The following is a 60948-nucleotide window of genomic DNA, read 5'->3' on the forward strand; positions in this document are numbered from 1 at the left end:
TTCCTCTGTATGCACACAGTGATCCCTGAGGGCATGCAAATCCTGCTTTGTTTTGGATCAGATACACTATGAATTATTGTTGTAATATGCCCCGAGTGCACTTTTCTGAGTCAGTCTCACCTTTACACTTCCACATGTCGCCAGGCCCTCTCAGATATCTGTGGAGCTTTCCAATTCCAGATTGCCCTAGTTGAAACAAGTCTAATCCCCATTTGGGATGTTGTTTCCAAAACATTTTCTCTGAAACAATATTTCTTGCTAATTTTTCCAGGCAGAGAAAGCATTTAGCTCCCTGGTTGAGCAAAATAAGAAAACCCTCCGGTAACAGGACTGGCCAATTTGGCTGGCTGATGTGTTGGATTAGGCAATTCTCACATATAAGGTAACCCTCACATCCTAAAATAAAAGGCATGGAGACATAAAGTATTCTTTGCTCCTGTGAATAGAGAAGGATGTGTGCTTCCACACACCACAGGCAAGAGGATATAAATGTTAAACACGGAGATGAGAATGGTATAAAACATCAGGCAAACAAATAGATGGACAGATTTCACCTTAAACATCCCTCCCCTTCCCCCTGCCCATAGCAGAACAGTTCATCTGCTAGAGCGTATGGTCAGGTTTGCAATTCACCCTCACAAAGGGACCCTGGCATAAGTGCCCAGGTGGCAATTTTTCTGTAGATCTCTGCATTGTGGAGACCACCTACAAAGACGGGAATCTGAACAACTGGCCAGCTCCACACCAAGCCAGCTTGATGAGTCTTAAGATCCTCTGACTAAAACTCCCATGGGCTTTCCAGCCTCATAAGCAAGGTCTCTGTTCTAGGGAAAAAATCCAGAATTATGAAGTCTGTTTGGAAGAGAAGTCAGATGACAATAAGACATGGCCTTCCTTGTCTCCAAGCCAGAACACTTCTCACACACCCCTAAACTCAGTGCTGAATCTGACAGGACCAGAGTACACAAACTGAAAGGCAGGAAAATTCAACTGAACACCAGGAAACACTTTTTTTATGGGAGAGTGACTGAACACTCGCACAGGTTGCCCAAAAAGTTGGTGGAATCTCCTCCTTAGAGGTATCAAAAAACCCACCTAGATATGGTCCTGGGCAACTGTCTTTAGATTGCTCTGCTTGAGCAGAGATCTCTTCCAGCCTTCACCCTTATCTGCGACAGATTCTGTGATTCTGTCAACCCATGGGAAAGACCCCTTCCCCTGTAGCCCCCCACCCCACACGCTGGATGGTAGCAGGGAAGCTCAACACTAGCAGCAGCCCTCTGTTATGGTCTCTAACTGGGAGACAGCTTTATGTGATCCAGTGTGAGTCACTGGAGTTGCAGGTCAATGGCCAAATTCTTCTTTTTGTTACACCCATTGAGGCCTGTGGGCTTCAGTGAGTGGGAGGGTAATGGAACTGGTCCAGATACATTTTATTAAGCAAAAATGCATTTTGGTCCAAGCTGTTACAAAAGTGCTCGGTAAACAAAGCACACTTTAATATGATGCCTTGAAAAGGTCACCCAAAACTTATCCTTTTGGGAAGAGAATTAATTTAAACAAGACTTGATTAAGGAATAATCCCATCCTAAAGGGGTTTTTGCTCTTTCTTGGACAGTATAGGTGGCCATCAATTGCTGAATCCTTCCTTGGTTGCTCAATTTAGTGATACAACCACAAAATACTGGGCGCTATTTACACCGCTAATTCCCCTGAATTATGTGAAGTGTTTATGCTAAGTGCTTCCACACTCCTCTGGTGCTGTGTTATTAAGAATTTAAAACCTTTCTCTCCACCACAGCTTTGATTCAAGCATTTTATTTTCTGTTGCTTGCAAGTTGGCTGTACCACACTTATTAGGCTTGCTGCAAACTTAAAAGGCTTCTTCACATCAACCCAAAACACCTGGAACATTTTTTCCATGGTTTTTATTATATTCTATGGAGAATCTACAACGATTATTTTCTGGATATAGACAGCAATGAGTACCAAGTGTCCCCATCCTTCCCAAATAAAAATCTCAACCAAATAAAAACTCTGTTTAATAAATGAAATTTCATTATATGGCCTTCATGAAACGTTTCTAAGGCCAACACATATGAGAGACAAATCTCGGCCTTGGTGTAGTTTTATTTTGCTCTGTAAAGCGAAGGTTCTGCAGGAGGAAATGTCACTATTGTTACACATGCTGCTGCAGAGTACCAGAAGTTAATTCTAACTGATAGGTTTGTTATAATGGCTTCTTTTCACACAGAACTGTTCTAGGGTATTGCTGATTTTTTTGAACCAAACACATTTATGAAGAATAAAACAGAAGCTATTTGTGATTTGTAAGTTTTGTTTTACTAAGTGGAATATTCACACCCTTTAGGTTCCTGATCTCTATTACCAAAGCAAAATCCTCCACTTCTAAAGATAATCCACCACCCAGCTGTATTTATAGAAAACCTAGACAACAACTCCACATTTTTTTCCTCGCTTTTTCTGTGGCTTCTTCCTACCTCATGTGCTACACAGTCTCCTCAGTCTACCAGCCCTGATTGCTGGGGTTGTGCCTGGCATTAAACATTTAACAGAGACCTTTTGTTGCTAACTGCATGGTTATGACAAAAGGCAGATTGTTAAAGTAGAAGCTGTGTTATCAAAAGTCAATCAAGAGCGTGCCAAAAACTCTGGCTCCTTGTGCAGAATTCAAATTCAAAATCATCCAGATTTGAGAAAGAGACAACTCATACACACTGGGCAAATAAAAACCTGAGGAAGAAATGTTTCCTGTGCAACTGGAACCAGCAGGCGTGTCACAAAGTGGGTTCTTGTTTAGTTGCTTTCACTAGAAAAACCCTTAAAAGAGGAAACCTTTAAATGTTGATCCCAGTGAGGTGAGCCCTGAGGACTTAGGGAACACAATTGTCCTATCTGTCTTTAGGGAGGTGGAAGAAAAGAGGAAGAAATCCAAGGAATTCAGCTGAGTGCAGAAAGCTACTGGAACAAATTATGAAATGGCCTGTGAGCACTTGGAAGATGACACTGTGTTAAGAATCAGCCAGCACAGTTTTGTCAAGAGCAAAGCATGTTAAGGGAATTTGGTTTCTTTGAGAGGGGTGAGAATACGTGAAAGGAACAACTCTGCAGACACCAAGATCAGTGAAGAAGAGGGGGAGGAGGTGCTTCAGATGCCAGAGCAAAGATTCCCCTGCAGCCCATGGAGAAGACCACAGTGAGGCAGGTTGTCCTCCTGTAGCCCATGGAAGGTGATAGTGGAGCCAATATCCACCAGCAGCCCATGGAGGACCCCACACTGGAGCAGGTGGATGTGCTCTGAAGGAAGCTGCAGCCCCTGAAGAGCCCACGTTGGAGCAGGCTCCTGGCAGGAGCTGTAATCCATGGAGAAGAGTCCATGCTGGAGTAGGTTTTCTGGCAGGACCTGTGGCCTGTGCAGGACTCACACTGGAGCAGTTCCTGAAGGACTGCATCCTGTTACTGAGATCCCTCTCTGGGACAGAGGAAGAGCATGAGGAGGAAGGAGCAGCAGAGAATGTGTGATGAATTGACTGCAACCCCCATTCCTCTGTGCTGCTTGAGGGGATGGAAGTAGAGGAATCAGGAGTCAAGTTGAGCCTCAGAAGAAAGGAGGATGGAGAGAAGGCGTTTCTAGTTTCACTTTTATTTCTCACTGTCCTAATTTGTTACTAATTGGCAATAAATTTAATTAATCTTCCCTAAATTGAGTCTGTTCTGCCCGTGACCCTTTGGGTGAGTGATCTCCCTGTTCTTATGTCAACTCATGAGCTTTTAATCTCATGAGGATGGGGGATTAAAAGAGCAGTTTGGTGGGCATTGTCAGCCAAGGCCAACCCACTGCACTCATCCAGCTGATGACAGGGGAGTGATTGACATAATTTATTGCATTTGTAATAAAACTTCTGGGTAAGACCTCTATAGCATTCTCATAATGAAAGCAGGGATGTACGGTCTAGATGAAAACCACTATGAAGTAACATTCAGCAGCCTGACTCAGAGCAGGGTGAAATAATTGATACCCAAGAAGGAAGGCACAATCAAATAGCCCCTCTCAGTGATTTATATCACTGTAAAGCAGAAATCCAGTTTACAGAGCAACTGGTATCAACCTGTGCAGGCAGGGTCAACATTCAAAATTAAACAGAAAGAACAGCCTAAGATAATTAATTTATTGCACACTCAGAAAGGAGAAATAATAGTCCAAATAGGAAAAGAAGAGAAGCTCACAAGGCAGCAGGAGTGTAGAATAGGACCTACAAACTGAATATGAAAAGTGTGGTAGTTTGGCAACTAAGCAAATGTCACCCTGGGACATATTAGAAGGAGTACTCTCAGTCAGGCAGAGGAGGTAAACTTTGCCAGTCATTTAGTCCTCTTTGAGTAACAAATTTATAGAGAAACCCTTCAGCACTGCTGAATCCCATAGTTCGGTGACAGCTATGGATCCTGCTGTTAAAAAGGTGTAAAGAAAACAGAGAGACTTGAGTGAAGAATTACGACCCTGGCAAGCACTTTAGGAAACAAGATTTATGAGGAAATGTTTTAAAAAAATAAAAGTTTTTTTTTTGCTTTTCTAAAGACTGAAAGGGCAAGACAATTGGTAGAAATGCCACAGAAACACACAGAGAAGGAAAGTCCCAAAATGACTAGCCCTCCTATACATGGAAATGTTATCAAGACTGTTACATATTAAATGGCAAATTTGTTCTCTGAGGTCCCTCAGTCTGTGATAAGAAAGAATAAACAGGAAAGAAAAATAGAAAATAATCTCTTAAAGTAATATGTCTGAGAAGATATTACCTAGAGAATCCCAAACTGTATTGCTGGAAGACTTTAACACAGGTTAAAAAAAACTAAAAACAATCAACTTGATAAGGACTGTCTACATTTACTTGATCCTTTTTCCAAAGAGGCAGACAGTCCACCTTTGACACTCATTTTCTATAATTTGATATGAAAATACAGATTCTGTTCTTTCCACCAGAAGCTGCTTGGCAGCCTTATCCCTTTAAGGGAGGAGGGGAGGAAGAATATTTGGAAAATGCTGAGAATTTCTTTCCAACTCTGGTTTCCTGTCAATAGAGTAAAACCCTGATTTTTACTCAAAGCCTTTAGGCTACTAGTCTGCATACAGTAAATCATTACCTCCAGTAGTATCTTCATCTAGCATCTTTTTTTAATCCGTTTTTTATGCAGCAGTAAGGTGCTTTAGGTACATCTTTTTTTCAAGTCTTGTGCTGTTTGAATGGTTACAAACAAGAAAACACCCAAAGCTTCTCTGATCCTTCTTCTATAGGAAACCATCTGAAAACCTATCCTCCACTCTCTGTTTTCCAGGATTTCTCCACTACTTCCTCGGTGGAGTTTCCTAGACTTAAAATCATCTTACAGGCAGCTAAACTTTCTCAAAACCATCAGGTGCATATAATCGTTAAGTGAAAAACAATGTGAAGAACATGAAGCTGACAGCTACCAGATCCACACCCCTTTCCCTCACTTTTTTCCTATTTTTTTCTTTTTGTTTTTTTTTTTTGTTTGTTTGTTTGTTTGTTCCTGCTAATACATCCCTCCCTCCTATGATCAGGAAAACAGGATCTTTCAGCTTCCAAACTAAAAAAGAAAAAAAAGGGGGGGATTGAGCAAAATACCTGTTACAAAGTTCAAGTCTTCCTCCTAACTGCAGGCACCTCAAACCTTTGGTCAATCATCCAGGCTAGGACAGATACGTTGTTCCTTTTCCACTTTTATAAGCAAACTACCTATATTAAGGAACTGCTTTAAGTTTAAATATTTGAACAGAAACACATATCAATGACAACAATGAATCATTATAGTTATTTAACAGCAAGAAGGACTTTGGGTGTCACAGCATGAGCGGATATTTATCAGAAGGCGGCATATTAAATTAGTGGCTAATCCTTACAGTAAATATTTACCAGGTCTGCAGACTCAGTATCACACCTCTGTGCCCTGGCTCAGCGTTTCTGCAGTACCAGGGAACGTGCTGAGGCCCCTTTAGATTATTCCAGGGAGGTTTGATACTTTGCCAGGAAAACTCTTTGAGTACATAGCTGCGGGATGTTGGCAATGGGCACGCAGACGATGTGGCTCTAAAAATGTTCTAGTTCAGTACACTGCAGCTGCTGGGAAAGAAAAAATAAAAGGACACTTCCCCTTTTGGTTAAGAAAGTTCTGTTTTTACAAACTTTTAAGAAGAGGCACTGGCAGCTGCTGAACCCAGGACACTGTTGGTACCAGCAGTTATCATGAGCCACATTGTTGGATTGGGGTTTTTTTTGTACCTTTTTAGTGTACTGCTGGTTCTGTGTCATCATCCAGGAAGGGAGTGCAAGTTCCTCTGCAATACTCACAGTGGCTGGTCCCAGACATGCCTTTGAAGCCACCTGGACATAGGTGAGGTTCCATTTTCTCTAAACCAGCAGCTCTGATAAGCTTCTCTTACAAATTTGCATGAAAGAGGATCTAAGGTGTGGATCCTCTCATTTAGAAAAAACCCTGAAGGATTCAACATCCCTGGGAGGTTGCTTTCCAGCAGCCAATGCTACAAATCTTGTGTTTGGGTGTACAATCTACTAGATTTCTCCATCTACTCACTGGTTAGCACACAAAGCTTGTCGTAAGAGGAGCTCTTGTCTGAGCTTATGAAGAGCAGGTTGATCAGAACTGTGTGGGCCTCCAGCAGGTAACCCAGGAGTCCTCAAGACCCATCCTGGAAAAATCACACTCCCAGAAGGAAGGGCTGAGGTCTGGCTTTTGTGGCTGCATCTCTGTAGCTCTTGATTTAACCAAGTCTGGAATTAAGGTAGAAAAGAAACACTGACTTGATGAAAGGTCAGTAAATAACGGGTCTCAGGCAGCTTAAGTCTGTTTTTAGCCTTTGCCTTGAGTTTCTAATAGTGACAGGCAGACAGAAAGGATGTAGTAAAACTCCTTTCAGCACTGAAAATAAATTGCCCTGAGGAGAGGATGGGACAGGACAACGGACAAGAAGACGTGTCCCTTCTCCCAGCCTGCATCACATGCCACAGATAGAACATGAGATTAAATTTGGCTCTTGTGGGATGCTGTGTCTTGGAAATAATGACAGTGATCACCCAGTAAGAAGAACCAGATATGTCAATGGTTTTGTAGAGAAAGAATCTAGTTAAAAGGTTTTGATTTTGCGTGTGCTACATATTACGAGTTTTTAAAGCACGTTCCCTGGTTTACCATCCTTCACAGCTTTAAATACTGCTGCAGACAGAGTTTGATGTTTTCCACAATGTGTTAGCTAGTTATGGTCAGGGCTTCCTTTCTGAGTTTGGAATTTTTTTTAAGGACTTAAGTGTCTAACAAGATGACTTTGAAGTTCTGTCCAAATACGACCTGGGAGATCATGCAGGAAAACTGACCATAAAACCAGCAACAAACTCTTGATCCCTTTTAAATTCTGACAATTTTTAAAGAGCTGCTTCTGAAACAAAAAATAGTCTATGATGTGTGGGACAAACAAAGCAATAAATGCATTCCAGTAGGGAAAGCACGCTAAACAGGAAATCTTACATTCAGTAACAAATGTTCTTCATGTCGTCCCTTATCAGTTTATTCAGGGTCTTTTTGAGCTGAAGGGACACGAAGTGTTGTACAGGCAGTCTTTTCAGATAAGGGACTTCAGAGCTCAAAATGTTTTGTTTCAGCATATTCATACTATTCTATTCTCCCAGGGTGAAGTTGGTATTAATCATCCTGCTCAAATCTTTGATCTAGTGGCTCAGAAGTGTTCATCACCAAAGGGGAGGCAATGCAGGGAAAGCTGCATGATACAGGGCACTGTTTTCTGGTGGTCAGATTTTGCAAGGCTCTTCAGCACCACATACCATGAATAGGTGGATTACTACATTCAGGCGTTTCTACAAAGTGTACTCAAAGTCTACTCATCCCACTACACAAATATTTACGTTAACTCCAACACTTGTAATTATTAATAGCCTCCGAGTGTTTAAGACTTAAGTTCTGGTGTTGGTTCCCAACCTAGAAGAGAATAGGGAACGTCCTCACCATTTCATTAATCATAGAATCATAGAATGGCCTGGTTTGGAAGGGATGCCAAGGATCATACTGTTCCAATCCCCCTGCCACAGGCAGGGCCACGAGCCTCCAGGCCTGGATCTACACAAGGTTGCCCAGGGCCCCATCCAACCTGGCCTTGAACACCTCCAGGGACGGGGCATCCACCACCTCTCTGGGCAGCCTGTTCCAGCACCTCACCACTCTCTCTGTAAAGAGCTTCCTCCTAATATCTAATCTAAACCTTCCTTCCTTTAGCTTTAATGAGGTTTTTTTACCAAAAACTGTCTCTTGGGATTCATTTTGAGTAAACCGTAGCAAAGCAGGGTTCCTAACCCAGCTCTACTAGCAATGTAATACCAATGCTAATGAATAATGGACTTGATGACCTCTTGAGACCCCTCCCAACCCCTACAATTCTGTAAATAATAATTAGCCATGTTTGTAAAGCTTTGTTACATGCTATTAAACACCTGTGGCCTTGCATCCATAGATGTTGTATCTCAGTGCTGGGGGATGAAAAGCTGAATTAAATCATCAGTTGTGCTGGCAGGTTCTTACAGAGTTCAAAGAGGTAACAGGGATGAACACAACCTTGCTGCCCAGCCTTTCTTTGATACTGCTGGTGATCAGCCCACAGAACTGAGGCTATGGGAACCCGCAGCAGCATGCACGCACATGTATTTCACCAGAAACTGTAGGAGCTAATGCCCACAGAGCTGGGCAATACTACAGATGTAGTACACTACGTAGTAAAGAGAAACATGATATGACTGAGTACTGTATATGCTATCAAGGTTGTCTTAGGATAGAAACTAGAAGGACTTATAGAATCACAGAACGGTTTGGCTTGGAAGGGACCTCAAAGATCATCTAGTTCCAGCGCCTCTGCCATAGGCAGGGACACCTCCCACTAGACCAGGCTGCCCAAAGCCCCATCCAGCCTGGCCTTGAACACTGCCAAGGAGGGGGCAGCCACAGCTTCTCTGGGCAGCCTGTGCCAGTGCCTCATCACCCTCACAGCAAAGAATTTCTTCCTATTATCTAATTTAATTCAACTCTCTTTTAGTTTACAATGATCACCCCTTCACTCCCTGACAAACAGTCCCTTACCACCTTTGTCTTGGCCCCTTTTCTCAGGTACTGGGAGGCTGCAATAAGATGCCCCTGGAACCTTTTCTTCTACAGGGTCAACATGCCCAGTTCTCTCAGCCTGTCTTCATAGGACACCTGCTTCAGGTCATCAGCTTTGCATCTTACACATTCTAGCTAACATAATTAGGTATTTTTTCCAGTCCTGTAGCCAAAATCTTAGAATTTTCCACACCTAGACCTAACCCAAATGACTCCTCTCTTACTACCAAAACTCTTATTTGTTCTTGCAAGATATATCTTTGAACCTTTTTTAGAAGAAAACTAAGTCCACCCGCCCTTTGGTCATGGGATAACTCTATTTACTGCTACCTGATAAAGCATCTCAGTCCTTCTGTCTCTTTAATTTCTCTCTTGGGTTTTTAGAACTCGTAGCCTGCATACTATATCCAGGAGACATACTGCACTGCAGCATTTCAGACCAGCAACTGGTTATTTTGACTAGTTAGATGAAGCTTCCAGAGTTCACCTGGAGGTTCAGTCTTGGCACCCTTCATTGTTTGATCAGTTTTATAGTGGCAATCCCAACATTGTTGTGATCTATCCTATGCTGTCTATACTCTACCAAGAAGGATTTATTTTTGTTTCCTTAGCATTATATTAGTGTCATAAACTTCCATCTAATCTCAACCTCCCAAGCCTCCTTGTTGCTGTTGCCCTACTATATTCTCTGCCACTATGGGAAAGAGTTTAGCTTCATCATCCCTGCAGTTTCCTTTCAAATAGCTATAGGCTGCTAGAAGATCACCTGAGTCTCCCTTGCCAAGATTAAACAAGCCTGGGTCCCTCACCATGTCCTTGAAGGTAACATGTCCTAACATCCTAACTATCTTGGCAGCTCTTTGCTAAGCTTTTTAAGGTTCTGTACATTCTGTAGGTCCAAAGTTGGTCTCTCCAGGGATGAATAAAGGAGGTAACAATTTCCCTGGACCTGCTGGACGTGCTTCTCTAGATGTAACTCAACGTGCAATTTTCACTACCTGTAACGAGAGCAGCTTATTGCTTCTTACTCTTTCTGGCATCAACCACAAGCCCTAGATCCCCTTTCATCAAGTCTCAGCTGTTCAGCTGCCAACCTGTGCTGATGCATGTGGTTATTCCATGCCAGGCACAGAACTCCGCTCTTCTCCATCCTGGATTTCAGGAAGTTCTTGTTGGGACAATTCTCATGTTGCTTGAAGTCCTTCTGTGTTAAAGCTTTGCCATTTAGTATATCAATCACATTCCCTCACTGAGCATCATCTTGAATTTGCTGCAGGGTTCACACCCATGGTCTCATCATCGAAATCATTGATGAAGATGTTAAATAACACTGGACCACTGACACTTCACTTGTTACTGGCATTCAGCTGGATATTAAGCCACTGATGATTACACACTCTCACCCTGGAGGTACAGCCATTTTTCAAACCACAATCATGCATCCCAAACTTTCTCACCTGGAAAATAAGAAAACTGTTGGTGATGGTGTCAAAAATGTTACCAGAGACAATGTTACTTTATATTGACCACTGTATCTTCATTCACATAGCCAGTCTTTTCATCAGCAGCCTTTCTACACTTGTGAGGAACCTCCACTAATTGTCATGTTTTGCAGATGATAGACATCAACCTGGCAATCACTCATCTCCTTTGGCTTCACTAGCTGGATGTTTCCTACAGCAAAGAGCCTCTCTCCTTCTTTTCACCCTAGGCTGAGGAAAGCTACCCTGGAGGTATGATATGGATCACAGTTGCTCCCTGTCCCTCTGTTCTGTGATATCTTGAGAACTCCCTAATTTTCCTTCTGCTTTTTCTTTCTGATAAAAGTACAACAGTTATGTTTTCTTTAGGGGAGTGTCTGCATATTTGTTAAAAAACTTTCAGAGTTGTTCTTAACTGAAAGCTGTTTGACATATCACAAATTTTAGCTGCTACAACAAATCCAGCTAATGTTTTCCTTTTGGTGCCCTATTTCAGGTAGATAGAAGCTGAAAAGTTGCTGAAATTTCCTAGTGTTTTCCACCTACCTGGTGTTTCCCACCTACCCAGAGGTTGCCAGCAAAGGTGGTGCTTCACCTGCTGCAATTCTTCATTAATGAGAGGTTTTTGAGGAGCACTCAGGGCTTGAGATGTTTGTAGGCACTGTCCTCTGTTTAGTGTCTAACTCCAGGTGGATGCATGTGATGGCAAAACCTACAGAGGAACCTGCTCAGTTCTTCTGGATATGTGTAGGCTAAAAAGGGACAGGGTGTGAGCTTGACACACAGACCCTTGACTGCCCACACATAATTGCTCTTTTACTCTATGGCTCTGGTCTGGAGCTGTCACAAGGCAGTATGGATAAGACCGTAGTCCAGCCTATGCAGTTCCCCAAGGCTGTCCCATCAGGCTCTTCATCCTCCTGAACACTCATAGAGCTCCATGCATACCCTGGGGCATACAACACATCCCTTCAGCTTCTTGCCATAAAAACAGTGCTCTTGTGAGTTGCAACACCTCCCTTACATTACTTCAGAGCCTTTAAACTCAAAAACACATTAAAAAAATAACGATCATGTGTTAGGACCACAGGGACACCACTTGTAGTGCAGAAGAGGCCTAGGACCAAGTGCCAAATAATGTGTAGGGGGTCAGTGTGGTGCAGAGGGCTGGTCCTGAGGCATGAAACCTCAACTGGCCCACGTCATATAGTATTGGGGCCAGAAACTGCATTCTGGTCCTTTTATATTTAGCAGCATGGACACAGAATCTGTTTGAGATGCAGCCCGGACAGGCCAAACCCTAACACCAAAGTGGGAGTTTTGGGACTCATTTGATTTGCTAATCTGAAACAGATTATTGTGTCCTCTTTAATAGGGAACAGCCTTTAAAGCTATTAAATGGATGAATTACTGATTTAGCTCTGGCTGTTTGATTCTGAGCAACTTTTCTGAAATGGCTGGCGAAAAGAGCACGTGGAGTTTTGCTGCAAAAGCTGCAATCGGCTTACCTACTGCTCTCTTCTCCTGTCCTTACTCCTTACTGCTTACTCAAATGATGCCTAAAGCAACCAGACTGCAATCACAAATTGCTATTTGTGTCCTATCTCCTCCATGGCACCCTCTTCTGTAATACTTCTCGAAGAAATGAGCCAACCTCTTCTCTGCCTGAACACAAGTCAATGGAAACTCCTGAGCTATTCACTTTGTGTTTGCATTTTCTGTCCAGGAGCCCAAGACCATGACCATGGTCCCAAGCCCACTAGCGTGGTCACCTCTGAGTACACAGTGCCAACCAGCAAAATAACTTTGTACTTCTTTGTGGGTTCAGAGCTGTAAGAACAGCATTTACAACCAGAAACTTTAGAAGTAGCCATCTAACTGATTAGAAGCACTACATGTCATTTAGGGCCTTGCAGAACCAGACTTTCTTTTACTTAATTGCTTGGCTGTGTTATTGTTGTGTAAATGTGTGCTCAGGGCAAAAGGCCATATACTTTAAAGTGTGTTTTCAAGCAGAAGGCACATGTCCTTACTACATTAAGAAGATCAGAAAACAATCAGGCCATTTACCAGCTCTACCTTATCAAATGAAAGTAATTACAAGAGTTCTGACTTGTACTTGCTTAGGTGGTCCACACACCAATAGGCACTGGCCAGGCTGTTTTGCTTAAGTTCAAGCCATCTCGGTCCTGGTGGGTTCAAAAGTTCATCTGGGATGTGAGTTGGATGTTCCTTCAGAGGCTGTGAAAAGGGGAATGGTAAGGATTCTGGTACACACACAGGTATCTGTGCCCAGGTATTTGTGTGTATAGCAATGCCTTTGTCAGACTGAATGGGAGGAAGAACTGAGCTGAGGGAGGGGGAAGCACTTTCCAGATCTTTAACTAGTAAAGCAGCTCTTTTAAAAATAAAGATGGAGACTAAGGGGAGGGAGTGGAACATTTGTACTTCAGTTTTGGAGCAGTTATTCTCAGCCAGATAACGACCACAGAGAATAAAAACAATGTCAAATTCCATTTGGTGCCTTCTGCCTGGGTCAGGACAGGAGTCACAGGCATGATGGTTGATGTGACCTGCACTGAAGTGTTTGGAATCAGGAGGTTTTCTGGTGGCTTCCAAGTCCTGTGATCTCTTGCTTTGAACGGCCTAATTTATCAGAGCACACACAGATACCCAGCATCTCCCTGTCACACCTTTCTGCTGAGGAACAAACTGCTGCAAAGTCTGTTCTTCATAAATGGCTTAAAGTCTCCGTCACATTGCTCCTGCAGCCCTCAAATGAACTTGTTTGAGTGTCCCAAACACCCTGCCTCCAGGGTGGATGTCAGCAAGCTCAAATAAATAGAATCCCCTTCTTTTAGCATGAAAAAGCAGCTTCTATGAAAAGACATTTACAACTTAAAAAACCTTCTTTACGTTGTAAATTGAATTTGCAGAGAGGATAGCAGTTGTAAGTAATGGCCAGGTTCTCCTCACTCAGAGAACAGGGATGGAGAGTCCTGGTACCCCAGAGGATTGGCCAGGCAGATTGAGGGAGGATTACAGATTCTAGAAGTTGTATATGACCAACCATGGGCATCAGCTGGGATCTGTTAAATTGTCTATTCAGCCAGTGCTTCAGAAAGTGAATTAGTGACTTGCATAGCTTGTCTTCTTGGGGGTAACTTTCAGAAGAAAAGTAAAGATGCTACTTCAAGAAGGAGAAATGGTAAAGGGGAGTTGTTAAATATGGAAGGCTGTACTATCTCACAGCCAGAGTGAACCCTTTCTGATAAATGCAAAGTTTCTTACTGGGAATGGGATGGAGAAGGCCATTTACCTCAGAGACAGCTAAGAAAAATCCCCTTTCATTTACAACTTTGCAGTGTTTCATTTCTTCTGCCCCTAACAGCTGCATGGGCACAGCTTTTAGCTCACAGTTAAACCAGGTGTCTGTGCTTCCTTGCCTGCTCATAGTGGGCCATGAAAGGAATCACCATAACTGAACAAGAGAGTAACATCTCATGTCAGCTCAGTAAAGCTACACCTGTAGAGAAACACACCATGTTTATCTGTATGTTTAGCACAGATCCCAAAAGCTCTATATGATTGCACATACAAGTGGGTACATGGGTGTTTACCAGGTAGACAGGTCTGAAGAGTGCAAAGTTCCTCCAGAAGGCCAAAATAACCTTGTGCAAGGGCCTATGAAGTACCTATAAATCCAATTCTTTCATCTCCCAGCAGCACCAAATAGCCTTCTGTTCAGCCCACTGAGCAAATGAGAGGCTGGTCACCACACACATCCTGCTGGGACCATCAGCAAGTATAGAGCTTTTCAAGGGCCATGGGGCATGGTGCTCCACTGCTTCTTCTGCCCAGTCATAAGCAGGTAACAAAGAAGTGAAACACAAAGAACCCATCTGAGTAGACAACTTGAGACTACATCAGGACAGATAAATAGCTGCAGTGCATGAGACACTGTTTGTAGTGAGTGTGCAAGCTGAATTCACCTGAATCCCTTTATTCTGAAACCTGGGTATCACAGGGTATCACTGTTGGGTTGCCACCAAATCAGGAAGCACTTTCCCACTTGCTGTGCATGAAACCCCTCTCATTCTGGGAAGAAGAGCTGCTCTGGAAACACCAGTTAGGAGTTCTTCTCTGGAGGGTCTCTTTTCTTGAGGCAAGAGAAAGAAATTACAGTTTGAACCTTTTCTGTTTGGAGAAGGAGAAGTATGTTGCTGTCTATCTGGATTTTAGCAGGGGTTTTGAACACCATTTCTCACAGCATTATCCTAGAGAAACTGGCTGCTCTTGGCTTGGAGGGGTGGGTGTACTCTTCGCTTGGTAAAAACGGCTGGATGGCCGGGCCCAGCGAGTTGTGGTGAATGGACTCAAAGCCAGTTGGCAGCCAGTCACTGGTGGTGTCCCTCAGGGGCCAGTTTTCTTTAATATCTTTATTAACCTGGATGAGGGGATTGAGTACACCCTCAGTAAATTCACAGATGACACTAAGTTAGGTGGGAATATTGATCTGCTTGAGGGTAGGAAGGCTGTATGGAGATCTGGACAGTCTGGATTGATGGCCCAAGGCCAATGGCATGAGGTTCAATGAAGCCAAGTGCTGGGTGTTGCATCTGGGTCATAATAACCCCAAGCAGTGTTACAGGCTTGGGGAAGAGTGGCTGGAAAGCTGCCTGACAGAGAAGGAGCCCCTGGCAGAGAAGGGATGTTGATGGACAGCCGCCTGAACATGAGCCAGCAGTGTGCCCAGGTGGCCAAGAAGGCCAACAGCATCCTGGCCTGTATTAAGAACAGTGTGGTGAGTTGGACTAGGGAAGTAATTGTCATGCTGTACTGAGTACTGGTGAGGCATGAGTACTGCATTCAGTTTTGGGTCCCTCACTACAGAGAAGACATTGGGGTGCTGGAGTGTGTCTGGAGAAGGGTGATGAGGCTGGTGAGGGGACATGAGCTGCTGAGGGAACTGGGGTTGTTTAGTGTGAAGGAGGTTGAGGGGAGACCTAATTACTCTCTACAACTACCTGAAAGGAGGTTGTGGAGAGGTGGGGGCTGATCTTTTCTCCCTAGTGACAAGTGACAGGACAAGATGAAATGGCTTTGAGTTATGACAGGGGAGGTTTAAACTGGATATTAGGAAAAGCTTCTACACAGAAAGGGTTGTTAGGCATTGGAACAGGCTACCAAGGGAAGTGGTGGAGTCCCCATCCCTGGAGGTATTTAAAAGATGGTTAGATGTGGTGCTGAGGGACATGGTTTAGTAGTGGATGGCAGGTTTGGTTGATGGTTGGACTTGATGATCTAAAGGGTCCCTTCCAACCAAGACTATTCTATATTTCTGTGATTTTATGTGCCAAGCCCCTCAACTACAGCAGGGATATAAAACTCTTGCCCTGCCTTTGCAATGACATCTGTGAGCTGTAGAACCAAATTACTCCTTTTTCCCTGTCTGGCCTGATGAATTTTTGTTATTTCTACAAAACGCACTAGCTCCAACAGGAGAAATGTCTAGCAAAAAGTTGTGCAATAGGTGTACAACCACCCTATAGGCTGTAGTTCAGACTTTTCCCTGGTAAGCAGAAGAGCTGTGCTCACACACACTCTGAAACCAAGTCCCTCAGACGCCAGTGTTGTCTGTGGGTTACAGATTGTGAGGCAGTACTGGAGAAAGCACTCGCTGACCATAGGTAGTCAGCTCTCAGAGAGAACTCACAGGCAAAAACCTTATGTGGAAATAAACATAAAATCTATTTTAGAACCTTGTCTCTCTTGGCTTTTTCTCTTGGCCAGCTTTAATATTTACCACTCATCATGTTGACTTCTCAGAAATCCAGTTCTGAGGCACTTTGTCGTCCCGTGCATTGGACCGATAGCCCAAGCGGTGAACATGGGGCTGGGCAGCCCTGTCTCTTCACAGTTGAGTCCTGCTGTGAATTCAGCTCATAGATCCCAATTAACAGAGCTTCCTGCAAAAATGTTTCCTTTGGTAAAAAGCTAGACCAAAAAAAACCCTCCTGAAGGAACGTACCTACTCTAAGCAAAGCAAACAAAACAACCCCCCGTGTGCCTCCATTCATCAAATGAACTTACAGATAAACTCTGGTCTGCTAAAATATATTAAAAAAAAGAATTCTACTTCCTTTGCAAATGGCAGGAAGTTCATATTGCAAGACCAATGACTCACCCCGCATCTATGCTTCTGCTGAACCAGATAAACCTGCCAAAAGCAGTTTCCAAAGTGGAAATAAGTACTTACATGGGGATATGAATAATATCAGGCAAATCTCTAACAAGGGTATGCAAATCTTCAATCCATGGTGTTATTTCTTTATATTTTTTTATTCAGGTCAGTGCCCTCGGTTCAAAGCTGCATTGGTTAATTTTTGGAAGGACAACTGATCCATATGGCTACATGTCAGCTTCATCAAGGGATCCAAAGGCAACAACAAAAGGCTGTAGTAGAGTAAAATTCCCAGTGGAAGGGGTGTGATATTTGATGGGTCACACAGGGAATTCTTTTGACATGAACCAGCAAACATCAAGTATATTTTTCATAAAACATGTCGCTTAGTCCAAAGTTATCCCTTCTGTATTGTTAGCAGGAACAAGGGAACACCCAGTTACTTTTGCAGTGACTAATAATATTACCACTGCTTAAATGTAAACAGTGTGCAGAGATCTATCTAAAGAAATTCATAATACTCTTTGTAAAAAATAATGCTGCAATCTTACTCTAGTCAACTTTTTCCTTCTTTGCTGCCACAGCACAACCACTGAAACTGCCTGTGTGTGCAGGCTGGAATGGCAAGGAGTATGATGTCAAAGGAAAGAATAGTCTCATAATTAAAATCTGTTTCCATAGCATTGAAATAGATGGAACTGTTACCTTTCAGTGGACTTTGGATCAGGTCTCTAGTCTGGTGGTTCTTCATTTACACCACCCTCTTTCCCCTGGAGCCTCGTAAGCATTGATTAGTTAATGGCCTTAAAGTGCTGTTTAAATGCTGAAATATTGCTACTGCCAGGTAGTGGAACACACAGACAGGTTTCCGCTCGGCACATACGATTAGTCTCTCTCCTGCATGGAAGTATGCCATTTCCCTTCTTTGTGCAATTGTGTCTCTGTGTGTGTATTACCTATGATAACCCAGTTAAGGAAGGCAAAATAAAACAGTAAATCAAGGCCTTGTTTACTGTATTCTTAAAAATCTTGGCGATCTCTCCTGTGACCTCAAGCGAAAGCCATAGACAGCTTTCAAATCAGTTTGAACAGCCTGTCCACCAGTACAGCAATGGACATCTATGGCTGGGCAGCCACCCCTTACAGTGATGCTCTTCTGAAAAGAACAAGCACGTGCCAGCCACATAATGCTGGTTGTTAAATAGAATAATATTTATATTAGGAGCACTTATTCGGTTTTCAGTGGGCCCATGTGGGTGGCAGCTTTGTCTCATCTCCCCAGCACAGCGATTCCTAAAGTACACACGTCTGTACACGTACAGATGCTGGTACGTGAGCCACTCCGCAGCTATGCGAATGCAGTGCAGCCCGGCACAGGCTGAAAACTCACAGAGGCTGTGGATCTTGCATTGTCAGCTGTGACACTCTGGCAAATTAAGCCCTGAAATTCCTGTTTTCCCTACCTGTCTTCTAAACAGTCTTTTTCAAGCAGAGGGGAATGATGTTCCCCAAGCTTTCAGCTGTGCTCCTTTCTGGCACACGACAGGATTTGGCTCTCTGAGTACAAACTTTAGCAATTACATCTTCACATAGTAAAATACTTCCTAACTTGGATTTTTGGAATGACTTCATTTTCTTTTGCAATCCACCAATCATCCTGAGAAGACACTGTAAATCACCATGGTACTCCCAGTCACAACTAGCAAAAATAGCTGGGAAGGGTGCTGGAGCTAGTGAAGGCTTAGTTTGGACACACACATTCCCGGGCTTCCCTGCTCACATAGGCTGGTAACTATTGACTCCTGGGGGCTTCTACCTACCCGTCTCCAACATTTTTTGAGGGTACAACATTGCACATGAACTAAAGGTCAAAGCAAAAGAAAACTCTTCATCCCAGTTCTCCAGTTCATTCCAGACTCAGTAGTTGCTTTTATTGCAAAAGTCCGCATTTAGTCCCTGGGGAGCAATTCATTCCTTTTGAATCCCTGGAGCTTTCAGCCCCTTCCCCAAAAAGCAGCCAAGCACAGCAGACTGAAAAACTGCTTGAGGATGGGCCAAACCACACAGTTCAGACACTGACCCAGCTCTGTTTTCCGAAGGACTGAATGTTTCAGAGCTAGGATTTTCTTTCATGACCAAATGAAGGAAGCATTAATCCACTGGAAAATTTGTCAAGCCCATCTTCTTGTTCTAGCATTTGCACTTGTTCCGTAACTTCAGTACACGGAGCTAGACAGATCTTCCATAACAAACATAGCAAGCCAGTGATTCAATGACATCATTTTGAAGATACGACTTCAAAAACAGTCTCAGTTGCAAATTAAATTATTTGTGACAGTTTCACTGGTTTCCTGGCCTCACGGTTTGACTGGGGTATGAAGAAAGGTTAGACCTTTTACAATTCAAAACAACAAAGCAAGCACACACAGAGCAGCGCTGCCTTGCCATGACAGATGATTCTCTTCTGTTGCTTTAGAAAGACGTTTCATCCTTGCAGACATTAACTAGTCAAAGGTAAGAAAACATGATAAGGAATTTCCTCTGTTCTACACTTAGTAATACTTCAGATTTATTGCTGCATAATGTGGTCTCCTATCATTTCATGGTGAAAAGGAACCAGGCTTCCAGGCTTCTTTTTCCCAAAGGCAGCACTTTCCGACTCAGGTGCAGAAACTGGCTTAGGAGGAGAGAAACTAATACACATTTGAACCAAGCAAGCTTTTATAGACTCGACTTAACAAACTGTTACTGTATAGCAAAGAAAACAGATGCAGAGAGTTTGATGGAGTTTCAGACTTTCAGGAATTTCTGAGTTCCTCTTCAGGCCACTGCATGAGGGAGAATGATAACAGGCTGTGGATTTCATTAGTTCGTGTCACAGTAACCTGCCATAAAAGGGAGGCTGTTAAGCGAAATCACACACATGGGGTAAGCGTGCTTTACAGAAGAACCTCAGAAAAAAAAGCAGCTCAGTCTGCAGCAGTTTAACTGGCCCCTGAGCGGGTGGCTACGGGCAGAACTGTGTATATAGAGATATTCTGTACTCAGCAGCCTAGGGCCTCTTTTTGGAATAAACGATTAGCTGCGCTTCTTGCCAAAGAGCTGTTTGCTGGGAAGCTGAACAGCGCTTGCAGCACCGGCTGCACCCTCTGAACTCCTCCAGAGATGTGTGAAGGCATTATTTTCCTTCTGCTCCGATTAGTTCCTTCCTGGAGGTCACGTTAATGTGGGAGCACAGGATTTTGCAGTTCAGGATCTGGTAGATACTTATTTTTATATAGTAGGGGATTATCTCCACGCAAGTTTGACCACCTGCACCAGGAGCCCTTTGCTCAGCCTCTCCCAGGACTGCCTCTCTTTTGGTCCTCGGGCAAACCCCTCGCACGCCGTCGCCTCTCCTTCACCAAACTGTGTGGAGTCTCTTCTTCCCGCTACGGTAACCCTCCGGGAAGCCGGGCGGCAGGTCTCCTCCGCTCACTGCTCTCAAAGCTTGCCCGGGGAGGGGATGCCAGAGGTGAGCCTCCTCCCGGCTGGGCTGCGCGACCCGGAGCAAGGCGGGGGCGTAGATGGGGGAGGGACCGGGGCTTGCGGGTCTGCTCCGGGGTTCCCCGTGATATTTAGGGAGGGACGCCCTGCAAACCGGGCAAGCGGGGTGCAGCAGCCGCAAAAGTCTGCGAGCGACGGGGTGAAAGCCCCGAGGCGCGGGGAAGGACGGGCGGAGCCCCGGAACGGGTGGCGGCCCGCCCCGTCCTCCCGTCGCGGGGGAGGCGGCGGCGGCGGGCAGCGCCGCCCGGCGGGCGGGGCGCGGGCTATAAAGCCACCCCGCAGCGGCGGGCGGGAGGCGGTCGGAGCGCGGCGGTAGCGGAGGACGAGAAGGGAGAGCGGGACCATAGCAGGTAAGGGAGGTCCCTCCGTCCACCTACCGACCCACCTAACCATCTGCCTGTCCAGCCGCCTGCCCGTCCGCGCACCTACCTGTGCGTGCATCCGTTCGCCTACCCCTGCGGGCCGTGCATCCACTTTGACGTCTCGACCTTATATTCCCCCTCCTCCTTTTTCTTGTAAATCGCTTTTCCTATCCAAGCAGGGATCCGCTGGCGGAGGAGCGAGAGAGCTCTTAGAGGGGTGGTGGCTGCGTGCTGGCGGGAAGGACCAGCGGGTGGGATGCTCTAAGCTGTACCCTGATGCTGGTGGTGGGCGCAGCTGCCAGATGCTGCTGCTACCGTCCAGGCTCCCCTGGCTGTAGTGGACCGTGCTGGGCTGGAAATCAGCTGCGAAGCGAAGGCACGGACTTATCCTACGGAAGTTGACTACTGCTGCTTGTTGCTTGTGTCTCTCTCTGCTCTTTGCAGCAGCCTGTTGGGTTCGGAGCGAAGGACGGACATGACTGGTGTCCAGCCTTTACTAGTTGGTTGTTTCAGTGGTGTTTCTGCCTTAGTGTGTGATGATAGGCGCGGTTTGCCGACTGCCCTTCCAGGCACGGCTCAGGTTCAGGGCGCTTCATGGCAGTGTTTGCATTGGGGGCGCAGCCGCGTCCTGCGTCTGATGAAATACGTGATTTCAGCTCTGTGAGGGAGGATGTTTTGGTTAATGCTTTCCACTCTGTTATGGTTTTTCTATGAAACGCTTGTAAACTGGCATTATTCACGGTTTTACCCGCTGAGCACAGTGCCTGGTTTTGTACCCTATCCCCAGAACAGGACGCCCTGTAGGCTTCGAATAGGCGCATTTGCCAGCTATATTATTTGGACATTTTCCTTCTCAGTTGTCTGTTTAATTAGGAGCTGTATTTTGAACCTAGAAAATGCAGTTGTGGTGGCATGGAAGAGGTAAAAGGCAACCTGAAGCTCTCTGACCAGATTCTCTGCGAGGTAGTGTGCTGTTCTGATTTCCTCCAACTTTTGGTCAACTTTTTTTTTGCGTCCAAGTGTGTCAAAGATGCACGGCTGCTGAAAAACTCAGCATCCAGGGCAAGCAATGGAAATAGCATGTAAACAGAGGCTATCAAATGCTTTGGGTAAACATACGAGAAGCCTGCTTTGCTGGTTTCAGTCTCCTTGGCTGTTACAGACGTCACTTACATCAAAACGTCAGCCAATGGCATCAAGCTAGTGCACTCTGAACGTGGCTCTGGGAATCTGTGTGTTAAAATTTTGTGTTTTTTTAACCAGAGCCTAATGTAGCTTGACATAGAACTGCTGTGTTTTTAGCAGAAGGACTTGGGTAAACAGCAGGCAGCTAATGCTGTGCTGTGTCCTGTGCCCAGCAAGAATTTAATGACTGGATGAGATGGCAAAACGCAGGAGTAGGTGCAACAACAATAAAGTTTTCCTTAAAGGTTTATACAGTTCCCTCAGTACTAATAAGCTTTGTGCCCTTCATGAAGAATAACTCATTAATGTGTTCAGGAGGGACTGGTGTGTATTTTGACATAGAAAGTAATGATGCAGTGAAAACAGGTTTTGATATAGTAATGAGAGGCTACTTGGGGTATGTATGGCTTTTATGCCAAATATTTTTCAGTATAAACTCAACAGATGCCATGGCATGAGGTTTAGGGAACTGGAGACCACAACCTCTGGATCTGAAATCCTTGTCCTCTGCACATCCACAGATAGCCAATAGTTGGGATTTCAGCTTTGAAATTAAAATTTCTGCAACAAGTGAACTGGGAAGTGAACTCATCCCCTTGAGAATGGGAACTCTGCAAAAGCGTCCGGCTTTGAACTAGGCTGGGGGTGAGAGGTCTGGAAGGTCTTGTCAAACTGGGGGGTTAATTTGTTTCCCTTAAGAAAAGGGGTTGTGTACTGATTCCCTGCATTTATTGGCTGCTTTACCCAAGGTGACAGCAGGATAGAGATGTCAGTGTCAGGTGCCCACAGAATTTGGCAGCAGCCAAAGGAGTTACACCCCCTGAGGAGCGCTGCCACATGTGCCTGAGTCTGGGAAACAACATCCCCACCACCAAAACCCCCACTCTCAAAGTTTTTCTGTTTCGCTCTTGCACAATGATTCTTTTTTTCTTGCCAAAACAACAAAGAATGCTAAAAACATGACACATCATCGGGGTAGAAAAAAAAAAACCAGTAGAATTCCCCAATTTTCTTTACTCCAGTGGGGGTTATTCTGCTCTTTGCATATTACTACTTTTCTTTTGCACTATCACAGTTACAGGGGGAGATCACAGTGCGTCTGGGAAAGCACTTTGCTGTGAGACTCTAGTCCTTAAAAAAAACCCAAACAATTTACAAGGTAGTTGAGTAAATGGCTCTTACAGCTCAGGTAGGATTAACAGTCAACTGCTGTGAGAAATTCCTTCATTCAGATTAACCTAAGCGGTTAATTGTTTTATTGTACATCATCTCATGACTGGTTTAAGGGTTTTTTGGCAAACTTCTGACTTCGGATAGAAAATAACAGATACTTAACGTCGTTAGAGCCTGAGACTCTGTTGCACAAAACGTGGAGCATATATGTAATGAGACATTTCCTGCTTTTATTGTCTCAAAATAAACAGAGGGAAAGAAAAGATACAGAAGGGGCCAAAACTGGCTTGGAGCTCTTCAGAAAGAAGACAACTCGAAACTGTGAAACTCAAAAATAAATGCAACTCCTAACCGCGGTGGATCAGCAATGTTTGTTTACATCATGCACAAAGCTGGAAGTTTAATGCGACAAAAGCCCGGTTGCTGTCAAGGGAGAGAGAGTCCTGGGAGAGGCCTGGGAAACCAAGGGCCGGAGTCAGTTCAGCCCCAGCAGTGTGTGGCAAGAGTGACTTTCTGTAGTTGTTCTGTTTTGACCACTTGAAAGGAAAACTTCCTGAAACCCAGGAGATGCAGCTGCTTGATATTAATAGTGATGAGATGCTGGTTCTGGAGACCAAATCCAACTTCCAGCTGACACTTTGTTGACATCGAACTTCCACATTGTGTCGCAGCACCTAGAAATCTCAGGCAGATACACACAAGAGCCTGCTTTGTTCTTCTAAATAAATGGTGTTTTGTCTAGACTGCCCTTTAGCTTCAGCTTTTAGGTGTAAATTTGTGAATTTACCGGCTTTGTGATGGTGAAGAGCTTTTCTGGATGGCTTTGCAGGGAGTGGATCTCAGCAGGTTAAGGAAGCAGTAGCTATCTGCTGTCTTGTCAAAAGCTATGTCCCAAAAGTTGCAATTAAGTGCCTTTCTAGTATTGGAAAGCCATGGGAAATACTCTGAAACTGTTTAAAAGGCTGAGAGTAAGGCAATCTTTATTTTTTTTCAGGTTTGGTGGTGTGTGTTGCTACGGATGACTAAAATCTGGGTTAGGCCTCTTGGTAATCAATGGCTATGAATATAATGGCTATTGAACTTGGTGTTTGTCTCAAAATGGTGCTGTGTGGGTTTTTTTTTCCCCCCTCTGTCACATCCAGAGCCCTGGTAGCTTCAGCGAGGCCAGTCAGCAGGAGGTAATCCCTATTGTTAATTCCCTTTTGGCTGTGGAGATCGAGCAGCAGTAAGGAACCATTCAGAGTTTCTCCTGACTATGCGGTCACGTATCATTAAAGTGTTGTTATGACATAATTAAACTCAGTACTCAGTGCCCATGGGAATCAGGACCATTATTCGCTATTTAATCCGGCATGGCAAGTGCATGGAGAGTTGAAGCCTGCAGTTAGCCAAGTCTGACTGCAATGGGCAGGCTCCTACATTGGCTGATGGGGGAGATGAGTTTTGCTTTACGTTTAGCTAAGGGCTGCTGCCAGCTCAGGCCTGTTTTGTTTCCCAACCGGCATGAGAGTGTTGTCTTTGGATAATGCCCAGTGGTTTGTTGTCAAGTGGGGTGTTTGCCATGCAGAGGTGCGCTGTATTGTGCTTGCTGATGCACAGCTGGACTGCCCGTGCTGCTGAAATTTTCCACAGCTGTATCTGTTTGTACAGAGCAGGATGTAGGTTCAATTTTACTGCTCTTATTCTGTGTGGCTGATCACGTTTCCTATGTTTCTTTTGGGTTTTGTGCTACTTCCTTTCAGTTAATTGTTAATTTTAATATATCTCTTTTTCATCTGTCAGTCAGGTTTTTTTTTCTCTTGATAGCTGGAAGTCGGTCAATGCAAATCTTCCTTTTCAAGCCCTGTTTTTAAAGCTGGATGTTCACTACTTTTCCAAGCCTTTAACTGGCTGCTTCCTGGCTGAACTAAGTATAACTTCAAAAGTGTGGCTCTTCTAGCTTCTTTTTACCACGGATGTAGCAGGCTAGCCTGTTAGTACTGTACGTATGATGTAAAAATTAATGGAAAGAACAAACCTTAGGAGCTAGTGAAGCATGAAAACCTAACATTCTGACTGGAAACTAAATCTTTCTATGTGCTTTCAATCATCCCTTGGATTTTTTGTGTGCGTGGTTGGTTTTTTTGTCCTTGCCATTTCACTGCTCTTCCAACTTGACTTCCTTAAATTCTGGTTATTTTTTTGGGAAAGTGAAAAGTAAGTGCTAAAGGTAAGACTCCATAGGTGGAGGCACTGGTATTCAAAGCAAGAGAGCGGTAACACATTTTGTTTATATAGGTGTGTGTTTATTATTAGGCATAAGGTGAAATGGAAAAGCAATCAATGCGGAATGCAACATTCAAAGGAACCTTTACTTGTGAACACAGCAAACATCCAGATGGGAACTGCACTGCTAGAGGAAGGAAGGATTGCTCTTGCTGTGTGTGGAGTTTTCTTTTGCTTCCTTCAGGAAGCTTACATGCACCTTGTCAAACCTGTGATGTAATTTTCCTACAGCTATAGTTCCAGAGGGCTCTAAACATATTTGTGTTGTATATAACATATCCCTGCTAGATTTTAAGATGGGCTTGTGTTCTTGGATGATATTGAGACATTGGGTTGTGTTGACTGTGGTGTGAAGTAGAGGCATTGCAGAGCTTTATGGTGAACCTTTATCAAAAGACTATTTTTTCCTAGATGATACAACTTAAACACTGCATGTTTTTTTCTCATGTGAACATAACTGAATTTTACAAAGTTGTGTATAAAATTCCAACCTTAACTGAAAACTCAAGAGATAACTAAGTTCTCTGCCTGGTGTAAAAGAAGCTGACCTGGGGCATGGATGGGTGAAGCTTTGAAAAAAGTAATCTGAGAATGAAGAATTGCTTCCCCACCCCTGAAGGCCTTATTTTGAGAATCTGGTAGTGTCCAGATACTGGATGGTGCTGACAGACATTCCCTCACCAGCCCCGTCTAACACAGACAGAGGTGTGCTCAGGCCTTAGGAAGACCATACTGTATCTTGAGGTGCTGAGGTTTGCAGGCAATGAAAGACTCTTTATCTCAATCTAGTCCCAAGTAGCTCAGCATGTGCAAATGCTTGAATTTGGATAATTTTATAATGGGAAGAATAGAAGATGTGTCATAACATAATGGCCATTTGTGCAAAGTTTGGGTTCAGATTAAGATCTAGAATGCTAAAGTTCACCCTAGAAAAGGGCACTGGGATCTTACTGGAACAAAACAATATCCATAAATTATATTTTCCTCCTCAAAATCAAACAAAAACTCTGACACTTGTCATGGAAAACTTCAGCCCGGACACTTTGGCAGTGGGCATAAAGAGAACTTTTAACAGCACTGAGCAAGCAATTTTAATAGGCAGTAGAACAAGTAGTGTATGTACTCGAACTGCAATCCATACAGTATGACCTAATGAATAAATATAAATTAAGATACATCATCAACCCTAGCTGTGATGTTTTGCAACTTAAGTACTGCTCTTTGCATCACCAATGTGAAAATGCAAAGCACATAAAATAAACCACTGTGTACTCGCAGGGGTGCAACCTAGAGAGCCAGATAACATTCCTCATCTCTGAGTATACTACAGGCCTGTCCCTTCTGGAATAATCTCAGTATGTTTTTGCCTCTTGCTTGCACAGAACCACCCACTTTCTGAAGCAGTTGCAGCTGGGCAGAAGCTATGAACTGTTAAAGCATGGCAGATCGAGAAGGGATGGGGGTGGGGAGCATGGCCTGTCACTGCTGAGCTGCAGGAACAATAGCTTGTTTCTTGTCTGTTTAGACTGCAATCTTTGTGGCAGAAACCATCCCTTCCATGTTATGAAACGCTTAGTGCGTTTTAGCAGTATTCGTTATTTAATCTGCCCCCAAAAGCCTAGCCTACCATCCAGGTGCGAGGAGGGTGTTGGGGTCTGTACTGATGCCTTTAGTCTCTGCTTAAGACCTTTATGTTTGAAGTCAGCTGAAGGAGTGGGACAGATGTTGGGAGGATGCTTGTGGGGGGGTAATGAGGCAGTTGAAGGAGACAGGCTGGCTTGGGGTAACAAAACAAAGCCTGGGAAGGCAGCTGAGTCCTCTTCACTCTTTCTACCCTTTGATGCTGACACCTGTGGCTTGGAGTTGTTTAAAGCTAAAGAAAATATTGAATAGAAATGGTCATCATGTGTTTCCAAATAGACTTTGGCTACCACTCAGGTATTTGATTTCTTACAAAATCCCTGGGTTCTTTCCCTACCTCCACCCTGTGCCATCATGCTCTGAATGGTGGCTTCTGAGGAGGCAGGTTGGGATGACAGTAGTCTTCATAGCGAAAAAGGCATGGGAATCACTAAACTCTTTAAAGAAAGCTCACATTACTGAACATAACCACTTTTCACAGAGGTGGGATCAGAAGTGGTTTAGGTGCCAGATGCTAAAGAAACCTGAATTTCAGAGAACTTCATTAGGATTTGTAGCCTGCTGCTCATGAAATTGTGGTGTTATAGCAATCCCTAATATTACCTACAGTATAATAGGAAAAAAAAAATCCCCAATACAAGTGCAAGCTCTCTTCTTCCCCATCAGCTAGGAATAGAATAGCTGCTTACTATACTGGGTAGGTAGAAGACACTGGGGTGCCCAGAACAGGGGAGGTGGGGACAGCACACATGTCTTTTGGCTAGCACACCACCCCTTCCCACAGGCAGTTTCTCCTCCTGTGAAGCGCTGGAGGACCCAGAGCTTTCCAAGGAACATTGCTCGCTGCATCCCATGGCTTGAGGATTGTGCAAACCTGAGTTGCAACAGTTTTCTTGCTCAACATCTGCAGAGTAGACAGAAGGGCTTGCTTCCAGCTCACTTTGTTTTGATGCTACTATCTACGTGCAGCTGCCAGAGCGTATCGTACATGTGAAGAGCAACCGGTCCCTGGGCTGAGGAACTGGCAGTTAAAAGTCTGTGTCTGATCCCGAAGCGATTGCAGCTGAACAGCTCTGTGTCTGTACAGGCATCAGTGCCAGTTCCACAACTGAAAAACATCCAGAACAAAAGGACTGGGGACAAGCCCAGACAACCTGTCTAACAGCATGAATCTGAAGCCCAGGGCAAGTGTACCTGCAGGAGATGCTGCAGACCTTCACTTGTGTATTGCCTGTGGGAGCCCGGTGGAGTCAGATGCTGCCTCTGTCCTCATAGTTGTCTTTGTGTGGCTTTACCCAAGTTCTTGGCTAAAAAGTTTCAGTTTCCTAATCAGATTGATTAGCGCACACAGTGTAAGTTTGAACTTCATAATGGCTAAAACTTAAAGCCCTTCTTGTTTTTTGACTTTGAAAATCACTGTTAAGCTGCATTATGCTCCTAAAACCTACTTATTTTTTCTTTCCCAGAGCTCTTATTTTCAACTAGGGCCTTCAGTAAAGCATGCTGGTGGAATAGCTCACAAAGGGGGTTGAAAGGAAATAAAAGCAGGCTAGTTAGAAACAAAATAGAGTGTCAGCAGTATGCTGGGTGACAGTGATTCACAGGATGTCCTGTGAATTGGAGGCCACCAAGCAGCGTAATTGTTTCGGTTCCCTGATATTTAATGTAATTATTTGGCTCCTGACTTTTTTTCTGATGTGAAACTTTAGGTTGCTTATGGCTTATATGCCTAAGCTTTAACAATGTCAGTTTATTAACTTTTAGTTGCAAATTGAGATTATCTCTCATAACCAGAGTCTAAGGAAACCCTGAGGATCCCAAGTAGTTGAGTGTCTTCAACTTATGACACTTGCTCCTCAAACTGTTCAATCAGATGCTATGTAAGTGTTATGTCATTTGTTGGATTTTGTTGGGTTTTTTAAAGGGGAGGAACTTCTATTAAAATGTCTTTCTTGATGTATTGTGTAGAACTGTGTCAGAAAATCAGTAACTCTGTACACAAAGGACCTCGTGACACCAGAGCCTGTAACAAAGAGTAGCTTAAACAAGGCTCGGTGTGAGCAGATGCTTATGCATGAAATCTTTTGGATGCCTGTAAAATGAATAATTTTCAAATTCATCACACACAGGAAGATTAGATTTGTCAAGTTTACTGTAAAATATTTGCCATGTGAACTGCATGCTGTGGACCGTAACCATACATGGGTGCTATTAACTGATGTCCACTTGTCTTTGTTTAGTACAGAGGTTTTTCAAGCTGGTCTCCAGTTTACAGTAACCATCAAGTTCTATTTTATGGCCAGTCAGGCTAGTTTATAGCACTTACCGTTAATGACTGGAAGGGGTCTAACTAACCATGTAAAGCGCAAATGCTGTTTGAGCATCACAATAACTTTCCTTGCTTCACTGTCTGAGGCCTGAGCTGTTTGGTTATTTTTCTGACCAGGAACTGATGGGGATCTTTGATAACCAACTTGTGCAGAACTCTGGAGACACCCTAGCTCTCTCCGTGCTTGCCTAGTCCCTGCTTTAACAGTGCTGCTGCAGATGCACAAAGCCTCAAATTGCCACCTCTGTCCTTCCTACCTACTTGGATATCTTTTGGGGGATAAAATGCACAAGTGATCTAGCTGGCTTGGAAGCACCTCCCATGCATATCCCCAGAGCCCAAGGATTTTGTGGTGTCTTTCTCCAAAGAGTGCAACACCACACTGAGAACTGTGGCCATCAGTGCCCATGGGCTTCCCCTTCCTCTCTTTGCCATTAGATACTTGTATTTATACCACATGCAGTGATTGCTGACCCCCCTGCTTGCTCAGTCTCCAAAGATGGGAGTCCCATCAGGCTGCTTTGGTGAGGTGACCCTTTTATTAGTACTCAGAAGGAGAATAATCTCTGCTGCTAATGTTTAAGCTGTTTTGAGGAAATTGTCTTTATAAAACACTCAGGCAGGAGTCTTTTCCTGTTCTTTGTTTTCCATGATAGGATGTGAATAAAAAACATATGAGGTATGAGCACAGAGGTAAACCTTGTAATGCTGGTAGCAGTTCCCCCAGCCCATCATGGATTTGAGACCACACTTGATGATGCACACCCAGTGGCACAAACTCAGGCAGCTGTATGTGTGTCATCAGCAGAGTAAAATTTGAAATGAGGTATCTTTCAACTTCTTTCACTTCTGTGTTTGGAATGAATTCAATCAGGTGTGTCAGGCTTACTGACTGTTTGGTACTTCTGACTGTGTCCTTGCTGGTGTCTAAGGATGGATGGGCTGATGTGTGGATTCTCAGCTCCTTTGTTGGGATCCCTGTTGTGCCATGTCAGGCTGCCCATACATCCCATATACTCTGCCAAAACAAGGCCCCAGGGGAGACTGTCCCTGTGGCGATGATGCAGAGGAAAAGGGATTATAATTGGAACCTGTAAGAGCAAAATAATCAGACTCAGTAAATGATGCCCAAGCTGCTACCTTTGGTTATGACACTTGTTCTGGTGGTTTTGGAACAGTGGGTTTGGGCTGGAATGGATACAGAAAAGCCTCTTTGAATGACATTAGTGAACAAAGCATCGTCCAGATCCCTTTTCATCCCCCTTGTTTCCTAGAAGCTGGTTTCCTGCCTTTCCTGCTGTTTGATGAAGGTAGAGATAGTTTAAAAAAGCTTTGCCAGCTGCCAAGGTGCACTTTATTTTTCCTTCTTGGTTTTTTCTTTATTTTTGACTAAGAAGAAAGAAATATGATTGGCTTAAAACTTAAGCCTCCAAGCAGCAATTGTAACAGGTATTGGGCTGCAGGGTGGTGGGTGTCTGTCTGATGGCTGGAGGCAGCTTATTCTGGAGAGGAGAACTTAGGACCTCTTCGCATGCTGAACTGACCAAGTGAAGTGGGGGAAAAAAAGTTGGTTTTCTCCAAATTGGCAGCTTTATGCTACTGCTTGCAGATATAAATGAACTTTGTCTTTTGAAAACTGCTGTGAGACAAGAGCTTTGAAATGCATATAAAGGCGTGCTTGTATGGTTATCTGTTTAGGAGAGTTATGCAGCTACATTAGTTTCGAGCTACCCTGTCACATAAGGGAGGGAGCACAAAGCACCTATTTAGAGATCATAAAATTTGTGCTGAACATGGGTGGTACAAAACCATTTCCCCAGCATCTTTCTCTTTGGAAAATAAGATGGTTTTCACAGCGCTTTCAGATAGCAGGGCTTTGTTTGCTGGCTCTCGTGGACAAATAGCATGTTGTTGTGCCACCTTATCACAAGGTAGGAATGTTTCAGGTATTCCTGATGCGCAGATGGAAAGCCCAGAGCTTGGAAATGCCTGTTCCCAACACATAACGTGGTTCTAAGATCTGGTATCTTTCCAAAAGGAGAACTTAGTACATGGTGGGCTTTTGTTCAGCAGACTTTGTGGCAGTCCTGTAATCTGCTGGTCAGCACTTCCTAGTGCTGGTTCTTTCGGAAACATAGAGCAACAACTTTGAACTATTATGAAAACCGGATTGTTTTTAAGGCTATAAAAGGCATCCATCTTGTTCTTTTTGGCACTGTTTTTTCAGTCATTTGTAGTCAGTGCTCTGAGTCCCTGAAAATCTGAAACTGTCCTGTGTAAACAACTTTCTTCCACAAACACTGGGCTGTGGCTTTGTTCCCCAAGCCGCTTCTTACTGGAAAACTCCAGGGGACTTGGCTTCTTTCTTTCCTACCCCATAGGCATAACATGGAAAAACCTCTCATGCTTCTAGTCCCTATTGCAGGAGTAGGTGCAACATTGAGGTGTTACTTCCCTCAAGGTTTTGATCAAGTGCAAAAAAAAGTTTAAAAATGTATTTGAGGTAGGTGCAATTGCATGTAAATATTTCTGACCTTCAAATATTGTAGCAGTATTTGTTTTCCCTCTGTTTTACACAGTCACTCACTGTGTAGCATGGCAGATTATATGGATTTCTGTAATTATGAAAATATGTAACACTTTCTAAAATGTCACTTGTAGTTGCTTGAAACTTTGGTGAACTTGGTTTTTTGGCTTGCTCTTTGATTGAAATCATTAATGGGCGAAACTTACTGGAAAACCTAGAGAAAAGGTGAATCAGTGACCACTGAAGAATTAACGGTCTTGAATTTTCTGGCAGTTTAAGTATCTTTGCTTTGTTGTGGATTACAAATTACTAGCAATGGGGACATTTCCTGTCCCCATGCCTCAAGTGGTGGGGTTAAACTCTTCAGGTGAGGTCTAATTCTTTACTGAAAATCCACTCAATTGCATAGATAGCAAGAAGATTCCTCAAATCCAAACCTGTTCGTGTGTGTGGATACGAGAGTACTTTCAGCATTTACTTTTTTTGCTAGAGCATCTTTGCTTGGTTAAAGGGGCATCGTGTTAAACTAAGGTTTAATGTAAAAACGCTGCTGCTGCCCTCACAGCTTCCTGAATACTCCTGGGGGGTTCTTGGCCCTCCTTGGTCACCAAGTCATTCATGTAGACAGAGTTCACTGGCTTAAATCTGATTTAAGTCTGGAGGTGGGAAATCATATTTGAAAGACCTGATTTAAATTGTGTGCTGTTGTTTTCTGCTTGTCTTCAGGAAAACTGTTAATTATTAAAATATCTGAAGCTTTGCTTAGTCAATATGTTTCACTTGAGACAGTTCTAAGCTTTTCTTGGAGTAAATAATTGATTTGTAATATAGTTGTGTAGTTAATACACTTCCAATTTGGCCAAAGCGAACAGGAGATGCACTTCCCCAGCATGCCAGAGGATATGTTAACAAGCATGCTTTGACTCTTGTGTTTGTCATCTTGCTGTTAAAACACTTCTAGTATCTATTGAGAATTATTTCTGGTTGTTCATCAGAGCTTTGCAGGGAGCAGTCCTCTGCCTCTGGCACCTTATCTCTATGAAGAAACTGAAAACATGATGTTCTTCTCTTTACCTCCCTGTTTGGAATGATATGGTTGCTGAACTGAGATGCCTCTCAGTCTGGGTACAGAAGACACTTATACCAGCAGCCCAACCTGCTGCTCTTAGCCTCAGCAGTCACCTCCTTTGTGCTTGCACTGGGTGCTTCAGCGCTTTGGCATAAAACTTCTTCAGTGTTTAAGATTCTTATAACTCCAGACTGCCATGACTTTGGGGTTGGGGGTGCCCCTTAGCCAAAAGATTTCTGTGGGCAAATACACATTGGGCATCTTCCAGCCAACTCCACAGAAATGGAATGTAAAACCCAATTTACTCAGCTTTGCAGTCCTTCAGGTTTGGCTGTGTCCAGGTTCCCAGTCAAGCTTCCTACAGACGAGGGCTGGGTATTGCAACACTGGCCCTCTCCTAGGGCAGGTGTACATCAGTCTTCCTTCCTTTGGGTGCTTTGGACATAGTGCTGTTGCATAGAGCTTGTTGGTGTCTACTTAAAGGTGTACCGGTTTTACTTGGTACTCTGTTTGTTCAGGTCAAGGCAGGTGTTTCTGTGCCAAAGAATGGAGCACACTGATCTGAGAGTAAAATGGTGCTGATGAGTGTCCAGTTCAGTTTCTCTACAGTAAAGATCTGGGGGACAGAGAAGGACCCTACATCAAAAATAATAATTTCAGAGACAAGCATTCAAGTTAGCTTCAGGAGAAGGTTGTTGCTGGCCCCTGTCCTGTTTCCTCTAGGGTTCTTTATTTTGAAGCTGCCAAACTTTTATTTGATCTTGCAGCCTTAACATTTGTTTAATCTCACATTGTGCTGGAGTGTGTGTAGAAATGAACCAGGGTGGCATTTTACAAGAGACTCAGAACCTTCTTGTAAAGGTCTTTCAAACTATAACATGAGACAGTGGGTCATTGGAGGGGTGGGTTTGGGTGGAGCAGGATCTTGTTCCTGTATTTAAGCTTTGATGCGAGCTGAGAACAGATATGATTTTTTTCTTTCATCTTTCCAGATATCAGCTACTGACCATGTCAACGGAGTTCCAGGATGCTCACCTTGCAGAGGTGAAACCTCTGGTGGAGAAGGAGGAGGTAATTATGTTACAGCTTTTTAGTGGTTGTGTGTTTTGTTTCTGGGCTGCCATTGGGACTATATGTTTGTTAATGAATTAATTAAAACATATCAGAGACAAGTAAGAGGAACTGGAGGTGGGAAAAGAGGGGGATTTTTAAGTAATGCAAAACTGAGCCTTAAATATTTGGTCTTCCTCATTCTCTTTTTATTTAGCATTAACTTGGTGGTGACACTTTTGTGCTGTGAATAATGACAGCTCTGTGTGTCTTTAGCTATTTTGAATGGTATCAGTTGGGTGATCTCAAGTATATCCTATAGACTTCTCAGTGCAGAGAAACAACCTTTCCTCTATTAGCTACCTTTCAAGAAGGAACAGAGAGCCTTTACTTTTCCTCTGGGCATCTCTGAGTCTGGAGGTATGACTGCCCCATCTAGTCCTCTCCAGCTGCAACAAACTACAAGTTACAGCCAAACTGCTGACAGGTCTGTAGCTGGCTGGGAATGCACAAGCCTCAGCTATTCCTCTGGGTTGCAGCATAGAAACATCTTCAGCTGCCTTTTGCTTCATCCTGTTGTACTTCTTTCCATCTGGTTTTTGCACCATTCTGCTCCAAAATTTACCCACAGTGTCTGGGTTTGTGGCTGTTTGATGGTAGCAATGCTCTGCTTTGGACTGTTCCTTGGCAAAGAGCTCACTGTAACATGTGAAGGAACCTCCCAGGTTTTTTCCTGACTCTAAACAGTCAATTTTTGTTCCCTATGGTTGTAATTCATGACAATGATGTACATAAACATGTTGGGTTTTCTCTGTTTTTTTTTTAAAGCAGAACTATTCCTTGCTCTATCTGCTACTTTTTCATTCCCTACCTCTTCTGCGTAAACACTTGAGAAAATCATTTCCACTTGTGACTGCAGTGAAATGGCTAGAGAAACTTTAAACACAGCTCCTTTGCCAAGGACATTTCATGAAAGCAGAGCTTGTTTGGACACCAGTGAATGCAGCACTCAAACTTTTGAGAAACTAAGATCCCTTTTAAATGCCAAGATTGTTCAGTAGTAGCAAAGCGAAGCAGATACTAAGCAGGAGTCCTATGGGTACTCAAATGCTTTTGCTTCAAAGTTCAGGATTGTCTTAAGAAAACTTAATTAACTTTCTGGGTTTCTGTAGCACAGATCAAAAGTTGGTATCCTGACAATTAAACCTATATGCTCTTATTCATCATGTTTTGTCTGCATGAGGAAACTAGTAGAGAGCTTGATTTCCTCTGTGGCACTTCTTAACATAGAATGAAGGAAGTTAATTAATGTGTTTTGAGAAAGTAGAAAAGACTGCCCTGAAGAACATTCAGCATGTACTAAGGCTAACAGTTGCATCTGGGCTTGCTGTGCCTAGGCTGCTTCTGCAGCTGAGTTGTTCCTAGACAGCGATGGAGCCTTATTTCGTATGCTGTCTAGACAGATGCCATGTCTACTTGTTCCTTTCAACTCTAGATCCCACTGGAACACCAGTGTATGAAATGAGTTTTGTTTAAAAGGTCACAAGACCCACAGTATAGTAAGATTTTCACAAAAGGACATTGTCTAAAGCTCAGGCTGTATAAAAAGAACTTCCATGAGCTCAGCCATCTCTTTAGATACTTGTTTGTATATAAAAGATATTGCCTCATTACCTAAAGGTGATGGTTCTTGTGAACTGTTGTAATTACAGGTTGGACTGCAATGCTTTGAGGTCTGCCATCTGAGGTGGTATTGCCCAAAGCAGCAGTTATATTGCATCCAATGCCTTCCAGCCTTAGTTTACTTGGGCTTCTGGGGCTGTGTGACTTCCCTGCCAGATTGAAGCTTTTTACCTCTGTACTTTTTCAAGCTTTGGCTTCTCTGTCATGCTCTGCAGTCTACCAAGTATCAGTGTCTGTCCTCTGTTTACAGTCCTCCAGTGGAAATATGAGCTTGACTTCTCCCTTTTAGTAGAATCATAGAATGTCCAAGGTTGGAAGGGACTTTTAGAGGTCGTCTAGTTCAACTTCCCTGTAGTGAGCATGAGCAGGGACATCTTCACTAGATCAGATTGCTCAGATCCCCATCAAGCCTGACCTTGAATGCCTCCAGTGATGGGGGCTTTGCCACCTCTCTGGGCAACCTGTTCCAGGTTAATAAAAGGAGGTGACTGTAAGACACTTCAAAGGAAGAAGCTATAAGCCTTTTAGACTGCTGGAGATGAGTTTACTTTTCTTGTCCTGTGGAAATCCTAGAGAGACATAGGAGCTTGTTGGTAGTAGCAGTAGGTGGTCACAGGTTGGAATGGACCTCTCTGTCCATACAGCCTCCCAAACATAGCAAGGCCTATTTTTGGTTAGGATAAAACCTTTCCCATCATGTCTCTGTAATGACTGCTTACCTGAGCTGCAAGTGCTCAGTGCATGCTCAAACAGTCCAAGGAACAGCTTTCTATCCTAGGTAGGACTCTGGTTAGCTGTTGGCTGTCCCATGAAGCAATGAAGAGCAGCTCAGTGTTTTCTGCTGTGACTCACCCTGTGATTAAACAATAGCTGATGATGTATTTACTTTTTGTGCTTTATTTTTCTGGTCTGTAACCTAGTATTTTACTGCTTTCATCTTCATGAAGGTTAGTGGGTAAAAGCTCTTACCTTTGGGTATGTTTGGGTGTTCAGCAAGAGCATGAATGAAGGGGACAGAACAGCTCTTGGCTGCAGAGCTGGTGGGTTAGAGGACATGTGTCCAGCACAAATTTCTGTAGCTGCCAGTTACCTGTATTAATGCTTTAAAATTTCTTCACAGGCAATCACTCGCCTCCTCCCAGACTTCGATGTTCAGGCAAGTAAAGCTCTCTTTTCTTTTCTTTTTTTCGTATAAGGGGAAACTGAATTGACATTTGACAACAGCAAGATGTGATCAGAAGTGACTGAGTGCTCACCAGCAGTACTGTTACTGTGGGAGAAGGGTCTGAATAGAGTGCTGGGGTAACCATGTGAAGGGAACAACAGGAGGTCTTTTCAGACTGAAGCTGAGAAAGTTTCATCCAAAGGAGGTGGCAGGGTTGCAAGCAACTCTATTCTTGCTAAGAGAATAAGGTGGTTCTTCAGTGGCAGTGAAAGCAAAATGCTCCCCTCCCACATAGGCACGTGCTTTCCCCAGTTAATTTGCTTTTTAGTAGTGTGTATGCATTTCCTCACAGAAAACATCCCTCTTGGCGTATCCTGTTATGCTGTTGAAAGTTTCCAAAAGATCTCTGAAGCCTGGGGAGAGGTGGAAGGCACTAAGCAGTCAGTGGCAGTTTCTGTGTGTGTTTTCACAGGCAGACTGTAAGAGTTCAGAAAGTGCACAACTAGGTCAGATAGTGGCTTTCTACTTTTCACATGTCATGAGGTTGAGGGGTGACTTTGTAGCTCTCTTAGTTCCTTTTGCGTGTTATTTCATCACCACTTGGGCTTCTGACTGAAGTTTGTCCTCACTAGTTCCTCAGATGAGACCAAGGAGATGCAAGGCTGTTGGAGGTGGGCTGGGTTGCACCGGGAGAGAGACCGGTGAGGTTGTACCTGCCTCAACAAAGAGTGAGCACTGAATTGCCATCACTGGGGGCAGGAAGCAGGATGTGCTGGGAAGAGAGGCTCAACAGGTGCCTTATTTTTATGAAGGAGGTAGAAGGAGGTCGGTTGTGCAGGAATAAGGAAAGCTATTAAGTTGCTCTGGTCTCTTGAATATCATAAAGTTGTCTTGGTTGGAAGGGACCTTTCAGATAGAGTCCAACTATCCACGTAACCTGCCAAAACCACCACCAAACAATGTCATGAAGCACTGCATCTACCTGTCTTTTACATAACTCCAGGGATGGTGACTCCATGGAGAAGCCAGGTTTACCTCAGTTCTGACTCCTAGAAAGCACAGCTAAGCTCAATATTGCTTGTGGGGTTGGGGGTCCTTGGAGGAAGTAACTCTTCTGTACACTGTGGCATGTTGTATTTTATTTGCACCTGTCTATTCAGTGCTGTACAAATCTGTTAAAAATCCAAGACAAACTCAGCTGACTTTTCCTGGGAAATGGAGACAGTTGGCTCAAACATCTTTATCATCTTCTGTTGGCTCTTACTTCTGTAGTAAACCATAGTTTACATTAATCCTGCATCTTCCCCCTCATCCTTTCTAATGATGAAATCTGCCTGAGGTCTTGATGAATGTAAGTTACAGTTGTCATCATGTGGCTTCCTGTAGGACTCAGCACAGCATGGGAGAAGCTTTCTGTTTGGGACCAGATTGATCACTTGTTCTAAATAAATCTCAATCCCAGATTAAGCCTGCTAACAGGAATACTGCAGTGTTTTGATTAAGAAGTGACCCATATTTCATTTCTATTCTTGGAATAAATTTGCTTGGTTTGTAAACCATGTATATTCATTTATTTTTAACTTGGAAGATCAAATTCTCTAAGCCTTTTTGGATTTTTTTCCAATGTTTTGGATTACCAGTCAGTAATCCAAACCAGCGGTTCTTGTCATTTAGCCCTGTTCTGCCAGCTCTTGTTTTTTTAATGATCTTTCTTTGAGTTTAATCTTTTGTTGTTCTAGTTCAGGGAGGAAAAATGTAGAACAGTCTCAATCTGTTAACATTAAGAACTGCTGGTGTGAAGGAGTCTTAGCTTTGGTCCTTCAAACCACAAGTATGCTACCAGTTCTTCTGTGGTTGCTTTATGAAAAAGGTGGTTTGGAGCTAAGAGAGCCTTGATTATTTCATCCATTGGAGAAGCTCATATGTGTCCCTGGAACGCATGAGTTTCTGTGTCAGTCCTGAGTGACCTTAGGTCAAAATATCACTGAAACCTGTGGGCTCTGAAGGAGCCTCTGTCCCATGAACCACACTTGGGAGGAGGATGGACCTGGCCAGGGAAGGTGGAGATCAGCACTTAGCAGGATGGAACCTCTTATTTAGTGTCTCTGTGTGGATGTAGGTGTCTGACATAACACTTGCAACTTTCTCTGTTCTTTTGAGGACAAGTTATGCTGTTAATTGTTTCTGCCACTAGTGGGGAAAAAAATAGTGAGTGCCTGTGAGGTGTGTTGGGTCCAAGAATAAAACTTACCTAGTTTCAGATTTGGAAAGTACTAGACTTATTTCATATGTTCTTTTAGCTGGCCTTGAGTTCAACATACTTTTCCTTTAAGTAAGACATATAGTGCCATATTGCCCCTCTGAAAGTACAATTGCAAGATGTGTTCCCAGGAGGAAAACTTTCAAGGAGTTACGAGGGGGTGGCCAAGACAAGAGATGGAAGAACTGACAGCCCTCATCTATCTCTAGTCAGCACTATGTGTCAGTATGTGGCACCTACCTGGAAATTTAAGTGAAGGTCCCCTGCCCCCTGAGAAGGGGAGTGTCCCTGATCAGACCCGGTTTAGCACAATTAATGATGAACTGGTGCAGGACAGGGTGCCCTGTGCTACTTTATGCTGGCTTAATGCCAAAGATGTTTTAATTGTGTTTTCTGTTTGACATATTTGCCTACTCTCAAGCTTGGAAGTGCTAGTGGAGACCTGGCTTCTCATCACTGTATATAGTTCTTTGCTTTGTGTTTTGGGAGAGAGCAGTCCATCAGGAGGCTGCTTTCTTGCTTACTAAGTAAAACCCTGAGCTGTGTGGTAGCTGTAGGTGGCAGAGATGACTTTGTCCCTTGCAATTTGTGGCTCATGGCCATCTATTTATATGCATCATCTTGCAAGTACCACTTCTGCTTTCCTTCCTCCTTCTGCAGGCAGGAGGGGAGGAAAGAGCTGACTTGCAACAGGAGACAAATCGGGTGGTCCTTGGGGCATGGTGGGGTGGGTTTCCCATGAGCATTGGTAGATGCACTTTAGGGCTTCACAGCATGTTACATGGATTTCCTCAACCCTTCAAGTCTCTGAAGGAAAGGGATAGGGAAACCTCTGGTTTTGTGCTTTTACAGAGTGCTGTGACTCAGTGCTAATCGGACTAGGAAGAATCCCTGAGCAGAGCTGTTGTGATAGCCTGCTTCAGTTCTTACACCAAAGTTTTGTTACTGGCTTCCACCTTAGCAGAGTAACTTAAATGTATATCTAAAGTTGACATACTTATTGATGTACCCAACTCCCAACCTGGACTGGAGACCCTCTTTCTTAATATTGCTTAATTAAAATAGAGGGATTAAAATTTTTAAAAAGCTGGAAAGATGGGCATTGCTGGCTTAGAACTTAAGATGAATGGAAATAACTATTTTAGAGTAAAAGCTGGGGAGAAATGCTACATAACATCAGGGGAAAGGGGGTTTGAAACTCAGCGCTTCAATACTGCATTTAAAGCTCAAATATTTTTGAGCTTCAGTGTTTGTAGATGGCATATGCAGGTGTTCGTATCTTAAATTTCTTAAGTAATATGAACTTCAAGTATACTCTCTCCTAGCAAGGTAAAAATGATCTAAATCCTCTTTAAAAGCTCTGAAGCTCTTCCTTTGGCTCTGAGGCAAAAGAAAGGAAGTGTATTCAACAGGCATAATATTATAAATGAAAATAAAAGCATGAGTTGGTAATTGAGGATTAAGTATATTTGAAAGCTTTAAAACAATCTTGATGGACTGCATTGCTCTGCTGAAAACATAATAGGATGTTTTAGTAAAATGTGCAATGTGTCCATCTTTTCTTTTTAGCTATCTAAAGTGTTTTGGTTGCATATCCCATACATCAGAAAATAACCTGTTCATAAACACATTCCTCAGTCTACATCTTCCTTCCATACCCCAAGTAAAGAGGGGAAGGAATTAATGAGCTCTCCTGTGTTGCAGATTTACAAATTGGCTCTAATTTCATGATGAAACAATGAAAACAGTCACTTGACCCCAAAATAAGATTTCCTTTAGAACGTATCATCTCCTTCAAACTGAGAACTTTCCATACATGTAATTTGAGAGGCTTTTTTATGTGTGTTTTTAGGGCACTAAGATAGTACTGCACCTCTGTTAAAGTGAGAGATGGGAACAGATGGTGTGGTTGTCTTTATCCTTCTATCGGATTAGTGTACCTTGGATTTTTTTTCCAAGACAGTGTTTTAATACAAATCAGTTGAAGAGCCTCTTACTATAATGTTGATGTTGATTGAGATGTGCTGCCATCTGTTTTCAGTGCTCTGCGTTCTGAAAACATCCGTCCCTACATCAAGTAGACAAATCTCTTGATCTTTAATAGGATCAATTGGGATGTGAAGTTGTTGGTTTGATGTCACCAGAGAAACTGTTTTGAATTGATTGGGATTTTTAGGAGAACTCTTTGGGTATTTGTTGTGAAGAATTTGTGGTAATGGAAAACAGCACAACCCGCTTGAATTAGGGGAGCCGTACTGTGAAGATAATGAGGAATTAAACCAATTGTTAAACAGACTGTGATTTATGGCAGTAATTAGGAGTATGGTTGCCAGTCGTCTCTGAACTATTTTTAGTTGACACTGAGTTTGAACTAGACTCGAGCTTCCAGTTCCAGAGGAATTAACTGTGGAGGTCAATGGGACATGCAGGTTCAAGGGTCTGGCTTTACTGACCATGGACAGATTTTATTTTCCTGGAAGAAGATCCCAAATCTTGAAACGTGGTCCCTCTGAAGAAAACACTTTAGGTTTTTTAGGAATTTTAGGTTACTGCACTAAAAGACTGATACAAAATGCCTATTAGTCTAAGTGAAGAGGAAATAATTTGTGTTCCACACTCAGCAGGAGTTGTGTTAAACAATATAGCTTAAACTCATTACTGGTGTTAAGGCTGCCAAACTATTGGTTTGTGTCAAAATTTAAGTACTGAAGGAAGGTAGAATGTGGAAAATATTAATAGTTATTATGAGTAGTTTTAATAGTTATTAATTATTGCTATTATTATTAATCGCTATCCATTCCTACTGAAAATATCTGATGTATTATATAATGAATATATATTCCATAAAATACCCTATTTTCTGCCAAAAATGAAACATACAGTAACATTAGTATAAGTGATGTAGGAATACTTTGGATAAAATGTTGCCTACTTGGAAAATACTAGATTTCAGACGTTTAAACTCATTGTTGAGAATATTCTGATTAAAACTATGTTGTCAATGGAAATTTTAGCCCTGACATCTGGAAAGAACTTGCTTCTCATCTTATTTTAAATTAAGTTTGGGGTGTTCTAGGATTTGAGAGAATGCCTGAAATGAAGATAAACTTATCAAAACTTGATGGGAACAGGAACAGGAAAGACTGCTAATTCCCAGTTTTGAAATTTGGCACTTTGTACATTGTGTGACAGACTTAGTTCATCTTTGATGTCTGAGCTCTGTTGAATAAGTACATCTCCTGGTCAAACCTGACTCAAATCCTATTTAAGGATGACGTCCTCATGAATTAGTCTGTTTTGGTTTTTCTAGCTGGGCATTATGGGAGTCATAAGCCTATGCAGGATAGTAGCTCGTCTATATAACCCAGTTTCCTACTTGGATAAAGTAGAAACCAGCTACTGTCCTCTGGCTTGCTGGATTTATCATCCTGTTCTGCCTAAAGATGGTGTTGGATGTGGAAGATACAGCTTACCTGCTGAATAATGCAGTGAGTATGCAGAGAATGGAATCTCTAGGGAGATATAAAAGCCATATATTAGTGTTTTGATGGAATGCAGTTGATACTCAGATTGCCCAGTGTATGAGTGTGTGTGTCTGATCTTGATTCATTGCTGTAATTGTAACTTAAAGCTGATGTAAAAGCATACCTGTTAGGAAAATAGGTGAGATACAGAATGGTATTACCTGGCATCCTTATTTCCACCAGAATGTGTGGGGTGTTTTGTGTATCAAATTAAGGAGCTGAGATTTAGATCAAATTACTCCTTGAGAACTCTGAAGAGCTTTTGGGTTTGGCAGTACAAAGGTTTTTGCAGCAGGCTGTATGCTCCTGATGTCTACGATGTAAGTCTTAAAGGGTTTGAATTTAACTTGGACTTTGCCTCTGGGCATTACTGCATAGAGCAAGCCAGGCAATCCCAGGGGCAGCAGACAGTATGCTGTTCTGAGTGACATGTGTATGTACAGTAAATATTCTGGTGAAATGCTAAGACCGGCCACTAACCATATACTGTCTTGATCATTGTGTGAGTGTTAACAGGACTGTCAATAAGTATCATAAATAGCTGCTGGTTTGTTCTTTTCCTTTTTATACAACCGCAAATCGTTTATGCTGATCTGAAGTTCAAGTGCAAAAGGAGGAAAAAACTTTTCTATGTGTTGTGGATATTGGTACGACCCAAATCACATCTAACTTTGACATAAAAGACTGTACTTGGGTAGTCTTTGATTTGATAATAAAGCTTTAAGATCACAAAATAGCATGAGCTTCTGGTATGTTAAATAATAGCAGTATGCTTATTAATGCTGTTTCCCTGATATGACCCAGCAACGCTGTGGGTGTGCTTCTGTAGGGGATGTTTGACAGTTGGGTGTATGTACTGGTTTACATGCAGCAAGCCATAAAGTGAATGCGTGTGGCTGGCATGGTTTTTGGGGAAGGTTACTATCATCACAAGGCCCCACAGTTGAGTAAGTCCTTACGGTGAATGCAGACTACTTAATGCTGCTTCCTTTAGGGAATAGTAGTTTGCTGAATTCAAGTCCTTTTCCTAGAAGGAAAGAGCAATTTGCACTTTTGCGAGTGCCACCAGTCATAGCTGTAAGCTGTTGTTGTTTTAGGTGGTGTTGTACACAACTGCTTATTTTCCTTATGCTGCCTTTTAATGAGGTTAAAAACTATTTAGCTGTTCCTGTAGCAGCTGGTTAGAGCTAGCAGCTTAACTGCTTCTATAGCTGTCTGTGGACTAGAGTAGATAACAGCTGAATGTAAACTCTCAGCAGAGAGCCCCCACCCTGGGGAAGATCTGGGTGTGACACAGGCAATGCAGAGACCCCAGGGCTGTGGGCAGACCCTGGATGGAGCAGGATGTGCTGGTGGTCACACAGAGGTCTGCTGCAGTGGGTGGACAAGCAGCTAATAGATCCCTCCCATTTTTTTCCAGGAGCAAGATGTGGAGACTGTGCATGGCTCGGTCCATGTCACCATGTGTGGGACTCCCAGAGGGAACAGGCCAGCTATCCTCACCTACCATGACATCGGGCTGAATCGTAAGTAGACTTTATTTAAAAGTACAGGTATTGACTGGTTTCTTAATGCCACTGCTGTAATCAAAGGTGTGGAAGTAGTGATAGGTAGAAAACCCTTGCCAGGTCCTTGCTCATTTATGCGTACTGTGATCTGTTAGATGGTACTTGTTCCTCTCTTACAAGAACTTTACTTAGCAGATTACTTTTATCTCATGGAATATTTTGTGTAAAGAAGCAAAAGTACCTCACAGTGACCGTGTGGAAACACTGTAAAAACACCTGCAGGGATGGCTGAGGGTGACCTAATATCCAGTACTGCGTGTTTCACACAAGTTTCCGTTTCTTAATCAATATTTACATTTTAAAACACCTGCAGATCTTTAAAGTCTGGCTCTTGCTGGGGGGCAGATGTTACTCATAAGAAAAAATTCTGTTTTCTTGCCTGTTTTTTTGTGGAACTGCCTCACTTTATTTTGGATTTTCCATAGATCAGGGCAGAGCTTAAGTTGGGTCCCATCTTTCAGACTTTTCTCTCTAGAGTTACAAAATCTATCGTTACGGTGAATTGACATTCTCTCCCTTTGAAAGGGGAGGAACCTCTTCCCAAACTTGCCTATTCTCCTAAAGCTGATTTTAGCTAAAACCACTTTGTGTTCTGAAATGATTTTTTTTTGTATGTTGTAAGTTTGTGGACATTCAGAAACAAGTAGTATTGAACTGTTTTCTGGGCATCTTGATGATGCTGCTATAGAATCAATGCTTTCCACTCCAAGAGGAAAATATGCTAACCTGCTCCCCACATCAATATTGCTCAAAAATCAGAAGTCAAATCACCTCAAAGTTGGGAGCCTACAGCACTGAGCATCGCAGAAGGATGCCTTTGTCTTCAGCTGCCTTCAGCAGCTGATCGTGTAATGTTTATCTTGTAATATTTGGGCAGAAGCACAAGTTACGATCTCAGCCTTGGCTACTTTTTCCCTCCATCTGTTTTGGCACAATCCAAAGAAAAATGGCTGGACAAGTAAATGTGTAATTTAATCTAAGCTGGGGATGCACACTCTTGACTGCATTTTATTGTGTTTCTCTTTTTGACTTTGCATAGAGAATGTTTTTTAGATTTTTGGTGTACCAGGCAAATAGTTCTATCAGGTACCAACATAACATGGATAAATCTTATTTGGCCACAAGGAAGGAGCTGCTCAGGCTTTTTCATTTGAGGAGTTAAAGCAAGTCAGCACAGGCTGCTTTTTAGCAGGGTTTTACTGGTCTTTCCTCCTTAGAAATAAAGGACTGCCACTTTTCCAGGCTAGGACATATCTCACCCGATTGAACCAACTTTTCATTAACCTGCAAGACAGGTTAATAACTTATTTTAGTATAGATGGAAACTTACTATTCCCTGTCAGCATAATTATTTTGGATTTTCTTCTCCTTGTCAAGATAAAACTTGCTTCAATCCTCTCTTCAACTTTGAGGATATGCAGGAAATCACACAGCACTTTGCAGTCTGCCATGTGGATGCACCTGGTCAGCAGGATGGAGCACCATCTTTCCAAACTGGGTGAGCTGCCAGGGAAACAGCCCATGCTTTGTGTTATCCTCTGTCTGAAACAAGAGTCTTGCTCTGTGGTTTAATTTTTAAAAAAAAACTTGCAGGAAACATCATAGTTGGCTTCTGAACTGAAATCCTGACATTCTGTTTGTAAGTTACTGAAGTTCTGGGAGCTCTGTTGTCTTGTGCCAGTTCTTGGTGGGTTTTGGGACTGTAATTTTGTGGTTTATCTCTTATAACTAAACTAGGCTGCTTGTAAAGCAGTTCCTTGACAGATGTAAGCATCTGTCAGTGTAAATATCAAGTTACCATGTTGGCAAATCCTGAGTACAAATACAAAATTAAATGGTTACTATAAATAAGATAGGCATTAGAGACTACATATTCCTAAATCCATGGGTTTTTATGAAGTTGCAGAGTAGTAGATGTTAGTAAATAGACTTAGTAACCTACCAGGAAAATCAGTTTTCTGTAACAGTGATGGACCCCCATATAATATCAGCTAGATGCATACTCCTGACTGTATCATGTATGATACTGTAATTCTTGGAAACTTTAGGTGCCATGAACACTGTCTTTGCCAAAATGCTTGTCCTGTTTATCTCAAATGAGACAGGTTTGACTTAAGATGACGCTTGGATAGGAATCAGCTTGGTTGCACAAGGGAGAAGCCAACATGCTGAGAGGAGGGTACAATGCAAGGAACAGTTGTTCCATAAGAACTAAGGAGCTTATATGTACTCCTATTGCATGAGCCACTCTATTTCCCTTCTTTATTTTTAAGCTGGTCTGATGCTGGGGAGGTCACGATGGGCCAGGTTCTCAGCTAGTGTTAACTGCAATGGCCCAGTTGTCTACCAGAGCAGCCTACAAAGCTATTTCAGTCATTCCTCTGTATTTGTTTGACTCATGAACTCTTAAGTGTCTTAACCCTTATGTCCTGAACAATTATTAGCCTTTTAACCTGTCAGCTGCATAGGTCAGATATTGTGGTCTATGCTAGGAAAGACCAGTGCTTAACATCATGACGACAGCATAGGAAGCTGAATGATTTCTTCCAGCTGAGAGCAGTACACTCAAATTAAGTCCTAGCTGTTGCAGTGAAATTAGCTTTTGGAATGACAAGGTTTAGTTTCCTTGACAAGACAACCTAAGAAAACAAACTTGAAATATTAATTTTGTACAGTTTGCTTCTTGTTTGGGTTTATTTTGGAGACTAAACTAGGGAATCGTCGGATGTAGTTCTAATGGGAAGCAGAGATTTGGATACATTCTAGACAGATGTCCTCCAGTAAATTTGGGTGGAATTTTTTTCAATGTGCTGCTCAGTTGAGATTTTGCTCAATTTCCTTCCCTCAAAATTTTGGTTCTGCTCTGCAGAATACCAGGAGCATTAACTGACAGCCATTTTTATTGAACTTCCTCAGCAGCTTCACAACTTGGAAGCTATGTGTTTTTCTCCATCAATATTAATAGCAAGCTATCCTCATTTGCTGTATTTAGTAGCAAGCTGTCCTCATTTATCCCCTAGTAATTTGTCAGAAAAGCATGGAAATTGTTTGCCAAAGGCCTCAATCTTACTGCTGAACTCTGTTGTTCTGCAACATTGGACTCGATCTCTTGAGGTTCCTTCCAACCCCTATGATTCTGTGATGGGGAAACTGTTTTGTGGTGGACCAGAAGTACAAATGTGGTGAATGTGGCTGGAAGTTCAAGTTCAAACTTCTTCATAAGTTTTGTGTTGACTTTTCTTGGAAGAGCTTCATTATGGTGTATTTTGCTCTCAGCTGGACAAGACCTCTGTAACTGATGTAGTGCCATATAGTTTATGCTCACATTTCAGCTAAATTATGTAGTTGTTCTTGCTCCTGATTTAAATTAAGCTCATACTGTCAATGCTCTCGTAATGAGCACACTTGATATTAAATCTGCAGTGACCACTGTGTCTCTAAATGCACCAACCTACTACTGAAAGTGGTGTAGTAACTCCACAAACACATTTGTTGCAGGTATGTATATCCCTCCATGGATCAGCTGGCCGAAATGCTTCCTGGAATCCTGAAACAGTTTGGGTGAGTACAGGATTACTTACTTATTTTCTTCAATCTTCTCTACATAGCATACCAGAAGAGCAGGGAAGAGCAGATATTTGCCTATGTAATTACACTCCTGAAGCTTCTCTATCTGGCTATTAGGCATTTTGTTTGCCAGTTGTGGCTGGCTTTTAATCTTCAGTTTCATATGGATCACTTTTGCCTTTGTTTCTGAAAGAGGCTATTTTTTGGCCTTTTTTTTTTTTTGGAAATGTCGGTTTATTTTTAAACAGGAAGCAACTTTGAGTGAAATCCCTTGTGCTTAATTTAGGGTCTTCCTCCAGTACTTTCTATGCATTGCCCTCACAGGGGCAGAGCACAGACACTCTGTTCTTCCCACTGCAACAGCCCACGTTTTCCTGTGTGGCTATCAAAAAAACAAACGCCACCCCTACAAGTTGTGCCATCTGAAGACACTGGGTTTTTTCTGGGGCTGGAGTGTCTTATGGGGTCAGTCTGATCTCCTTAAGCCTCTTCTACTACCAAGTAGAGATGCCAGGTGGCTGATGTTGAAGGACCTAGTGGCAGTGTTACCCTGTTGTCTGCCTGGCACAAGTTTAGGGGTGTGTATCCTCCCTTAAAGCTTAGCTTTAGCAGGAGCTGTAGTTGAGAAAGGCAGACAGTCTGTGGAGTTGGTGCTCCTGGTACACAAAGAGTGTGAGTAGGCACTTTGAGGGGTTGTCAAGCCAAGCAGGGAAAACCTGGATGGTCAGAGCTTGGAAGCCTTGGCAAACAGGCAGGCTGGGCTGCTGGTGGGGATTTTAGTCTCAGACTAGCACCCCAGTTTAGACATTGTTCAGCTGTTACAGTACCTTGCACCAGTTTACTGTCTTCAGAGATATGGGGTTTTTGAAATACCTAATGTAAGGTGCAGGGTTGCCAATCCTGCTCTTGCACTGAAACAAATACTAACATAATGTCAGTACCTTGAAAATCACAGAATCACTAAGGTTGGAAAAGACTTACAAGATCATCTAGTCCAACTGCCCCACCACCACCTATACCACAAACTAAACCATGTCCCTAAATACTTCATCAAAACTTTCCTTGAACACCCTGAGGGATGGTTACTCCTCCACCTCCCTGGGCAATGCCTTCTAATGCCCAACCACTCTTTCTGGGAAGAAACTTCTAATTTCTAACCTGAACCTCCACTGCAGCAATGTGCAGCCATTCCCTCTTGTCCTGTCACTAGTTATTTGCAAGAAGAGGCTGACCCCCAGATCACCAGAACCTCCTTTCAAGCAGTTGTAGAGAGCAATAAGACTTGTGTTCCAGACCCTTCACCAGCTCTGTTGCCCTTCTCTGGACATGCTCCAGGGCCTCGATGTCTGTCTTGTAGTGAGGGGTCCAAAACTGAACAAAGTATTCCAGGTGTGGCCTCACCAGAGCTAAGTACAGGCAGGTGATCACCCCCTTTGTCCTGCTGGCCATGTTATTCCTGATACAAGCCAGGCTACCATTGGCTGTCTTGGCCACCTGGGCACACTGCTGGCTCATGTTCAGGAAGGTGTCAACCAACACCCCCAGATCCTTTTCCTCTGTATCAGTTAAACTGGAGTATACTTACAAATTCTTGATTATGTATTGCTAATGAGAATAAAAATTATCCACAGGCATTTTCCTACAAGCATTTTATAACCTGCTTTTCTGAGTGGCTTTGTCTTGTCTTCGCTTCCATGTATTCTGAGACCTTGAAGGCAATGCTTTAAACCCAATTTCAGTTAATACAAATATTTAGTTTCTCTTCCCTGTTTGCTTATGAAGTTTAAGCTTAATCACCTCAGTGTCTGGATAGAATGAGAGGTTTCCCTGCCAGCCCCCTGTTAGAGAGAAATCAGCGTCCCAGTTGGATAGCTGTACTGGGGAGGGTGGGGGGAGCCTGGGGAAGGGGGGAGCTTTGTATTTTTGCTGCAGGTTTCAAGACTGTATCTTGAAGCTTTTCTGGCAGAGACTATTTCCTTCCAGGATCAGAACAGGGCTACAGTTGCTCAGTGTATTTACTTAAAAGATAAGTGAGAATTGCATCTTTGCTGCAATGCATGAGGACCAGAGTCTTACAAATCTGCCAAAACCAAACCAGGTGCTGGGTCGAGCTCTTACTGGGGCTGGTGGCATGGCTGAGGGTCCACAGTTGGCCTGAGCTGCCACCCACCCTTCTGTAAATACACGCTGGCGTGTGAAAGAGGAAGGCTGCTGATGTGGGTTTGTTTATTTTCGGCGCTGCCTTACTCATTTGTCTCTTCTGTTTCATCGCCGTGCAGGCTGAAGACCGTTATAGGAATGGGAACTGGAGCCGGTGCCTACATCTTAACCAGATTTGCTGTAAGTTTTTGTGGAGCCTCCCCAAAGCCTTGAACCTGATTTCCCCACTGTGTTGTCACGCCTGTAGCATGTGCAGAGAATTCCTGCTCTGCTGTGCCCATTAAAGCACTTAGGCTTTTCAGTGAAATACCACAAGCTGCGGGATAGCTAATCCAGAAGACCTGGATTTTCCATTTTAAGGCCTGGGCTCTACCCAGTTAATTTGCAGAAGGTTTTTTTAATGGGAGTTCTCTATTTAAACTGAGGGTGGAGAAGTTGAATCTTAATGTTCTCCAGCTGCTTGGTCGAATTGCTTTAATGAAAATTTTCTTCTATATATATATATGCCTCTCTTGTTTGGTGCAAGATAAAACTAGACCTACTGCTTTCCTCCCCAGGAGATAACTTGTTAATTTAAATTTTATGCTAAGGATATGGGATGAATCTTCAACCTTTTGTTTTGCAGTTAAACCATGCAGAGATGGTGGAGGGATTAGTTCTCATTAATGTAAACCCTTGTGCTGAAGGCTGGATGGACTGGGCAGCGACTAAGGTAAACACTTAAGTTAGAAAAATAAACCCTGCTGAGAGCCGGTCAAGCACAAGGAGCTGGGCATGCTTGTGTGTGTCAGGGCATGGCTGCAGGCATGAAATATCCCAGACTAATTCCTTTGGGTTTCATTCTTCCGTTTGCAAACAACTCCCACAGGGCTAGTGATAAAAAGTACTTGAAGGAATTAGGGTATGAATGGAGCTTCTGGGTATGGAGAGTTCTGAAGAGGTGGTCACTGCTGGGAGAACCTGGTTTAACCTAGACACAGGGGCAGTTCTGGAAAGCCCTTTCTTTTGAGTTAACTTCAAGTGTAGTGTAACATTCAGTTCTCTTTGTCCATGGCTTCGTTTTCCAGCACAGTCCAAAATGCGACTAGAGCACAGAAAAATGTTCAGAACATCTTCCAGGTTTCAATCATCTAGCTGAGTCTTGAATGCCAAAAGGACTCGAAAGTACGTTAGCTACAGTAACTGCAGACAGATTGTCCCTGCAACCAGACTTTTAACTTTAAAATGTTCACACAAAGAAGCTTCTGTTAACTGTATTTTGTAGTGGCAAGAAAGATTGCAGTGTGGGAAAAGGGGCACTGGGAACTGGTTTATGAAATTCTTCCTGGAACCAGTATACTTTAAGTAGAAATGCTGGATTACATGCCGCTCAGATTTAACCTGTTAAAACATTTTTCAGGGTACACTGTTGGGAGGCAACTTCTATCATTAAGGGGTCATGTTTAAATGAATGGCAGCTGTTATAAACGTTCTGAGAAGTACCAAAATTATGCATCATCACTAAACTACACAGAATCAACCCATTGTACGTGTTGAGGATGATATTGTATGTAATGACAGCTTTGTGATACTTAGAGAAACTTCCCAGAGCTGGGATGTAACATTCTTTCAAGGCTTAGTTTAAAATAATTTTGCATACCAGCTTGTTCTGTTAAGTTTGATTTGGAAGTATATTTAGTAACTCCTTGATATTAAGATATACAATCTGATCTACTTTGTTTCTCTTGCCTGATGTCTCACTACCTAAATTACTCTGTATCTGTGCCTCTGGGATACGAGCTTTAGGTACCAGCTTCAATGTACTGTCAGCAGTGTAGCAGGGAGTGATTCCATGTATACCTATGCCACCAGTAGTGGATTCCCTATATAACTGTTACTAAAGACATTTTATGAACAACTCAAATGACACCTAATGGTGTTACAGTTGAATTGTGTGTGCACGTAAATACCAATCCAGGATATTGTACGTGTAAGGACAGCAGAGAAGCATCCCTTGTTCTACTTATGGGTAGTTGAAAGGTTTCAGTTGTTCAAGGACTCTACTTATATCAGATACTTAAATAATCTTGCTGTTCAGATTTCAGGTTGGACAAACGCTTTACCAGACATGGTCATTTCACATCTTTTTGGAAAGGTAAGGATGTTGAAAGATTCTTCTGATGTGTTCAGTCATCTCTGTTTATCTTCTGGGGTTGGGAGGAGGGAAGAAGCCCTTGCTTAAACAATGAAGTACTTAGTTAAATTGGGAGATAAGATTCATACTTGTGTTGCCAGTATCTTGCTGCCAGGGCTGTGCCCTGACAACTCAAGTGCACCTCAGTCTTGACAGCTCTAGTAGGCACAGCTCCCTGTTTAGATGACCCAACACCTAAACATGAGTATAAGTGTTGTGTGTGCTCATGTCCTGAGCAGAATTACCCCAGGTTTTTATACCATAACGTATTTGTAACTCTTTGAAAGCTGGTTATTAGTACTAACTGTGCTCTTCAGTGCAAGCCTGCTTTAATGGAAAATGAGATTTTGTTTTCTGAGGCTGTTAGTAAATGCAACAGAGAACTGTGTTCCAGCAGAACAAGGAACTAATCTATAAATACTTTAAAAACTGTTTGAAAAAGCTGGTGATTGAAGTCCTTGAAGCTTAGCTATTTACTATTGTGAAATGGGGTACCACACTACATATGTTCATAAGCTTTCAACATCTGCTTTACCCTGGAAACATTTATTCAGCTTCTTACCCTGAATCTTTTGTTGTTTGTTTTAAAACCTTGCGCTTGTCTAACCATCTGCCCTGCAACTACATCTTTTGCACTTTTAAGATCTTGACATGACAACATACTGAAGTTTAGGCAAAAAATGGGATACTGCAGTCAGATGTGAAGTCTGAGTGACACAAGTTGTCCCTTTCTTAAAAGTGCATCCTGTTGTGCAGATATTAGTCTGTGGCTTCTGTGCCATGTCTTCACATCTTTTCAGAAAATAGCTCCTCTTCTGAATGATTCTGTTTCCACTCTAGGAAGAGATTCACAGCAACCATGACCTGATCCATACTTATCGTCAGCATATTATTAATGATATGAATCAAACCAACCTTCATCTCTTTGTCAACTCTTACAACAGGTAAGGACATTTCTAACTGGAAGCTTTCTTTGGAGGCTGTGCAGCTCTTGGATTCGGTATTACTTGTGTGGTGGAATCACTTGTGTTCCCCTATTATACAGTTCTGCTGGACAGTGCCTTTAGGGATCTCAGGTGGTTTGCTTGTGGGAGAAGGAATTTATGCCTCGGCAGGGAGATGGATGGTACAGTGGGGCATTGATACTTCAGGGTAAAGTGGTGGTTCATCAGTTGTAGACTTGTATAAAATTAACATCTGTGTGTGTGCTTCCTCTAAACTAGAAGAATATGTACCTGGTAAAGCTTCATTGTATCAACTGCATTTTTTCCTCTCAACTTTTTTTAGCCGGCGAGACCTAGAGATTGAGCGCCCTGTTCCTGGAATAAATGTTGTCACTCTTCAGTAAGTGTTTTATTTCCTACTAGTTCCCCTCTTTGTGATGTGGCTGAAGAGGTGTGATGAGGGGCTGCATTGCATGTGCATTGCAGAGCTGTAGCTCAATATATTTATGTGTTAGAAAAGGATCTTTTAACTTTGTCTAGAACATAAGAGGTTACTTCAAGTCAGGGTCTGCCATTAGGAAAACATCCCCTCCTAGGGAAGCCCTCTAGGCTTACAGGGTAAATACTTGGGACACAGATGTGCTTAGCTTCACCTGGAAATATGTCCCAGTTAATAGAAACTGTAAGTCTGAGTGTGCTCTAGCTATACCCATGCAGCCAAGAAACAAAAGAAAGGCAACTTTAAAAGAACCAACCAACAACCATTCAGGAAGAGTCACTTGTACCTTATCCATCTGCCAAATCTTCTGCTATAACTTTTCACTTATGAAAACTTGTGCAGTGAAACAGTTCTCAAGTACATTTCTGCTTAACTACTGGTGTTTGTACACAGAAGAATTTGATGTTATGCTCCTCTGCCAATCTGGTTGAAATTGGGTGGACAGGTCCAATACTTGGAGCGTGGGGGTGGGTGGGGGTGAGACTTTGATGCTGATGCCCATGTTGAATTTCTTTTCAAAGAAGGAATAAGAGCACTGGGCTGATAGCTACGAGATGGGGAAAAAGACAGGTTCTCAGGCAAGGTACCAGAGTATGTCAGCACATCTGCAGCTAATACCATGGATTTGATGGGTATTCCAGGTTCCTGGAATACAAACCCAGTCATTTTTGCACATTTAACTGTCTCATCCTTCCAGCAACACAAAATGCAACTTAGGGTAAGGCTGGGCCAGATCAGAGATAGTAATGCTCTTGTGTGCTTCCTTGCAGATGCCCTGTCCTCCTCGTGGTTGGCGACAGCTCCCCGGCGGTGGATGCTGTGGTGAGTACATACAACCGCCTTCGCCATCGTGCTAACAGGCAGCCAAGCCAAGGAGCTGTGCGGGGCCAGCAGAGCTTCCTTCCTCGCAGCAATCTCAGGGCTATCGATCCAGCCCAGCTGGCTTTCCCCTTTCCAGCCACGGCAGAGCTGCCATTAATTCCTTGCTGTTTGTCCCCTCTGAGCACCATTATTTCATAGCTGCTGCGCTAGGAACAATCGCCACAGCAGTTCCAGTGAACCGCAAATATTTTCCTTTAGAGAGGAATCTGCTGCTGGTATTTTCGCTTGTTCTGTGGTGTTGGAGCTCTGCCCTGGGTCACTATGGAAGCAAAGAGCTTCTTTTTTGACCGCTATAACTCACTCCAGATGACTGGGTGACTTCAAATGCTGTGCCTTAACAGGCATGCCCAGTCTGCTGGCCTGTGGCCATATGGCTGATCACTACTTGGGATGCTCCCAGATGACCCCAAATCACAAGATAAACAAAACTTGTTGCTGCTGGAGTCCCAGAAGCTGATAAAAAAAAGCTTGATTTCCCAACTAACAGGTTGATTTGTACATGGAAAAGAATGAAATATGAACTGCCCCACCTGGGTTAAAGGGGTATATATGTATATATAGTTTTTGTACAGAGCCTTAAGATACCCAATTTAGTATTTATTAATCCAGAAAACAAGCCATTTAATCTGTTTTCATCTAGAAGGTTGTAATTAAAATTTTGTATCTAATACCTTATGCTGCTGTTTTAATACAGGTTGAATGCAACTCAAAGCTGGACCCAACAAGGACCACACTTCTGAAGGTAATAACAGAAGCTGGGTTTTTTTAAATAAACATTCCCCTCATTTAAAGTCAGATGGATTGACTAATAAAAGCAGAACCAGAGCAATCTGCTGCAGTAAACATAACACGTTGAGAGTCCAGTTCTGATGTGGAAAGGCAGTTCCTTCAGAGATAAGAGTATTTTAGGGGGACAAGCGAGAGTAGGGTTGTCTTGTTCAAGGTTAACAGGGAATTTCTCAGCTCCTCTACTTGAAAACATTAGGGGTGAGACTTGAAACACTCAGTATTTCACATATTCATAATGAATTTTACTAGAGCTGGGCAAAGCTGGTCTCGAAGTATTTGAAGCTTTGAAAAAAGCCATCAGCAGTGTGGAAGTGCAAACCAACATGCTCTGTTGCTGTGCTTGCCTGTCCATCAGCAGTAGTGTTGGATGAACAGGGAGCTGATCTATGAGCTGTGGTTTTCTCACCCTGCCTTTTATGAGGACATGGTCCAGAACATTTTACTGTTGGAAATAGCTCTGATTTTCTAAAGCTGGTAAGATGCTCATCCAAACATCATGCTAGGGATTTGGCTGATACTTGGCATTCAGGATACGGCTGCATTCTTCAGCTTGTTACTGATGAAGTAAAGCAGAATGAGTGCAATAGGATGCAAACAGTGAAGCAAGTTTCATCATTCTGCTGCTGCATCCCTAGCAGTTTCATCATGTTACCACATCTCTCTTCATTGAACTGGTCGGTGAAAACTGTAACAAACTGATTCTTTTTTTAAACACTTTTTACTCTTAACTCTGAGGAGTTATGCTCACCTACCACATGGATGTGGCAAACTCACCCTAAGAAAAAAATCTGATGCTATCTCAGATCCTCTATCAGCGGTGCGCCTTTGTTCAGTCCAGGGGTACAGCTGATGCCAGATTCTGTTACAGGCCTGTTTTCCTGCGAACTAATCCTAGATAGGATTTGGGGTTTCCTGTAATTTACAACTCAACTGTTTTCAGCCTGTGGTGTTCTTGGAACAAGACTGTTTTTGTTGGGTTGTCTTTGAGGGGTGGAGTGGCAGGAAAAATGAAGTGCTCCAATAATATTACATGCACTCAAGATAGCTTTTCTAATTTGGCTTTCCCTGCTTCCCTTGGCAAGTCAGGCTGATGCTTGCTGTCCGCAATCTCAGCAAATCGGTTTTCCCTCTCACCTCTGAGGTTTAGGTGTTTGTTCTCTCTCCCCTGTTTGTCATTCAGGTCAGTACTGAGTCACCTTATTGTAATTCAGAACTGAACTTGTAACCAGGACTAATAGGCTAGTTTCTAAGAAAATGGTAATCACTGCGTAGCAAAAAACCCCACTTATTTGTAGCTCCAGCTGATGCTTTGCCTGAGGGTCAGGACACTTTGGGGTTTTCTTTAGATTTTATAGAAGTTTACCTGCTTGCTTTGATGCCTTCATCTACACCTACATTACTCACACAACAAAAGGAAACGTGGGGTGCTTTTTTTCTACCAGAGAGCTAAAAGGGTGATTTCAATATATCCTGACCATAAATGAGTTCCTCTGGGGTTGTGCTAACTGGCTGTGTTTATCCCTGTTTCAGATGGCTGACTGTGGTGGGCTCCCTCAGGTTTCCCAGGTAGGATTTGCCTGTTTGAAACCCTCCTAATCCTGTTCTGCAGCATGTCTGGCTGCAACAAATGGGTGTTTTCCTGTAGGGTACTCACTGTTCCCAAATGTTAGCCAAAAGGATGGTTATGATTTCACGAGTAATGATGTCAGTTGGTCATCTGAGCTTTCTTTTTTTTCTTCAAAGACCAATGAAGCGCAAAACTGACTGGGAGGGGATATTATTTCCACTAATTTGATTCTTAACCAAGTAAAGGTCTGAGGTGGGAAAGCAGAGGTATTATTTTATATGCCTGTCTACTAAGCTAACATGGATTAAGGCTTCAGTACTAGTGTGTTAAACATATTTTTATTTGGACTATTTATAGTGTAGATCAGGGAAGTGGGAGGCAGGAAATAACGCTATGTTCTTGCATCCACTGGCCCAGCTTGTCTGAGAATGAGCACGAGTTGCTGAAATATATTTAGGCATAAATTCCAAGGCTGCTATTAAAACCAGGCTGGGAACGTTTAAAACTCACCTATGCTCTAGTGCTGCTTCACTAAAACAACTGACCTGTAAATCAGGTTTAGGATGTGGTGCTTTTTAAATGGATTTCTAGGTAATTGAATGTGATGTTCCCAAACTATCCGGGGGAAAAACTGAATTTGTAATTATTGCATCTGAGAAGCCCCTGCATGGGTGGTGTGTGCTCCTCTGGGGTGGGTGGGAAGGCTTTTTTAAAGGTACAGAACAGTATCTGCACTGTTCCTCTTTGACAGTCTTCTCCCTGAACAGATTCAGATGAAATTATGACAAATACAGGCAATATTTGCAATGTCAGTAATGGAGATTGAGGTTTATTTGGCCACTGCCAGCAGCAGAGAACACAGCAAGTGCCTCGCTGCAAGATTCAGTCACACGCGGTGTGCTTGTGTATTCCTGCTGGGTTTTTTGCCCTATAAACATAACAATCAGCTCTGACTAGCTGGATTTGTTCTCTGCTGACTCGGAATCACTGAATTACTGACACTGTGTGAGTCATGGTGTGTATTTTGAGACCAGTTTTGCTCATCTGCTGCAGTAACTGCATGAGCGAAGCTTGGGCCAGGCTTAGACCACTCTAGTTGCTTCTCTGGAAGTGCCATTCTGAAATGGATTTGTCCATTTGGTAAAATGAACAGGGTAGGGAAGGGAATGGTGGAATTTGCTCAAGTTTGAGACATTCAGTAGAACCTGGAGAATATTTAAGGTATCTCTGTTCGGTTAAGGCACTTGTGGTTTCTGTAATGTTGTGATATAACAAACTTGCTGAGAATCCCATACAATAATACTCTTTCTCTTTCAGCCTGCCAAACTTGCAGAAGCTTTCAAATACTTTGTTCAGGGAATGGGATACAGTAAGTATTGGTTTTATGGAATTGGTTCATCTGGCTAGCAAAGTTTGCTGGGCATCTAAGCACAGAGTCTTAAGATCCCAAATGTATGATCTTTTCCCTGTTGGGTTTGGGTGTGCAAGGGAAAGACACCTGTAGTGTGACTGGGTGAAGGGTTTTCAGACCAAATTGTGTTTGGTAGAGAGGTTTTTAGACAGATTTACTTTGACATTTTTAAGGTGGGTATCTGTATCAGCATCCCTTTGTTGCATCACAAGAGATGATTCATATGCTGCATGTGACATTTAAAACCTCATTAGTTCAGAGACTTCTTCAGTTTGTAGCTGTTTGTCCTTCCTGCATGTGCTTCTGAGGACTGCTCTTGTGTAGGTGCATTGCTGGCTTGGGCTCCCAGCAAGGGTTAAGCATCCAAAAGTATCAGGAGGTCTTTCCTTTTCCTCTGGATTACTGCAGCTGCAGTGACAAGCTGTAAACTGTCATGAATCTCTCAGCCCTGGCCACCAATCAGTCATTTGTGATCCTTAACTGTATGACTGGAGCAGTGGTACTTTGACACAGGGAGCTACTGTGGAAAGTACACATGGGACCCTGAAGGCTTCTCCAAGAGTGGTTAGGGCTGGAGAGGAAGGAAGGCAGGGCTTCCTTCCAAGCCCACAAAGCAAGGCATTAACAAAAGACTCTTCTTCCAGTCCCCTCTGCCAGCATGACCAGGCTGATGAGGTCCCGCACCGCTTCTGGCTCCAGCGTAACCTCTTTGGAAGGACAGAGGAGCCGGTCTCACACCGGGGAAGGAACGAGAAGCCGGTCTCACACCGGGGAGGGAACGAGGAGCCGATCCCACACTGGGGATGGTGCCAGGAACCGCTCCCACACAGACACACGCATCGAGCTGACGCCAAACTCAGCAAGCAATGCTGAACAATCAAGCCCCAAGTCCATGGAAGTGTCCTGTTAGGTGGCCATGGGAGGTTTAAACTGGTCACGGTGTGGAGAAAAAAAGTAATGGATGCCCCCTGTGTATCACAAAAACATAACTGGTATTAATCTCAAGCTATTCTGTAGGATGAGCTCTGTTCACCAGGGTCTGACAGGGACCAAAGAAAAGAAGCATCTCATTTGCTCTGTCGTTATTCTTGTAACTCAGACAGTTGCTGCTATTGTGCCCTCCTTCAATGGATGCCAAATTCTAAAGGATACTTGCCAAAAGCTGATGTGGCTGTAAACACTTCAGAGTCAAACCAGACTTGCTTAATATCCTCCTTTAAAAATCAAAGCTGTTACATGCCCCTTTATCTGTTACTTGCTTGAAGTAAACTGGCACAATTTGAGATGAGTTTCAAAGAGGGGGGAGGAAAAATAATCACTATTGTGGATGGCTGTTAAAGAAGGGAATGAAACGAATGTGTTATGGCCTCATGTTGAAGCTGGAGTTGAATTCCTTGTATATAGCTTGACTTCAAATGATAGAGAAGTTAATGTATCGTGCATTTATAGGCCTTCTAATTCATTAGTATTTGAGCCTGTTTTCCTATGTACAATAATATACTAAAATAGGCGATTTTTAATGTGACTTTGAGACAAACTAAATCTTTAAGCTTTTTTATTTCACTTCTTTGAGATTTAGTTCCAGTCTTTTCCTCTCCCCCCCACTCCTAGACCCTAAAACCTGCTTAGCCAAATGAGGAAAGGATTTAAAATTAATAAGCAAGGTAGCATTTCCTCTTTGGGTTCTTGGGCCAAAGGGCTTTACCATACTGAAAAAGCTGGTGTAGCTGTGACAAGTAGGGCTAGCCGTACATGCCAGCAAAGCAGGAGCAGCTTGGTTTTTCCTTCAGACAGCTTCTTATCTCTGCAGCTCAAGGTTTTGTGTCCAGCACAATTGTGATAAAATCAGGATTCTGTAAGCTAAGGCAGATCCAGCTGTTCTTTGTCAGGAGAGATGAATAACTGTGGCATGGCATGTAATTAGATACTGTACATTCAACTGCCACTAATTACTAGATTTGAAACAGATGAGATCTCACTGGTGCTGAGGAGTGTGTGTATTCCACAATGTGGCAGAGCAGCAAGGCTCTATCTGTGAAACACAGTGTGTAATGACTGCACAAATGTAATGATCTACTGGTTGTGCATCTTTTTGTAGCTTCATGGTACCCTGGGTTACCTTTGATGCTAGTGGCTTGATAGCTTTCTGACAGTCAGATTTCTCACACTTGGGTGTTCCTAAGTTTGTCCTTCCATAGGCAGTGGGACAGGATTTCCCAAGCTCCAGCACATACCTGCTGCATTACAGTCCTCACACAAACAAGAAAGCTCAAAATGCCGAGCAGTTAAATAGCAAATGTTAATACTTTGGGATTGCTTGTTCAGAAGAACACCACCTAGGTTACTTTATATTGACTAACTTCAGCTCTTGTGTAGAATATCCATAACAGTTTGTGGGAAGAAAAGACAATTTCCAGAAAGAATAAAGCTATTGTGTAAAGTCTATAAAGAAAAGTTTCTTAATGAAGTATTTGTATTTATTTCAAAACAAATAAATTTGTAACTTTGCAATGTATGGTGTCTTCATGTTTTGCCAGGAGTGTGGTAGCCTTTCCCAATGGGAATATATTCTTGTCACCCCTTTATCTCAATTACATGGTTTTCCTTTTGCCCATATCTCTGCCTTTCCCTACTCCTGTCATCAGAGATTTTTTTTTCCACTCCAGTCTCATTACAGGAAGAAAATATGAAACACTTCAGTATTAGGTGTGACTGGCTATTT

General features: G+C 43.0%; 1 protein-coding gene across 1 annotated transcript; it reads left to right on the forward strand.

Annotated features, from left to right (window-relative positions):
* The first annotated feature begins 20740 nt into the window (after positions 1-20740).
* Positions 20741-60741, forward strand: NDRG1 (N-myc downstream regulated 1). Its single transcript, XM_084280149.1, has 16 exons — positions 20741-20783; positions 33977-34055; positions 36838-36873; positions 44087-44192; positions 45612-45732; positions 47733-47795; positions 50081-50141; positions 50587-50673; positions 52039-52095; positions 52975-53078; positions 53422-53478; positions 54348-54399; positions 55154-55201; positions 56779-56814; positions 58133-58184; positions 58871-60741. The coding sequence occupies exons 2-16, from the start codon at positions 33993-33995 to the stop codon at positions 59134-59136; spliced, it is 1209 nt and encodes a 402-aa protein (XP_084136275.1). The 5' UTR covers positions 20741-20783; positions 33977-33992; the 3' UTR covers positions 59137-60741.
* The last annotated feature ends 207 nt before the right edge of the window (positions 60742-60948 follow it).

The sequence above is a fragment of the Gallinula chloropus genome (assembly GCF_964237585.1).
Source record: "Gallinula chloropus genome assembly, chromosome: 2".
NCBI lineage: Eukaryota > Metazoa > Chordata > Aves > Gruiformes > Rallidae > Gallinula > Gallinula chloropus.

Coding starts and splice junctions, on each gene's coding strand:
- NDRG1 (XM_084280149.1), top strand. CDS start 33,993: ATGTCAACGGAGTTCCAGGATGCTCACCTTGCAGAGGTGAAACCTCTG. Junction 44,193..45,611: donor CCATGACATCGGGCTGAATC/GTAAGTAGACTT, acceptor CTCCTTGTCAAG/ATAAAACTTGCTTCAATCCT. Junction 47,796..50,080: donor GGAATCCTGAAACAGTTTGG/GTGAGTACAGGA, acceptor ATCGCCGTGCAG/GCTGAAGACCGTTATAGGAA.